Source organism: Armigeres subalbatus, chromosome 1 (genome assembly GCF_024139115.2).
Source record: "Armigeres subalbatus isolate Guangzhou_Male chromosome 1, GZ_Asu_2, whole genome shotgun sequence".
Taxonomy (NCBI): domain Eukaryota; kingdom Metazoa; phylum Arthropoda; class Insecta; order Diptera; family Culicidae; genus Armigeres; species Armigeres subalbatus.
Window position 1 is genome coordinate 278,437,788 of NC_085139.1, and position 72,089 is coordinate 278,509,876.

The 72,089-nt window shown below is 39.3% G+C and overlaps 1 protein-coding gene across 4 annotated transcripts; it reads right to left on the minus strand.

Annotated features, from left to right (window-relative positions):
• Positions 1–15,945: 15,945 nt before the first annotated feature.
• On the minus strand, positions 15,946–42,285 carry LOC134207640 (protein toll-like). 4 transcript variants are annotated; one of them, XM_062683392.1, is made up of 3 exons: positions 42,175–42,285; positions 18,812–20,119; positions 15,946–18,724 (listed from the first exon to the last, which is right to left on the minus strand). In XM_062683392.1, exons 2-3 carry the CDS (start codon positions 20,029–20,031, stop codon positions 16,909–16,911), a joined length of 3,036 nt encoding a protein of 1,011 aa, XP_062539376.1. In that variant the 5' UTR covers positions 20,032–20,119; positions 42,175–42,285; the 3' UTR covers positions 15,946–16,908. The 4 variants fall into 4 exon arrangements, with proteins under 4 accessions (XP_062539376.1, XP_062539374.1, XP_062539375.1 ...); XM_062683390.1 differs by lacking the exon at positions 42,175–42,285 and adding an exon at positions 41,518–41,802; XM_062683391.1 differs by lacking the exon at positions 42,175–42,285 and adding an exon at positions 41,039–41,472.
• Positions 42,286–72,089: the final 29,804 nt, after the last annotated feature.

Below are 72,089 nucleotides of genomic sequence, written 5' to 3' on the forward strand. Positions count from 1 at the left end.
ATCGAGTGGACGACTCGATAAGCGCAAACACGCTTTTCGTGCTGGACGCGGCACCGACACGTACTTTTCTGAGCTTGAAAGATCACTGGCCACTTCCGACAAGCAGTGTCTGATAGTATCTCTGGATCTGTCGAAGGCGTACGACACCACCTAGCGACACGGCATATTGCGAACTCTAAAGTCCTGGCGACTACGTGGTCGGATGCTCAATCTGTTACAGAGTTTCCTCTCAGAACGCACTTTTCAGGTGTCCATAGGGGGACATATTTCCCAAGAATACCTTCTGGAGAACGGAGTACCTCAGGGTTCCGTCCTGTCTGTGACGCTGTTTCTCGTCGCGATGCAGAAAATTTTTCGTGTGCTGCCCGCCGAAGTTGAAATCCTTCTGTACGCGGGCGACATACTCCTCGTGGTGCGTGGAGCAAAATGGGAAGGTTTGCAGCGCTGTGGATAATTGGGCAAAGAGCGTGAGATTCTCCATTTCTGTGGCGAAGTCCAAGACATTTTACTGCAGCCCGAGTGCGCGTCGAGAGCCGGCGCAACATATCACCATCGATCGAACACACCTTCCGAAAACAAGCCGCCTACGGATCCTGGGCGTCACTCTAGATCGAACGCTCACGTTCAAGCCACACTGACATACGGAATAGGACTAGTGAACCGAGGAGGGCCTGAGACCCTACAAACCCTCTCCTCGCCGTACAACAAAATGGTACGCCACGCTTCAGGAGTGTTTCTGACCAGCCCAATCATCGCGGTCATGGCCGAAGCTGGAACTCTCCCTTTAGAATTCCTTGCAGCTCAATCTGTAGCACGAACGGCCATCCGGATCCTAGCTAACAGCCAACACAACAGCACCCTTCCTCTGATCCGGCGAACGTCAGATCGTATCTTGGAGCTTACAGGTACAGCACTTCCCTCCGTCAGTCATTTAATAAGACTACCGAAAGATTGCAGCGAATTCTAGGCGGAATCGTATGTCATAAAGATGGCAATAGCGATCCCGAACATCAATACCGAGATGGTGATCCTTACGGACTCAGCAAGTTGCTTACTAGCGTTAGAATCAGGAGCGTCGAGACACCCGTGGATTCAGAAGATTGAACGTGAAGCACAAAACAAACCCGTCCGATTCTGCTGGATTGCAGGGCACGCCGGCATCAACGGTGACACTATGGCTGATCGACTGGCGAATGAGGCCAGGTAACAACCAAGCATCGATATACCCACCCCTTGCAGAAGATGCGCTGCGGATGGTCAGGCAGCAAACACGACGCCTGTGGGATCATCAGTGGCTCAATTCCAGAGAAGTGAAGTTGCGAGAAGTGAAAGCCGACACACATATGTCGTTTTCGGTTTTAAACCTGGGTCAGGTCCGACCCCGACTCTGAATAACCGAACGAAAAACGAATCGGGATCGAGTCAGTATGATAGTATTAGTGAGAACTCAATCCGTTTCATCTGTTTTGTTTTCAATTCGCATTTTTATCAGCTGGCAGAAACAGACATATTTTATCTATTGAATTTTGTTATTAGTTTAATTTTTTTCTTGTTTTATGAATTATGGGGGAAATCAGACGTTTCTTCTGTTAATTGTTTAATGACTAAAATGACTATTATTCCATCAATAAATTAATGTGATTAGGAGCTTGTGATGAATGACGACGACAATGTGGATTGCCGTGAAAGAATTTATGCCAATCCGTGTTTCCCGATAAACTATTATGCTGATTCTATATGGCTTTTTGGGTAACAGTAATTGTGTTACAGTAAATTTGAATTATCAATTATGTTATTGAAATAGAACAGAACAAAAAAATATGGAAACACTTTGTAAAAAAACCAATACAACATTTATTGAGATTTGGGGTTTTTTATTTTAAAACTAAGAATCAAATCGTACAAGAGTTGAACAGCATTATTTTTTGCTATTTGCATTTTTTTTTTGCTATTTTTCTCCCAAGAAGAGGGGATCCTTTGGAAAAAAATGCGATTTCGTCAAAACTGCAAAAACCAAATATACAAGAGAGGCAAATAATTTTTCACTACATAATCTAAACAGGAGATTCAACATAATCAATATCAATGGGATAAAATATGTCTTTGTCGGTTTTTTAACGAATTACAACTAAAAACCTTTCTTCCACTAAAAAATCACGATCAATTCGTATAAAAACTGTTCCTAAATAAACATTTGAATTTATTTATAAATAATCATTTATAAATAAATACAATAATTACAATTACAATTACAAATAAATTTGCTGATGGCAATATAGTTGCCAAAGTCTTATGAATGATTAATGCCAGGGTTTATACATTATGTTTATATTCTTCAAATCCGTAACCTTGAACAAATTATGTACAGACTGCAATAATGAATAAAATAATGGTATGAACATTTTGGTATAAATAACTTCATAGCGGCAGATACTCACGCTATTTTCCCATTGATAGAGCAATTATACCTAAAGCATATGTTCGAATACACAACGTAATAGTGATTTTTTTTTAATCTTTATTTAGGTGTTTTTTTAATTCTAGATTAAGTTCAACACCGACGTAATAGTGAATAAATAGCAGCTACCTTCTCGTCACTGCATTTTATAAATCACATTTTCAACAAAATTTTCAACCCTCATTTTGTTTATACACGGTAAAAAATATACAGTCCATGCGAACTGTTCTTTGAATATGCACTACTTTGGAATCAAATCAATATCAATAGCTGAGCTCGTCGCATTCAAAGACCATCACTTCCATTTGACGTGCACAATGTTTTGAATATAAAACAACAAAATAAAAAAAAATAGAATTACCTCAGCTCAGATCTTAAATCAATAGCCTTGAACCTGTGAATTCAATAGCATAGCACTTTCAATTCTAGTGGAGACATTATTGGTGCTGATCGAAGTGCTAATCATTTCAACATCTAGTGAGTAGCACTTTGATCAACAGTGTTGATCTTATGGAATTGTCTGCATTCAACACACTTGGGAAAGGTGTGACACCACTTCAAAATCAAAGGAATATCATTTTCAATAATAGTGATTTTAAAGTTGATCATTCAATAGATGGAACAGTTAAATTGAGCGTGTTGATTTTTTATCGTGTAGTTGAGCTACCATCTGAGGTAATCAGCGAAAAGTATGTCGATATCTGAATCCGATTCACTATCAGAGAAACTTGAAGACAGCACAAAATTAAAATAATCATTTTTTGCGTGGAAGACCGCAACAAAATTGATAAATATAACAAATGAAACAAACAAAATCAAATACCCATCCGTGTCTTTCATTTTCCTTTAGCGTAGGGGAAGGTGGGTAGACTTGATCCCCGGGGAGAGTTGATCACCCCCTGTTTTATCGAGAACTAAAGTAGTTTTGTTCTAGCGTATTTTTTAGTATAGATCCTCTAGATAAATGACCTTTATGTGGTGAGTTATTTTTTGGATTAACAACCTTATTTATTTTGCAGGGCGGTTTGTATGTTTTGACATTCTTAAAGATTTTTTTATTAGCCACGCAAAATTTGAATAACTTTTCATAAGAATGACCAAATGCTTTCGTTTTTTCACAGCACAAAGCCATTAATGTGCTTAATGATTTGTACTGATGAAAATGTCAACATTCCATCAAAGTTTTAGGATTTTTTGATTTGAAGTTATTGCCTCAATATGGGGGCATTTAATCCCCCATTAGTCACCCATACAAAAATTTGGCGAAAAAATTCAAAAAAATATAAATGTGTTCTCAGGCTTCTAATTTTTTGTAGATTTGACAGATTTGATGAAGTGTTGGCAGGAAAAAATATTTATTGCGTAGGTATCATAGAAAGGGGATCAAGTCTCCCCAAATTTTAAAATTGCATGTGCTGTCGAATTCAATAACAAAAATCGTTCATGTATACGCACAGCAATTCGAAAATTGCGTGTATTTTTAAGGAAAAATATTTAAAAAATCTGAGGGCACCTTTCTAATTTTATCAAAGCAAGTTTTTGGAGAGGGATCAATTTCCCCCGAATATTTTGAAAGTAGATTTTTGACAGCACTCTGATTGATTGTGTATCAATAACAACAATAATTTAAGGACTGTCATACATCAGTACAGTTAAATACTATATTTCTTAGAGAGTCTGTGTGGAAATTGCGTATGTTTATTTATTTTTGGCTGTGATACATCGGAAATCAGAAAAGGGGATCAAGTCTCCAGTCTCCCCTAAACATGAACACCAGTTTGACAGTTTGTGTTTGAATGTATTGGTGAACCTAGGTTGGATCTCGATAAATCGGCAAAGCGAACCTTATTCATTTTTGGTCGGATCTGGTGCGGATCGCGATCCAACCTGAACGAATAACCGAACGTTTTGACAGCTGTTAGAGCGGATCCAGTGCAGAACTAGGTTCGACCCAGCAATAACCGAAAACGACAATAAATGGACGGACTAGGCCAACGCTGCTGACCAGCGTGTGCTAACACGTCTGAGGAATGGTCACACGAGGCTGACCCATACGTTTCGATTGAAGAAGGATTCCCCACCTACATGCGAATGCGGCGGAGCCACACCTGACGTAAGGCACCTGATCCTTAAATGCCGAAAGTGCGAAAGAGAGAGGGAAAACAGCAGAATCAGCACAACAAGTTTGAGAGAAGCATTGAGCTACAATGAGGAAAATACCGAAAGATTTAAGAAAATTATCTTGAGCTTTTTAGTGGAATGTCCTCACTTGTCATAAGACGAGTTTGTACAATAGACTGATTCAAATTTTGACTTTTTCGCTCCCCTATGCTTAAACGATGACATTTGATGTTTTATTAACCCTCCTAAATTTTTAGCTAATTTGGATGTAACTAGACTGAGCACGCGCAGTTTGAAGTTTGTATGGAAATTACTATAGGAATTGCCACATAAGTGAAAAGCTGTTCCGTGTTGCGACCCATTAACTGTTCAAATGTAATCGACACGATGCTTTCATAGAATACTTCCTAAGCGAGAGGCCAGTTGTTGTTGCGAAGCGATTTGACTTTTGTAAGCAAAGTTATTAATGAAACAAAAATGCTCATTATTGATATTGATGTTATTCTTTTACGTGTTAAATTGAATTTACCACGATTCAGTATTTCTCTAATAACTTATCTTGCAAGCATAGAATCGTTTCGCAACAAAGACGATCAGTTTCATTGCAAAATTTTCTATATTGGCAACATATTTACAGTGGGTCCAAAAAGTATTCGTCTAGCTGCATATTCTTTAGTAAAATGTAAAACTTGGGCGTGATAGAAATGAAATCAAAAAACTTCCTTCTAAATTTAGTAGAAAACTTATCAACACATGATTATTATTGAAAAGCAAATAGATATTTCAATTACTTTTTCTGGCATGTAGAGAATATCCCAATTTCGTCAATTCCGCTCGCTCAAAAAGTATTCGTCTATTCAGAAAATAATCGAGTAAAACACGAATATATCAGTTTTATTCGCATGTAGTTACACTAGCACACTCTAGGGATGTCTAGCAACATTTTTGTCAATATTCAATGACAGATCAAATAATGTTTTAGTTTTGTTTGAACTTGGCGCGGAAAATAGAAGCACCATGGATGGGAAAAGTAAAAAGATGAGTCAAAATGAAAAAAAAACTTATTCTACGTCTGCATAATTAGTGCAAGTTGACTTATGACTTTGCAAGAAATGTGGGTAGGCCAAGGGTAGCAAGAATTCAACCATTAGATTGGTGATTGATCGCATCAGCGCCACAAAAATCTATCAAAACAAATAACAGAGTGGTCGTCAGCGATGGTAAACTGATAACGATGAGCGATTTATTGTGCGGAAAATTAAAAAAATCCTTAAAAACGAGTTTACCCATATAGGCAAGTGAGTTGGAGAGAAGAAGTGCTCAGATATGAACCAATACGAACAGAAATACCTGTGAAAAGTATGGGTATAATGGGCGAGTATCACGGAAGAAAATTCAAGTGAGCCATCAAATTATCAAAAACAGCTCGTTTTCAGCTAAAAATATCGCTGGAAGAAGGATGACTTTCGGAATCAAGTCATGTTATCTGACGAAAGCAAGTACAGCATATTTGGATCAAATGGCCGATGTATGGTATGGCGGAAAATGAATATTGAGATACAGCCGCAGAATCTCTTTTGAGCAGTAAAGTATGGTGGGGGCTCCGTCATGGTCTCTGAGGTGCTTGAGCGCAACCGGTGCGGGAAAATTTCACATTATTGAAGGAATCATGTATCACAAAATGTTCATCCGCATTTTGAAAGAAAATTTGAACGCCAGTGCTGGGAAATTGGGCTTTCATGGAACATACATCTTACGGGGTGATAATTACCTCAAGCACACAGCCCAAAGTACTAAGCTGTAGCTACTCTATAATACCCCAATCAACTCAAAAGGTCTCCTCAGATCCCAGATATGAATCCAATTTAACTCTATCGGAACGTTCTGGGCGACAAACTTTTCTTGAAATTCATGAAAGTCATATTTCCAACAACAATGAATTGAAATTAGTGTTGAAAGAAAAATGAAAGAATATTCCGTCCCCCATTACGGCCACAAGAACTACAGCCCGTCATAGATACACAGGGGAATCCAACGACATATTGAATTCCATTCTACAACTCCTGTTTTCGTTTCAAAAGCGCGCTAAACCTGACTAGACGAATACTTTTTGAGCCCGTATTTAATGAATTGTTATGTTTTGTTACCTGTGTTTTTGTTATTGTTTTATTTTTCTGTTTGATTTTTAACAATAAAGATGAATTGATTAATTTACTACACAATGTAATCGATAGTTTTATTTTTTTGAGCTTACTAGATTCTATCTTTGACATTTTCTAGAAAACACACAGCTAGACGAATACTTTTTGGACTCACTGTATATGTTTTTAGAGCCTAATGAGCAACGTTGCGGAACGGTTTTCCACAAAAGTGACTGTTTTCATAGTAATTTTCATACAAACTTGAAACTGCGCGTGCTCAGTCTAGTTACATCCAAATTAGCTAAAAATTTAGGAGGATTAATAAAACATCAAATGTCATCGTTTAAGCACAGGGGAGCGAAAAAGTCAAAATTTGAATCACTCTATTGTACAATCCCATTTAATTCCACCACTTAATTGTACCTTGACAGATACGCATTTCGACCTCAACAGTAAGGCCTTCTTCAGTGTCTCGTACTTGACTCGACTCGACTAAGTCGAGTCAAGTACGAGACACTGAAGACGGCCTTACTGTTGAGGTCGAAATACGTATCTGTCAAGGTACAATTAAGTGGGGAATTAAATGGGATTGTACAAACTCGTCTTATGACAGCCGAAAGATTATTAGAATTCTTACACGAAACAAGACTGTACGCAGAACTGTAAAGGCGGAAGTAGGAATATAGAGCGCAGAACGACCTGACATCAGTAAACGGTTAACAGTTAACAGTTAACATACATACATACTTATTTTGGAAACACTAGCCAAATCAGAATTATTTCCAAAAGTGTACGGTACGTTATACTGCTCTTCACATAAAAGTCATTTTTAAAATGACCAAACACCCTTTCTGTAGATACCTATCGATGTACAAAAAGGTAAAACAACATCGTATGAATCTTGGATAAATGCAACGTGGCACTTGGTTCTAGGAGAGTACGATGGGGATACAAAGTCCGACGTCGTCGGCGTCGTCAGTCAGTCAGTCAATAGGGTGAACACTAATTAAGAAGCAGCAAATTAATTTCTCATAAATAGCCGATTAGAGGTGAAGTGTAAATTTTGCTTTGGTAAATAGTGCGGAAACGGTTGAGTATCAGCAGCTTACATAGCAGGAATTAGAAGAAGGCTCCCAGCAGCATGGTGTGTTGTTGTGTTCAAATTTAAAGTACCGCTAGTTTTAATTCATTTTAATTGATATGTTTTAAATCCTACAGCGTTACGTATTGTTGTTCCATTTCTTCACTTCATATTTATATTCATCTTATCAATTTGTTTTTTTTTTAACTTAGCAAATACACATTCGTTCAGCGGTATAGGGCTTGGATGAAGTATAGTGGTTGGCTCAAAAACATTTTTTGAATTGAATTTTCCTCATGCATGGCACGCACAATGAGTTTTCAAACATTGCACAATAGGGAAAGAGTAAGTACATTGACCATGATTATATCACACAAGAAACTGTAAAAGATTGTATATCAGTTCTATATTTGCTGGGTTTGATATTACCCTGCCCTTTGGTTCAGAAAGGGTAAGGGCGCGTACTGCCAACTAGGTCGAGGCAGATTTCAAGTGTAAATAAGTTACTACATGGACGTTCTAAAGTGCCTGAATGAAATGTGTAGCTTGTGAGGGGCCCTTGAAGATGTGATGTTGAATCAGTATCTTGATACATTAATAAAAAATATAATGTTAATTTTTATAATTCACAGTTTTGCCTTTCTCGTATACTAAGTATTTGTTAATATCACTACATTATTCCGTTATGTATTTAGTACACTTGATTTTTAACTAAAAAACACAATGTCAGTTTTGATCACAAACACAATGTCGGTAGTAATTACAAATGTATACTTATCAGTATTTTCACTTGATTCGCGATCCCAATTAAAAACTCCGATATAATAATGTTCATAATTTTTCGCGTGTAGTGAGATTGTTTTGTTTAAAATCACAAGACCTAATAATGATCTATAATTCGCATCCGTTGAACCATTCTGAATGGCCGTATTGAGAATATCGCCCATAACATCTCTGCTTAAATAACAGACGCCGATGTTGGATTATCTGATTTTCCTCAGTCTATGGAAAGTATGAACTAAAAATTCATGCTTGTGACTTGGCCCAGCGACCCTCTTGTACATCATGAAAATGAAAATGAAATATTTGCTGGGTTTGATATTCATATGGGACAAATGTGTGATTGTGGACAGAAAAATTGGCAATAAAAAATAAACTAAATAAGAAAAATAGTATTTGTGGGTTTAACTGGGGTACGGCGTTAATTTTTGACATAGTATCGATTTTTGTCAAATTCTATAAAATCAAAGGAATCTGAGAATTTTTTGGTTTGCAAAAACCCTGTGGATAATATCCTAATGGTCATATTCAAGTCCCGTAACGCTGAGTAGATTAGACACCTTTGCGTGGTTTGTTACGGTGTAAGATCTCCCACGGTAACATTGTCAGCTACAGGCAAATACTTACTCAACGAATACCTTCCCCGGTATCCAACTCCGTGATACTTATGAGGGTGTCGCTGAGTCGGGGGCCTCTCATTAAGTAAGTACTACATTAACACTTCCTTCCCCTCCCAAGTAAAAGTGAAGATGGGTGTAGCCAGGAGCAGTATTCCTCATGCTTCTGTGATTTTTGTCCTAGGTTGAAATCAAGGACCACACCCACTTTGACTTTTGATAGTAATCTGAATGGAGAGTTTAAAAAAACATGAGTATCACTCTTGTCCAATCTACGAAGCAAAGCGTTAATGAAAAAAGCTTCCAATGAATGATTAAATTTGTTGTGATTAAATCATTCAACTCTATGATTAAAGATTATGAATAATGATTTATTTGTTTTCGAAAATGATTAATGACTATGATTAACGATTAAATTATTTTTTCACAATGATTAACGATTATGATTAACGAATAAAAGGTTTGGAGTGTGATTAACGATTACCGATCGTGATTAAATGTTGACACAATATGTGTATGATTAATGATTAACGATCGATATGATTAATGATTATGGATAATCAAATTGAATGATTTGCATAGTGATCAATAAGCAAGTAACATTCTTCCAAATTGGGTTATTAAAAAGTATAAAAATTATATGATTATGTTTAAAAATTAATGAATAAAAGCGATGTATGCAATGATTAAAATTGATGATTATTGAATAACCTCAAAACAATTATGAATGTGATTAGTGAATAATGATTAAATGTGAAATTCTATGATTAACGATTAGTTATTAATGATTAAATCGTATTTTTGAATGATTATGATTAATGAATAATGATTAAATAACCCATTATTCATTAACCATGATTCTTCTTCTTCTTCTTCTTATTGGCATTACATCCCCACACTGGGACAGAGCCGCCTCGCAGCTTAGTGTTCATTAAGCACTTCCACAGTTATTAACTGCGAGGTTTCTAAGCCAGGTTACCATTTTTGCATTCGTATATCATGAGGCTAGCACGATGATACTTTTATGCCCAGGGAAGTCGAGACAATTTCCAATCCGAAAATTGCCTAGACCGGAACCGGGAATCGAACCCAGCCACCCTCTGCATGGTCTTGCTTTGTAGCCGTGCGTCTTATCGCACGGCTAAGGAGGGCCCCTATTAACCATGATTAAATCTATGATTAATCACTAATGCTCTGCTACGAAGTACACCGTAACTATGCTAGGCTAATACCCTAATGGTCAAATTCAAATCACAGACTAATGGACGCAATATGGTCTCTCTAATATGTTCATGAAAATTACTGTGAGTTTTTTACAGCCGTCACTATAGAAGGTCACAAAGAAAGGAGAGTTTGAAAAGCTTTAAACAAATAGCGTGATCAGAGGGAGGGGATGGGAGTCCAAAATCACTATTTTTCGCAAAATGCACTAAATAAATGAACCGCTTGTTTGAGAAACTGCATATGCAACATTTTTGTCCAAAATGAGAATTTCATATATTCTGAATCCTCGTCCAAAAATACGTATTCTGGCAAAAAATACGAAAAAAAAATTTTTGTTCAGGAATGTATGATTTTTTTTTTCGTTTGTTTGAGAAACTACATATGTCCACGTACTTTGAAGAGCAATTGTGGAGTACTGCTTACATTTTTTGCACTGAAAGTACCCCAGGGTGCTGAGATTTTTCAAAAACTGTTGATCTGTATCGAAGAAATCGAAAGATTGGGTGCAAATTTGTTAAAAAACAGTTTGTTGTTGTTTTCTCGAAATAGTGTAAAATGGACTTATGCAGTTTCTCAAACAAATGATTCAAATATTTCCTTTACAGTTTTTGTATACCTCTGTAATCTATGATCGAAAATCGCTACGGGTAGATGTTTGCGCCGCCGTCGACAGTTTTTGGCACGCTGTCGCCGCCGACATTTTTGCATCGGCGCACCGTTGTTTTAAATTTGTCACTTTCCACGCCGATTCAAAATTGAAAAAATCCGGAGAATATTCCGTGGAAAATTCGAAGAGTAATGGAAGGAAAATTAAAATAGGTTATAGATCCGAAAAAGCTCGTTGCTATGAAAAATGATAACAAAATAAATGTCATATCTTGTATTTGAAGTGTTTGTTATTGTTCAAAGATGGTCTAGTAGCCAAGAAATTTGAACATATCAAAAAAGAGAGAGAGAGAGAAAGCTGAATAAAATATGACTAGAACACATCGAGATAGAAAGATATCGAGATAGGTAGGCTATCGGGATGTAGAAGGCCCAAATGTATGTATTTAGATTGAAAGAACCAAGAAAATCATCGACGTATGGAGAGTTATCGATATATAGAAAATCGAGATATAGAGAGTCGACTTTATACCTAAAATTGTTTTTTGGTAAGTCCGAAAGTTGTTTGGCCTAATATACTACATTTGGCTGAAGCCCATATAGTGTAAAATTACTTTGCCGAAAATGCCGTTTGGTCGAACAGTTCATTTGGCTAAAAAAACAGTGGACAGAATACCTTAATTGACCGAAAGGGTCTTTTGCCGAAATAAGCATTCGACTGAAAGTGTCGTTCGGCTGAATAGGTCATTTCGCAGAAAATGCTGTTAGGCTGAAATGTTTGTTTTGCAGAAAGGACATTTTCGGCCAAAATGACTATTTCTGCCAAACGACCATTTCTACCAAATTAAATTTTCGGCCAAGAACATTTGGCCAAACGTGTGGATATTTTTGACCATATTACAGTTCAGTAATCAACATTTTCGACCAAATGACCCTTTCTGTCAAACATCCATTTCGGCCGTATAACCTATTCAGCCAAACGACCATATCAGCCAATTGACGTGTTAGGGAAGAGTGCTTTTTCGGCCAAATTACCAATTCGGCCGTATGTTGCTTTGGCCAAATAATATTTTTGGCCAAACTGTTTTTCATTGTATAATCGTTTTGTCCAAATGTTTATTTCGGTCAAATACAATTTGGCTGGATGATTTTTGACTTTACGTATTATTCGACCATATAGCTTTCGTCAAATTATTTTCGGTCAAACAACCCTTCTTTTTTTTAATAATTTTGCATTGAATTTCAGACAAATTTCTTATGGACAATACAAAGTTCCTGTAGAAATCCCAAGAAATTTCTTCAAAAATCCGATTTTTTTCGTTGAAATACCAATATAACCTTTTTTTTTAAATCACGTGGAAGCTCTGAACAATTTTGGTTTAAATCGCATAAAATTCACCTCGTAAATTCCTAAGAATTTTTCATAGAAACTTCAAAAAAATCTTACGCAAATCCCAATGAATTTCCTATGAAAATTTTGAATAATTTGCCGTTGAAATCTAATTTTGTTTTTGTTGATGTCCACATTTCAAACAATCTCCCGCGGAAAATCTGAAGAATTTCCTGTGTAAAGTTCGAAGAATACTCAACAGAAACTTTCCGTGGATTTTCCGAGCATTTTTCTGTAGAAACTTCTGTAGAAAATTTTCCTTGGAAATTCCAATGTGCTTCCTTGGAAATTCAAAAGAAATTTCAAAACTTCAAAGTAGTTGTCATGGAAAGTTCAAAAATAATTTTCAATTTAATATTTTGGAGAAGCGAGAGTTTTCGAGAGCAGTTCATCAGATTTTTCCGACGAAATGCAAAAGATTTTCCCGTTGAAGTCTTGAAAACATCCTGAAAAAATGCAGATAAAAAACTAAAAAAAATAATAATTCAAAAGTCAAGAGTTAAAAATCTCCACGCTGCTTCACGCCGTCACCTTGCCTATGGATCCTGTACATCTCCAGTGGTGCAAAGGGCAGACTTGAAAGATCTCTATCCTGAGCGTTGCCCGGCTAAAGCTTTAACCTGTTGCCAGGTTAGATTTCGGTCGACTTCTTTTATTTCTTTATTGAGACTTCGCCACCATGAGCCTTTGAGTCTGCCTCTACTGCGATGTCCTGCTGGGTTCCAGTCTAATGCTTGTTTACAGATTTCGATTCCGCCCCTACGTAGAGTGTGGCAAACCCAGCCCCATTTCCGATCCCGAATTTCTGTTGCTATCTGCCTCTGGTGACAACGACGATGGAGCTCGTTGTTTGAGATCCAGTTGTGCGGCCACCATGCCCGAATTATATACCGCAGGCATCTGTTAATGAACACCTGCAGCCGTTTAGTGTTCTCCATTGATACACACCATGTTTCGCTAGCGTATAACAACACAGCCACTGCCGCTGGCTAAAATGACTTTCGGCGTGATGCCGAAAACGCCGCCGCCGGGTAAAAAAATCTACCTCTAAATTTTTGGTTAGGAACAACTACTGGTCCTAGTTGGACTAATAAAATCTCACTCCCACCGCTGTCGGACCTAGTCTAATCAGTCTAATAATGAAAATCCTAATTTGAAGTGAGTTGGTTGAAACCCGGAATCACCATAGAACCTATTCGGATAAAAAAATCAACTCTGAAGTAAGTTCTTGGATGGTTATGAGATACCACTGGACCTGGTTAGGTCAATGAAATCCAGATCTGAAGTAGAGTCGATATTCGGAATCGCAATCAGACCAAGATGGATAGGGTAAGAGGCCCTCATATTTAACGTATTTTGCATGCCCGTTATAAAACTAGATCAAAAATTATGTAGGTTAGGCAGAGAAAGGGTCAAAATAAAAGAACGGAAGGTTGGAAAACCGAAATGTTCTTCATTTCGATAAAACATCTAACGCTCTTGTTTCGCAAGCTTTTCGCAAGCAAAATCGGTCTGACCCGGTTTGACCCTGGGTCAAGAGAGTGATTTGAACTTCAATATACTCACCTCCTTCGGTAGGGCGGATGCCCGGGAAATCAACTGTGCGATAAGAGAAAGAACGAAAAAAAGTTAAATGGATTACGATAATGCGGTAAAAATTACGGTAATGCCAAAACACGTCGACTTCGGCTACATCCGATGTCGTACCAGACCGTACTACCCGTCGCCCATGCAGTGTTTCACCTGCTGGGCTTTCGGGCATACGGCAAAACGGTGCCAATCGAGAAATACCATCTGCGGTAAATGTTCCGGAAGCCATCCAGTCAGCGAGGACAGCTAGATCCTAGTTCTCGGATCATGCCATCTCCGAACGTAGCTGCCCAGCCTACCACAAAGAGAACGAAATTCAAAGGATCAAAGTAGATCAAGGATTATAATACCCTGCCGCGAGTAGGGCATTCGAGAGCCGACACGGAAATTACGCCTTTGCTAACATCGTGTCCGCCGGAAACTCCGATCTTAGCAAAAAAAATCGAAGACCTTAGAAAATTTCTGGCTTTCGGGTCATTTTATCGGCTAGACTTCAGCCAACTGCCTCCGATGAATCCAATATGATTGCTGAACTCGAAAGAATTATCGCCAAGCAAGCTGAACAAATGAACCAGTTAACCGACCAGTTGAATAACTTTCTCCGTTCCGTCATGCCAGCCAGTTACTTCCCACTGAACAAACGCTGCCGATTCCAAAAACTGTTGACAAAGCAATAATCGAAAGCACCCCAGTTGTCGATCCACTAGATGGCATCTTTCTTTACTGATCCGAATGCCGGATCCGAGAGTGAAACAGACCGTATACCAACACCAGCCAGCCGCCCTGACGTGGCCAGATCCGCTGTCTCTAAGACCCACTTCGCCAAAGAGAAAGGACCGAAGCCGGCTCCCATTGCAACCGCCGACCACTCAAGCCAAACGTCTCGCCCGCGGATACAGCCCAACCTCAATCACAAAAAAGGCCAAGCAAAAAGGCTATCTTTAAGTCCATATTCAATAATCATCAAAGAGGCCTTCATTCGACCACATCCCAACTGATTTTGCACCAGCCAATAGAGTCAGCCCAGACCTCCATGTGTACAATAACGGATCCTGAGGAATGATGAAGGAAAGTCTACTTGAGACAGGATCGCAAATTTCCATCATCTGCACTGGAAACTCCAACAAACGCAACCAGAACGTTCTCCCATCTTTTTTGGCGAACTACACCGATAACAGAACACACCACCGCTAGAGAAGGCATCACACCGCACTGTTGCACTCTAAGCACACCATTCACTCGTTCATCAAATTAGAACCTAAAATTGCAGTAAAGGACTACCAGACCGCAACTCGAACGCGTTTCCTCCACTAGCTATGTGTAGGTGCGACCCCTAGTTGAGCGTGGAGGGGGGCTTCCTGTAAGCCCTATCTCCTTTATTTTAAGAAACTCAGTGGTGAACTTATTATTAAAATAAAACATCATTTAAGTAAAGATTAAAAAAAAAACAAATAGTAACACATTGGATGCGTTACGCGGTGTATTTTTATAACATGAAAACACGTTGGAGTCATGAAATCATGAACGCCCCTTGAAGGCTGGCGCCCTTGGCGGGAGCCAACCTGGCCAACTGCACGCTACGGCGTTGCACTTTAGTGAAACTTATCAAACGTATAGAACGAATATTTTAGATCAGTTAAAGGTTTTTTTTTTCTAGTAGGCATAATAGGGTTTATGCAGGCATTTTATCATTTTCATTATAGTCTCGAAAACCAATAAATGAGACACGTGTACCAAATCGTAAGCTGTGGAGAAACGTTCTGCTGTGGTAGAGCTCTAGCAATTCGGGCGCGTGGTCCATTCGGGCAAATGCTCTTTTCGGGCGTTTGGTCTTTTTGGGCGACCAATAGGCGTTTGTGATAGAATCAATAGCATGACATCTTGGTCACGACTTGGTGTGTGACAACACTCATTGCAGAGTAAAAAGGCACTTCTTCATATGCACACGACTATTTATTTCAAAACCTATAATAAATGGTTTTTACGTGGCGAGTTTTTCCAAATCTTTTCATATTTGTTCAACATTCACAAGACAGCATTCATTATTGTTAAAATAATTTCATAAGCCACATTCTTAAGAGATTCCCTTAAACTAACATCATAATAAAAATAAGATTCACTTAGAGTGAATCTATAGAATATTTAAAAATATCATCACTTATAATAACTTTTTTGTAACATTTTGCTTATTCAATAATTATGTATGCGATAACAACAAAGCTAATGTGCGTAGAGGTAAGTAGTACCTGCCAATGCTTATTGACAAAAGATTGTATTGAAAATGTGATCACTGTTCAACAAGTGTTTTAACTACTGTAGCATATTAAACCTGTTTTCTTATTAAAATACTAATATTTTAAGCAATTACCAATTGCTGAAAGTTGTCGCAAATAACTTTTGATAACAAAGTTTACCGGGATCTCGAACTTTCTCGGTATAAGCATATTTCAGTGCATTCTTTTCAGCGGGTTCTACTCCGCGTTCTCTTCAAGAATTTAATGACGATTCTCCTGGTAGAAAATAGGATTAAAGTTGTATTAGTTATAGGCGATTGCTTAACATTTTGTACTAAATGACACTCATGACGTTATTATATTAAGGCACTGAATGGCGGTGCTCCAACACTGATCACAGTTTTCTTCGATTTACTTTTGAAGTAATTTTTTTTTCTCAAATCTGTATTTATTATGACCATAGTACCTTTAAAACATTTTAGCAGTATGGATGCACCTTTCGAACCCTTGAACGGTGACATGACTTCACAAGATCATGTTAAATCCACTCGTTGATTAAAGTACGGATTTCTCCACGTTGTGCTCGCCAATGCTATTGAGAAGAGAGCGTATTGCGTGGGATTGCTGTGAGTATTCTGTAGGGGGGTCCCCAGGACCCGGCATGGGCTATACAGGCGTTGGTTTCGTCGCTGTCACTTGTTGCAAGTGAATTTCCGACACCGCCGATTTGATTCCCTTCACCTTGAGAGGATGTGGCATCGCGTACCGGAGTTTCTGCCAGAACCACGGATCGCCCCACTTGACGTAGGTGTTGGTCTTGAGGTACGCCTTCAGCTCCCCGTCGAGCTGGTCGATGTTTCCGATGTCCTCGTAGATGACGACGATCACCCGCACGCGGTTGTCCTCCATCGATTGGACATGCGCCTGCCGGAACTCCTGCTTGGCCCAGCTGGACTCCAGGAAGTTCTTCGACAGAACAATCACCGTCCGGCGGGACGCTTCGATGGATTTGACGATCTGCGTCATGATCATCTCCCCGGGCATGAAGTCCCGGACGTGCCAACAGGTTTTGAAGTTCATCGGTTCGTTCTCCAGCTTGGGGATCAGCTCATCGGTGATGAACTCTTCGTCCAGGTGTGAATAGGAAATGAACGCATCGTAGAGTTTGTCTCGGTCCAGTTCTTCCTCGGTTATAAGCGACAGGAAGAGGTTGTGCGTGAAGAGCCACACTTTGACTTCGGTCTGGTAGCGGAAGAATAGCAGGGAGGTTAAGCCGATCAGCAATCCGAGAGCAGCTATGACAAAGCACATCACTAGTTGAATGGTGTAGTCTTCGTAACACAGTTCGTTGACGGTGATGGAGTCAAAAGATTTACCGGATGGATGACATTGCACCCTTGATATGTCGGCGATTAAATGCGGGTTTTGTTGCACGAAAATTAAGAAATTGGACGCCAAGCAATCACACTGCCAATGATTTTGTGAGAGCTTGACGGTTTGTAGATGACTGGATCGGTTGAGGACTTCCAGTGTTGGATCTTCCACTAGTTGCAGCTGATTTTGACTGAGGTCCAAAAACTGGAGTTTCGATGGGATGTTTTGAGGGAGCACCTTCCGGATGGAGTTGTTTTGAGCGTATAACTGGGTGACCTCATTGTATCCCGTCAGATATGAATCCGGTAGGAAAGTTATTTCATTATTCTCGACATGAAGTTCAAGAGCATTGAAGTCTTCGTGAAGATGTGAAGGTGTTGGTAGTTTAGGAATATGAGTTAGTCCACGCCCTGAGCAGTTGATGACGGCTGTGTGATCCACGAGTCTTAGCGCGCAGTCGCAGTTCTGTGGACAGTCCTCGGCGGATGGAAATTCACACACAAGATCTTTGGTTTGCAGCTCATCCATAGAGGCATCAAATAGGTTTCGAGGCTCTGCGCACCGTAGGTTATCGGTGGTGAACAGAAGTCCGTGTTCGGGCCTGGACTGGACTAGTTGAACAAATTTCAATAGATTGCAGTCGCACTGCAGAGGGTTATTATTGAGATTGACATTTATCTTCTGATTGGATTTCAAGTCCAGATCAGCAAGAATGATTCGAGATATTTCGTTATTGGCGAGATTCAGCGAAATATTTGACTGGAACTGTAGATCCGTGTAGGAGAGCTCGGAGATATTGTTAAAACTGAGGTCCAGATTTGTAAGTTCTAAATTGTTGATGTACCAGTCTTGAAAGATCGTCGAAATACTATTGTTCCTCAGTTGAAGAATCCGAAGATTCGATAGAACCTGGAAGGGGGTATTGTCGTTATCCGCTATGCTTAGTTCTTCGTGTTTAAAACTATTGGCGTGAAAATCCAATTGATTATTCTGCATGTAGATCTCTTCTAGAATGGGTGTGCCACTGAAAATGAATTGAGCGATGGTTTGAAGTTTGTTGTTTTCCAAATGCAGTTCCTTCAATCTTCCCAACTTAGAAAAAACTTTCCTGAAATCATAAAGAAACAAAAAAAAGAGAATGTCAAAAAATGTAATATATTATACGAGATCCATTTGCAGAACTCGGTTAACTCACTCTGACAAGCTCCGCAGGTGGTTATTGGAAAGATGCAGGGTCCGCAATTCATTGGTTCTTTCGAAAAAATAGTCAGGAATCTCCTTCAATCGATTGTGATTGAGATTTAAAATCTGTAATCGCTGTTGATCGCTGAGAAGTTCTTCCGGTAGACTTTCTAGCCTATTATGAGCCAGGTTCAGCTCGGTGATATTCGAGGAACCGCGGAACAACAATTTTGAGAGATGTTGAATTCCGTTACTATTCAAATTGACGACATCCAACGCCGGTAAATCGGCAAGCAAATCCTCGGCGAGCGTTGTGAAATTCTTGTTGTTCGTTAGTATCAATGTTTTCAGTTTCTTATTGGTGGCGAACATTTTTGTCGGTAAACTGACGAAAGGATTGAATGTGACCTCCAGTCTGGTGAGCTCGGTCAATGTTGCGAATGCATTGGAATCAAATGATTCAATTTTATTAACTCGCAAGTTTAGCATTCGCAGTAAGCGCAAACCTTCAAATGTGCTGGACTCAATTTTTGCGATGCTGTTGAAGGCTAGTGAAAGTGCTTCCAAATTAACAAGACCGTCAAAAACTCCAGGTTCAAGTTTGCTGATATGGTTGTACGCTACTTGAAGATTGGTCAAATTTGTAAGGACTTCAAATGTTCCAGGTCTCAACACCAATTTGTTGTGCTCGATGGTTAGCCTTTTCAAATCTCGAAATCCAGAAAACGTATCCTTTTCCAAACTAATAACGCCTTCAGCCAGGGTTAGGTTCTCCAGCTGTTCAAGTCCTTCAAAGTACCTCGCATTGTACCTCACGCCTTCTTTAGTGTTCTTATACAGAAAATTCCTGACGTTCGTAACTCCTAGGAATTTGAACGATTCCAGAATTGGCTGATCCTTATCCAACTGGCAATCGGCCACTAACAGCAAGGGAGCGTTACCAATTTCCAGATTTTGTACGCTCCTGAAGTCGTAAGCATCCTGATCCGAATCCGGTGAGCATCTCATGTCTGTCCTCCGGTTGTCTTCGATATTTACGTACAGCGTTGGGTTGAACTTCGGACAGTAGAAATCGACCTTTGAGGTGAATTCTTCGCAGCTGCAGTTTGGTTCGACTGGGCAGGTGAATCGTTTTCTGGGAATTTCGCTCGATGGTGTGGCATCGTGCGTTTGGGCATGTAGAGTCGTTGTTGATATCAGTATTAAGACTATAATTTGGTGTGTATTACTCATGGCTGCACTTATAGTACGAATGCTCTGTGAATTATATTGCTGTCAGAATCTTATCTGGATTTCACTCCATGCTGATTGCGAAGATTAACTGAAAAGAAAACAAAACATAGATACATATGATTCATCAAGTAAGGGTTCGTTCACATATTATGGAACGTACACACGGTCAAGCAGTTCGACCAACATTGACTCCACCTCCCGTTTATTCAAACATCCATCAAGTTTTATCAACAGCGACACGAACAATCAATTTATTTGACCAACAATATCACACACGAACGACCGAAGCACCAACTCGAGCACCAACCATCAAAAAATATATGGGGGTTTGTGCAACTTCACTACAAATGCTCAAACATGTTCAGCGAACCTTGACTCCACCCCCGACAACTCAAACCAAAATCAAACCGTTTTAATTTTTTCCAACCGAGCCGCCAACTGTCAAATGGTTGTTCGAACAACTTCACACACGTTCAAACAAAGCAGCAACCGAAGCGATTTCTTGGGGGCGGAGTCAATGTTCGTCAAACTGCTTGACTGGTGTGTACGTAGCATTATGTAACGCAAAATCGGACAGTTTTATAAACGCCACTCCCCCTTCCCATTGTAATTTTTTTTGTCCGATATAAGTACACCCGATTCTGTTTTTACACGGATTTTTTTTTACACGGCCGTGTAAAAAAAATTCCACACAAAATTTTTGCAAAGTTGCTCCATTTTGCATGATTCGTCGAGAAATCATAAAACTGTTTTTTACAAGGATTTTCAAATTTTGAACCGAAAACTTTTTTTACACGGAACGCATCCCCCGTGTAAAAAAAGAATCGGGTATACTAAAATGTTTTCTGAAAGTTTCTGAAGATCTGTGCAGTGTTAGGCTGCGTTGGGTGATTCATTCAAGCAGTTAGAGGGACTGGTGTTGCTTCTTGGGGACATTTCGTGCATGGTCGGTCCACAGCAACATCTGTTCCGAGAGTCTTGCTCCCAAGTTTACTTGGCAAGCCCTGTTGAACACGCATAACAGAGACCACTTTTCGACCTTGTCCATCCCCAGCGAACGATACGACCGAAGTGATCCTACGATTAAGCTGATTGGTCGTTGTAAGAGCAGCATACCGCCGACTACTGGCCGGATGTCGAGTGAAATGCCAACAGCGTCGCCTATAAGATAAGAGCAGCAGCGACGAAATCCATGCCGCGAACCAGCGGTAGAATTGAACCGAAAGCGGAACCATGGAAACAAAAGTACACTGAAAACCAAAACTACTCAAAAGTGGGTTGTTTGCACTCAAAACCGTGGTTTGGGCCAATAACCCATATTTGAGTAAAATGACTTTTCTGGCACTAGGTAGTTTGCCTTTAATCCCATGTAAACAATTTACCCAAAGCTGAGTTTAATTTATCCAAAGCGGACCTTGATCAACCCAAAATAGAGAATATTGAATTTACTCAAATTTGGGTTATTGTAAGCATATGCGGTATTTCGAAAAATTTCGTTTCAGGTGGTTCGAAACGAAATTCCGCGGAATTTGAGCATGGCGAAATCTGATTTCTTGATTTCGTTTCGTTTCGTGAAATTACAAAAATTTCGCTAGAAAAAACTAGCTTATAACGAAATTTAACGAAATTCCGCGGAATTTCGAAACAAATTTAGACCTCAACCATACTGCCTCGTGCGGTCGTGTATTATCAAAAATTTTTGGCTGCGCCGCTGAACAAAATCATAAAGCTGTTTTCAAAACTTTACGTTATAAAAAATCCATTAACGCCTATACTACATAATCCCATTCTGAGTCGACGACGTAGGTATTTAGTTTTCTTATATAAAACGTGTTCGGTGTTTTGTTAGAAATGTCCAATAGAAAACGAAAAATATCTTTAACTATTCTATCCCATTTTTTTTCAAAAGTGATCCTACTCAATAATTAAGACGTCAGGCTCAGAGTGTAAATGTAATCAGACATGAATCAGATCAGTACAACTTTTTTTTTATTACTTTATTAACGTGATTTTTTAAATTTTAAAGTTCATTACGGTCAGTACAACTTTGTCAAAGAGGCACAGTCGTGGCGGGGATTCCAATTTATTTTCTAAAATATGTATTTTCAAATATTACTTCAAATACTCTAAATTTAAAGAGGAAATATGCTCAAATGTCCGTGAGCGGTATTTCAATCAACCTTGGCCAAAAGATTGTTAGTATTAAATGAAATATATGGTCGAGTTTTAGACTGGTTAATGCTAGAAACTCTCCGGCGACAATACAAATGATAGAACAAATCCTCTCAATGTCGTCATTTTTAAAGATGAATGTGAACATTATGGAAATGTAGCACATAGCGGAGGTCATCCGGACACAGCATATTTTTTTCTCTTGAACTGCAGGAAGAGTTACCGCTTTTCGAACAGAACAGTAAGCATCAATCCTTTTAGATCGAATGTATATTTTTAACCAAAATTATTATTTCAAGCCATTCTCCACGATAGATAGAAGTTGATTCTCGGGAAAAATAGAACCCCTAGCCCTAAGGAAAACATTAAATGAAGCACATGAATTTGCGTTGGATTGATTTTAAGCAAGGTTTTCGTCTTAGAGTTTTCAAAAGAAAATTCCTTTACAATAAATATTTAGTTGTTTACCAATATGGCTTCACATGAATTACCTATTCAACAAACCAAAGAATTCCTTTCCCGTGGCACTCACGGAGATGCAGAGCATTCCTCTTATAATCTTATAAGGGGGAATCCACAAAGTACATCACGCTCCTAGAGGGGAGAGGGGGTTCCGAGCAGCGTGACGAATCATAATTTTTTTTTAGAGTTTTAATACAAAAAGTGCGACAAAGGGGGGAGGGGGGCTGAAAATCGTCAAGTTTTGCGTGACGTACTTTATGGATCTTCCCTAATAATAAGTATCAAACTAATTTTCCTCTCCTAATCCTAAATTGATTGTAAGGGCGTGACTGGCTCATACTGTACATAGCAGCTGTTTCTTGCACTCAATTGAAGTCGGTTGAGGATGAAAATTTGAAAACAATTTTTGCATGCCTCATATGCACAAACACATATACAAGGACAAACAGACAATAGCTTGGTTCGTCGAGCTGATTGTATAAAAGACTATGGGTTTCCGAGCCTCCTATAAAAAGGTTGAATTTGGAAGGAAATGATATCCTTTTGTTGCAAGGTTTTGTATGATTTCTATACCTGGCAAACTGTCGTCGTAAAAACTTTGCGATCACATTTCTGAAACACAATCTGAAAGACATATCTTTGTGCATTTTAGAAAGGTGCAGAGGATTCGTCTAGTGGTTTAATGTATGCTATTAACAATTCTCTATCTGCATATACTATATTCGTATATTCTGGTTTTGATTTAGCTCAATACCATAAAACCACGCTGATAAATGAATATGAAGTATGCTTCTGCATAAACATATTGAAATAAGGTTTAAAATAGAATTTGAATCAGAATACAAAAAAATCTCAATCTCTCCTATATTTTTATATACATACTTACTGATATAAAGCCGAACTGATATAAAATTTATCACATTCGGGAGCACTCATTCCACGATGAATTCCTTTGAAAGCGGCACAAATGCTGGGGTATTGCCTTATCGCCAATGCTAAACGGGAACACGGCGATTTATTACAGACTGATTTTTCTGTAACTATAATTCTATTGATAGCAAAGCAGTTATTTGACTTTGAGAAAATGAAATCAGAATTGCGCACATAATGTAAAATCAATTCATTAAAAATTCCGCGGAAAAAAATTAAAATTTCGTTTCGTTTCGAAAAGTTTCGAATTGAATGGGCGTTGATTTCGTATCGTTTCGAAATCTCGAAAGTAAATATTTATTTCGATTCGTTTCGTTTCGAATCAACACAGAAATTTTAAATTTCGTTTCGTTTCGTTTCGTCAGGAAAAAGTGTCTTATCGCATACCCTTAGGTTATTGGGCTGAGCAACCTCGGTGAGGTGTTTGCATCTTGCTCTAGTTTTGATAGCAATCATGGGAAAGAAAGGGATAACTACCCAAATTTGGGTAAATTTTTTCTGCGATATTCTCAATAGTGCGTATATTGAACTCAAAGTTTGGGTTGATTTATCTGTCTGTGTAACTCTTCGATAGCAACCCTATAACCAGAGACCGGCGGAGTGAAAAACTGGCGAAATGGCAACGTATGAAAAGGTGTGATATCGTGGAAATAATACTGGCATCACTTGAACTTTTTGCTTGATTCTTATGGGTGAAAAAAGTAAACAAGTTTATTTGGAACCGCTTTTGACGGTTCGATTGGAAACAAGATGGCGTCTTTGCGATCTCTTATTCTAGTATTTGTACTCTTCGACACCGACGAAAGTGCCTCCGACTCTACAACTGGATGTGCCAAGGCGTTGGCAAAATTACAGGTACGAAAGGCGATCAGTAAGACGAAAAAGCTGTTATGAGAGAACAATATCACCAAGCAAGCACGACAACCGAGCTGTGGCGGACGGTGAATACTCTGCGTTATTGCTGAATAAGAATCATAATTGGACTCTTATTCAACTATCAAACTACAGTTTGTTAGTAACTGTACAAGATTTTATTTCAACCATTGTTCAGCCAGCCATTGCATACTGGGAAACAATATGTAAAAAATAATGTCAAAACGAAAAATTAAAATCCGTCCCCAATGCTATTCATGGAATTTATGAAAAATGTACGAATTTATATTCGGCTGCGCTCGGAATCTCTGAATAACCAATTGCGATATAATCGTCTAATTATAGAAGAAATTTGTAATTTTTTTAGGCTTTTAGTAATTTCATGAACTAGTACAAGCATATTCCACAACGATCAATGCGTTCGTGAGTTAAATCGTGACAAAAAAAGACTCATCTAATTTTGTAAAGATTGGTTCGATAAATGGCCGTGTGTGTTTTCGAGCTTGAAATTTTGGTATAAGGTTCAACGTTTGAACTCGTTTGAATTAATTCAACCATCAATACCACATATGCAGCAAGTAAATAATTATATCCAAATTTATTTAAATATACAAAAACAACTATTTATTTACATATATAAAACAACAATGACTAAGATGGATACACAAAACTACGAAATAATTATGTATTGCCCCACGAATGTAAAAAGTCTGTGTTTTCTTGACAATAAATCTAATAAATGTTTTGAACATAAATCATGAATTTGTTAAAGGGTGTACGGAATCAAATTGCATCACTTAGAACTACTCGTCAAAAATAAGCCTGTTAAGATTGTCATGAAATTGTCAGGGACTGAAATACAATATATAAGCTTGATGTATGCGTAATTATTTCTGAAACGGCGAATAGGCTAATGGTCAGGCTGTTTTCCGTACCGTAAAACTGTGGCGGGCCTTGTAGCACGCGGTATGATCCTGTCACACAGTTGTCCAACTGCGTGGGGTAGGCTCAGATGCTCTTTCATGACTAACGCTGATCTGGCTCTGAACACGAAAGTGTCAACCTTCGTATGGCCTCCCTGCATGCCACAAGAAATGCATAGATAACCATGGGATCCATAAGGCGACTACACCAGCAGGATTCAACAGTTGCCGCAAGGGGGACCCAGCAGTAATGACCTTGGTGGGGTTATATGATGCTACTAGGTGGGTTATATGATGAGCTACCAAAATAGTAAACGGAGGAGTGGTGTCTGGCGGTAAGGAGAACCCTCTCACTAGACGAAATGGCCTTAATCGATCACCCCAAAGGTCGCCGGGGGAGGCGAACGTGAAGGCCGTTGTGGGTCTGATGAGATGCTGGTCGATGTAAAAATGGACAACCCCACTGTGGGAACTGTATTTGCGCCCGGGAAAATAGCTGCTGACCGTGAGCATCAAGAGGTGATGCAACCGGCCAGCACGATGGTCCGACGAAGAAAGAGGCAGAGTCATGGCTTGCTATGCGCAAATCGATAATGATAATGCTGTAATCGTTAAACGGGTAGATGAATCGGTATTCATTCGTTTACCAACATGTTTAGGGGTATGCCTCTAAATATACAGTGAAGGTAATTTACTCATACCCCACATTCCCCTTCTTCTCTCATAAAAAAGAAAAAAAAATCTAACGTGTGCTACTGAGCAAATGATTAAAATCAATGAGCTTCCAACAATTTGAATTTTCGATGGATTTATGTGAATATTCTAGGGTTTACTTCAATTAGTGATGTCAAATATCTTAAAGTGGTTTTACCTAATTTAATATTCTTTTCAAGTGTCAACTTTGTAAATCTCAGGTTAATCTAATTCAATTGGTAGTCTCATGTAAACTAGCACCATGTCATCCGACAATGTGTCATTAATGGAAGTTTATCTATTTTCCATATACTACACATTCCACTTCTTCTTTCATATGAAGACAAATTAAAACGAATGCCACGGTGTATGTAACAACGTGAAAATAAAAAAAAATCAACTTCGTACCTATATTCTATGCCTAAGCTCATTCTTGTATTGCATTTACGTAAGGTATAGTACTCTCAAACACCCGTTCAATATTGCAGTTGAAATGTCAAGTACTTAAATTTCTAATTTCTGATTTTTTTTTTTCAAAATTTTGGGTGATAACAATTCAACATCTTATATTCAACTCTTCTTTATAATTGAAGTATCTTTATCTCACTCCTTATTCTATTGTGATAATTATATTCCCTATCCGAGGGTAGTCTGCGCATATTTTGGTTACCCTAACCAAGTAGCTTTGAGTGTCACTTATTTTGACACTTTAAGGAAAACGATTTTTTTATGCCGTTCTCTCAACTGTGCGGATCTTGGTGAAATAATCAAGAATGCAAAGCTCAATTGAGAGTGTTTGATCTATTCGATCTATTCTCAACTAATTTATGTTTATATTCTAAGAGGTATGTCCCGATTTTCTATGGGAAACCGACCTTATAAGATGCGGCGTTTTTCACCTTCAATTGGATCCGTTCACCGGTTCGTCGCTCTTTTTGTGCAAAGGCACCAAGGGTTCTCATACCAAAAAGAGACTCGAAGCCACAATAGTTATCCAAAGACGCATTCTGGAATCGCATTTTGTCGATAACTAGAACAAACTTACTTTCCTGTTTAAGTGTTCTAAAAGGCGTGGGTGTACAAGTGCTTGCGAATGGAGAGATGATATAAAACATTACGCACCAGAACTATGCGGGGAAATCACATGACAGATTAAATAACGGCTAAATCATTATCTTAATCAACATACGACTCTGAAGTATTTGGCTATCACTTCCTTCATTCCTCGACTTCGTTCAGAATTAAATCACATGTGCGAAAATAATCTTTATTTTTCAGTTTGAACATACTGCTTCAACGCTTATACAACTTGCCATTTTATGTATTCTAACAACTATTCTCGTATATCTGGATCGATTATTTTTGAATTACGAGTGCAATCTTTCAAGCAATTCAAGCCACGTAGAGGATTGATGAAAGCGGTACGCTACGAAAAGCTTGCGACCAAAATGTATGGGTCTGATCGAAATGCTAAGAATCTATGCCACTTTTAGCCTTTAACTCATTCAACTGCCAGAGACAGACTCGTTGTAGAATATAAATATAAGTGACGAAAAGTATTAAACAATTGATAAACGATTATAAAATGTATCCCAAGAGTCAACTATCCTTGTAACCAACTAGAAGGAAATAAACTTAACTAATTGAATTCACATTTCTGAAAAATAGATTGTTCGAAATCCCCTTTATCTTTTCATTTCAAACATGCTGAGATGCAAAACCAAAATGGATCTCATCTATTCGACTGCTAACCGAACTGTGATCAAACGATTGAATATTGACTGGAGCAATGTCGACATTATATAAGATAACCTCATTTTGACCACGTGATGGCGCCGATACGTATATACCTACTCTAACATGGAACATGTTGAATTGCCTTTCATAGGCAATCATAGGAGAAAGGGTTTTTTCCATGCTCGTTTGCAGATCGTTGTTTTCTTAAGTTCTAGGCTTAAGCGAGCACCTTTTTGTTGGATTAACTCAAAGTACAAACATCGACATGTTCGTTGACAACGTGACCACAATAAATACTAAACGATCCATTTAGGATGCAGCATTCTAAACAGCTTATCACATGAACGCCAGCATGTGATCTTCAAACCATCCACCAAAATTCACTTTTGGCAATGAAACAATCTCCAATGTGCGTCCCGCATCATTGAAAATGCTGTTGCATGCTGCAAGCATGCGAATGGTTTACCAAACGTCCCGTTTGGTAGCATCTGCATTTTCCATCGAGAGTTCTATCTCGTAGCCAATATTCATCACAGGAGTCCCAACCTGTGGTACTTAACACTCAATCAGACGTCCCGCCTGACGATCATTCCATCTGAATGCAAACCAAACTCATCACAATACGTCCCGTATAGTGGCTTTCTAGAGATCCTCCATTGCATATGGGCTTTTCTCTGAAGTTCTTATCCGTCCATCACCATCGTCATCATTCATCACCAAACGTCCCATTTGGTGGCACTGTTGAGATCCAAGTGTCATACTTTTTCATTCGATTGGCATTTCATTTTAAAAATAAAAAATAAAATTCTATCGTTTCTAAATTATCTCCGAAAAACTTCAAACCGCATCACTCGTATTTTTTTCTCTTTGCACTTAATTAATCGTTCTTAAACTTACCAATTAGATAAATTTGGGTGGACGCCGAAATAGTCGCAGGATAGCAATAAATCCTGGCAGGATCGCCACTGTGGAAACTGTATTTGCGCCCGGGAAAATAGCTGCTGACCGTGAGCATCAAGAGGTGATGCAACCGGCCAGCACGATGGTCCGACGAAGAAAGAGGCAGAGTCATGGCTTGCTATGCGCAAATCGATAATGATAATGCTGTAATCGTTAAGCGGGTAGATGAATCGGTATTCATTCGTTTACCAACATGTTTAGGGGTATGCCTCTAAATATACAGTGAAGGTAATTTACTCATACCCCACACCCACCAAGGTCATTGATACGGTAATGACCAACTACAAGGATAGCGGAAACCAGACAATGGAGGTGATTACTGATGTTTCAGATGTAATCATGTCCTTTCTGGATACCCGCGTAAACTATAGTAAGGATCTGAAGCAGGCCGTACTGACCCTCTGCGCTTTAGTCGTGGAGGTGAAGTCGGAGTGGAAGACTTTGCTAGAGGTCAATAAGAAGGCGGAGCACAAAATACGCATTCTTACTGAGGAGAAGAAGTCGGCGATTATCCAGGCGACAAAGGCCATGGACGAGGCCAAAACGAAGATTCGTCTCATTACTGAGGGGAAGCGGCTGGCGATGAGCCAGGCTGCGGAACTACTCAAGTAGATGGCCATCAGCGGTGCAACTCCGAAGGTCAGTAAGTAACCTGCGTGGGCGTACCTGAATGTAGCTCAAACGGTGCCGCCTACGAGGAGAGCGAGAGATGCGGAAACTTGCCGGGAGAGGATTGAGCAGACAGCCCTAAGGATCAACGGAAACAGTGCATCCACCAAATATTGTAAATGTTTCGGTTGCTAATCGATTGATTTTCGGCGAGATATTGTAAATGAGGATCGCCGGGAGGAGAACCTGCCATGGACGGAGGTCGTGAATCTCAAAATGGCGAAGCGGAGTCGTCAATAAGCCGCAGAAAGTGCGGCAAAAGTAGCGGAGCAGGCCACTGCTAAGAAGGGTAGAGCCCGTGAGAAAAAAAGGGGCGCCTTCTAACGGCAGTGACAGACGAAAATACAGAGATGACCCAGACAACCACACCGCATAAGAATGCACAATTAAAATCGTTTACAGATCCACATTTCATCAAAATCGCATAGTGGTGCGCAGCTCATCAGTTTATTTATAAATTTTCCCGCACAGTAGGCTATTTTACGAGTTTATTCCAGCTTCATTTGTTGACAACGCATATTCCTGCAAACTAACTCAAATGAAATCGGATTATCGGTCAAATAGAGTTTGTTATCACAAAGTACATCGCAATGTGGGCTTCGTGGCCGTGCGGTTAGCGACGTCAATCGTCTAGACGCATATGCTGTGGAGTGTGGGTTCGATTCCCGCCCCGGTAAGGAGAAAACTTTTCGTGAAGCGAAAAGCTGGGTGTTGTGTGAATGTCCTGTCCGTTGTCTCATGCTAGATGTTAAGTGTTCAGTCTGTGCGACCTCTGGTCGAAGACGGTGATTCTGTCTTTTTTTTTATTCTGTCTTTTTAATGTATAACGAACAAACTCCCATAAAAATCGTACACTACCGTGAAACGTCGGATAAGAAATACACATATATCGCCTCCAGTTTTGTGCGCATAGGCCTCGCATAACAGAATACAATTCTATTATGCATGCGTTCTGGTTACGGACGATAAAAGCTACACAGACGTCTTGAAGGCTATGAGATGCAACGAAAAGCTCTCTAGTATAGGAGGAGATGTCTGATCTGTCCCCGGGCACAGACAATAGGCATCTTACCGGTGCTCAGGCCTGCCCGGCCACTAGAAGGGTCCAAACATGCAAGTAACACATCTAAACATAAACCATTGCAAGGCAGCTCAGCTGCTGGTACAACAGTCGGTTATTGAGTGCAAAGCTGATGTTGCCTTGCTGTCTGACCCATCCCTACTGGAAATGGCAGCTGGATTGCGGACAAGCCCGGTGTGGTGGGAATCTGGACTTGTGGGCGATACCCCATTCAGGAGATAATATTATCTCCTGACGATAAGGGTTTTGTCATAGCAGAGATAAACGTATCCAAGGACAAGATGACGCGACAAGACTCAGTATGGCAACTATCTCGCATACGGTCACGGAAACAGAAACAGCCACAAGAGGCCCCTTAAGGTCACTCCTCACGGAATCCAAGTTTCAAAGTACTTGCGTTTTCTGGGGCACACAACTGGATACGGAGGCGGCGCATAACTGTCATTTTTGTCAATTTAGCTTAGCTGCGTCGCAGCATGCGTGAAAAAATAAAAATGACAAACCGTCTAAGACGAATTAAGTACTGTCCATTTAATTCCACCAGTTAATTTTCGTTATCTTTGCAGATACGTATTTCGACCACAACTGTGTGGTCGTCTTCAGTGTCTTGTACTTGACTCGACTCAAGTCGAGTCAAGTACAAGACACTGAAGACGACCACACAGTTGTGGTCGAAATACGTATCTGCAAAGATAACGAAAATTAACTGGTGGAATTAAATGGACAGTACTTAATTCGTCTTAGACGGTTTAATACATTCCACTAAACGAGCTTAATATATTTTTCTAAAAATGACAGTTGTGCGTTGCTTCCATCTCGAGTAGTGTGCCCCCGAAAACGCGAGCACTTTGAAACTTGGATTCCGTGAGGAGTGACCTTAAGAAGAAGTATCCCGCCGAAGTCAACAAGTCAACAGTCCCGCCGCGTCGCAAATCACGAGAATAAAAATCTTGCCTGCCCCAAGCTGAAGACAACTCATCCTCCATAATCTTCTATACAGCAACGCATCGCAGTAGCCGCCACTTCTATGCCATTGCGCAATCTTCTCTCACTTGCTTGGGTGAATGTTGAGCTTGACAGCAATAGCAACCAAGCTGAATAAAGGATTTCAGGACACCCCTCAAGGAATCCAAAATTCAAAGTATGTACTGGCGTTTTCAACGGCACACCACTCGATACAGAAGTAACGATCAACTGTCATTTTTATTTGCTCACGCATGCTGCGACACAGCAAAGCTGAAATAATAAAAATGACAGTTATGTGTTGCTTCCGTATTGAGTGGGCCTTTGAAAACGCGAGTACTTTCAAACTTGGATTCCGTGAGGTTTGTCCTTAAGTTGTACGTCTACTTCGCGGTTATGTACCAGATACGACACATTTTTTGTTTTTTGGAAATAAATAATATTCTTTGAATATCAACTGCGACTATTATTAATGAGAATATGAATCTTCATGTTATCTAGAGCTAGCATGTCATTGTTCTGTTGATGTACAAATATTTACTGTATGAGTGTAATTTATTGTACCTGCTGACATGACTAGAAAATTTCTATCTTCAATTACCTTATGATTATTTATCTTTTATACGATTTTAAACTACCTTTGATCTTCATTCCGTCACTCCAGCTTCTTTTGTGCGGAAGATCATGTCCCATCATGATCAATTATTTGTCTAGACAGTTTCTCAAAACGGAATTCAAATTACTGCCTCGAGGTGCGATTAGAATGTATATTTAACATTCTTATCAACAATTGTGTGAAAATAGCAAATGCTGGGCCTTACAGTCGTTCCATCACAAATATTGCAATCATGCGCGTGTAAATCAGTAGGCAGAAACCTCCTACCCAAGATCGGTAATGAGCAGTAGAACCAGCAACAGCCAGTGCTATCGAAATATTCTGCAGCAGCAATGCCACATCTGGGATGTTTTGAATGCAAATTCATACGGGAACAAAGCAAAACGTGCTCGGAAGATCCACTCGGCTTACTCTCCATAAGCAGCTGCATAATCGACCAGACGTGAATTATTTCACCACGTACCTAGTTCCTCCAGTTTTGCACGAGCTGTGAACTTAATTGAAAACAGCATTTTTATAATTAATTACACTTCTATAATCGGATTCTGCGATTGCATCGATACAACAGAAACATCACCAGCTCAATGAACTGGATTTTGCTTCACATTAATGGCGCCATTATATACCTACCTACGTATAAATGAATGACGATTGTTGTAGTTTACCATTTCAGTGAGTAGGCGCCTTTAAGATAAGATCGTCACTTGTGCTTGGAATACATGACTTCCACAGCAAGATCATTCATTGTGGTTTAACTGAAGTTCGGTTGAGAAATCTTCTATATTTAATGTGACCAGACGTCCAACGTTTCGCGGGACGGTCCCACATTTTCGCTATTTGTCCCGCGCTGAAAAGCGTCCCGTTATTAACTTATTGCTAGACAATGTCCCGCGAAATAAAGAAAAATATAATACATAATAAGCTATTTCTCAGTAAATATTTTGAACGAAATTATTATATTTTTTTAATTTATTAATTTGACTGAAGCAAATGTATGAATTATTGAAGTCCTGATTATAGAAGCCTAATACCCCGGGAATTTCGTCCGCAGATTTTGCTTCCAAGTTTTTCTGCTGCGTGATTAACTGGACTTCGGCACGGAAAGTCCAAAATCTCACTCCATTTGAATTTCATGCAGACCAAATCCTTGCGGAAAATTTACTCCAGTTGGAAGGCGACCATTAGAGTGTTGATATTGGATATCGATAGTAATATATTCGGCAGTTGATTAACTTGATACCAAAAAGTGCTCTAAAAATATAATGATCGCGTTCAAGGTAGCATCACATTGCGGGGAAATTTTCCGTCGGATTCTGATCATCAGGTATCTGGAACGGGACGGAATTTATGATTTTCGGAGCCGAAATATATTCAGTGAACGTCGTTTGGAAATAAATTTGAACAAAAACCGTGGACTATATTCCAGAAGGCGGAAGCTTTAACCAGATTAGACTTTAAACAAATATGATACTTTTGTTAGGTAATTAAGAAAAGTTTATTTGGATTGTTCAGAAAATAGTTCTTGAGATTCGATACCATTGCTTGTATCGTTACTAAAACATAATATTCTAACGAAATACTGTACGCTAGACTGAAAGTCAATCAACGGCAATGCATTTTAACTACAACACTATAGTTGCAACAGTTTTGCATTTATCGGACCGCTAAACTTCAAAACGATATGAAACTCAATGACAGCAACATTGCGCTGCACATTCAACGATTGAAGAAAGCTTTTATTTGTAAAAGGAGTCACCGTTTATCAAACAGTAAGCTAGCTAAATCTTGGTAGTAAATAAGTTATGAAAAAATTGAAAAATTTGCTTTAAGCGCATTTTTAAAACATAGTCAACTGTGACCTTTTTTTGCCCCGCGCTCACACAAAATTTATCTGGTTACTTTTTCTATATCTGTTTTTTTTTCTAGAGTTGCTTTCGATAAAGTCCTGTCTATTTGCCTTTTTAATCCAGGCCTTTTGGCATCAGCCAAGGGAAGAGTTATCGAAAAGTGTTGGCCCTTGTTGACCGGCTCCTGTAAGTGAATCTATTCCCTTTGATTAAAAGACATTTAGTTCAATGATATTAGGTCGAACGAAATGAAATTAGAAGAAACAAAATGTAGCGATAGTATGTATGAAAGGAATAAGAAAATTAAGCTACATACATGAAAAGAAAATGTATGCTGCGATTTACTTTCGATGATCATCCATTTGGTCGAATTTTTGACTAAATGTCGTTTCGACGAAATGTAATTCGACCAAACGTCATTCGACTAAATGTAATTCGACGAAATGTCCCAAAGCTGGCGCTTATCAGCGAGGATGCTTTTGATCCAGAGATGCTATGGGTCGCCATAGAGCCCAAGGACTCGAATTCTGCAACCATCTCGATTTCGTCACCACCGATACGAACTTGTGGTGGATGGCTACCGTTGTCCTCTTTTGAGCCGCTTCTTATCATATACTTCGTCTTCTACTTGTTAATGACTTATCCGATTCGCTTTGCTTCCCTCTTCAGTCTGATGTAAGCTTCCTCCATCTTCCTAAAGTTACATCTGGCCGAAAGTCATTTGGCTTGGCAAACAGTGGGGAAGAGCCGTTTGCCATTCAGCCAAAGGCCACTAGGCCGAAAGCTGTTTGGGCGGATTTACCATTTGGCCGTATATGACATTTGGCTGAATAGGACATTTGGCCGAATAGGACATTTGGCCGAATAGGACATTTGGCCGAATAGGACATTTGGCCGAATAGGACATTTGGCCGAATAGCCCAGCCAACACAAAATCGTATATGCTAGCGAATAAGTGCATTCCTCCATTTGACTGCGTGCAAAATGCACGTATATGGCCTCCACTTTGTACACTTATTCGCTATGATATACGATCTTGTGTTTGCTGGGAGGACATTTGGCTGAATAGCACATTTGGCCGAATAGGACGTTTGGTCGAATAGGTCATTTGGCCGAATAGGACGTTTGGTCGAATAGGGTATTTGGTCGAATAGGACATTTGACCGAATAGGTCATTTGGCCGAATAGGACATTTGGCCGAATAGGACATTTGGCTGAATAGCACATTTGGCCGAATCGGACGTTTGGTCGAATAGGATATTTGGCCGAATAGGACATTTGGCCGAATAGGACGTTTGACCGAATAGGTCATTTGGACGAATAGGATATTTGGCCGAATAGGACATTTGACCGAATAGGACATTTGGCCGAAAAGGACATTTGGCTGAATAGGACATTTGGCCGAATAAGACATTTGACCAAATAAGCCATTTGGCCGAATAAGACATTTTTCCAAATAGGACATTTGGCCGAGTAGGACATGTGGCCGAATTGGACATTTGGCCGAATAGTACATGTGGCCGAATTGGACATTTAACCGAATTGGACATTTGGCCGAATAGGTCATTTGGCCGAATAGGATATTTGGCCGAATAGGACATTTGGCCGAAAAGGACATTTGGCCGAATAGGACATGTGGCCGAATTGGACATTTGGCCGAATAGTACATGTGGCTGAATAGGACATTTGGCCAAATAGGACATTTGGCTGAATAGGACATTTGGCCGAATAAGACATTTGACCAAATAAGCCATTTGGCCGAATAAGACATTTTTCCAAATAGGACATTTGGCCGAATTGGACATTTGACCGAATAGGACATTTGACCGAATTGAACATTTAGCCGAATAGGACATTTGACCGAATTGATCATTTGGCCGAATAGGACTTGTGGCCGAATTGGACATTCAACCGAATTGGACATTTGACCGAATAGGACATTTTGTCGAATAGGACAATGGCAAATATTCTTATTTCTCACTTTTTACAGTGAGCAGTGAAAAATGAGGAGTGAGAAGTGAGATGTCTCACTACTCACTTCTCATTTCTCTCATTGGACATTCAACCGAATTGGACATTTGACCGAATAAGACATTTTGTCGAATAGGACAATGGCAAATATTCTTATTTCTCACTTTTTACAGTGAGCAGTGAAAAATGAGGAGTGAGAAGTGAGATGTCTCACTACTCACTTCTCATTTCTCACTTTTTAAATGTTCTATTCGGCCAAATGGCTTTACTTACTTACGGATCCTGTACACCTCCGGTGGTGCAAAGGGCCGACTTGAAAGATCTCCATCCTGAGCGTTGCCCGGCTATCGCTTTAACCTGTTGCCAGGTTAGATTTCGGTCGACTTCTTTTATTTCTTTATTGAGGCTTCGCCGCCATGAGCCTCTGGGCCTGCCTCTGCTGCGATGTTCCGCTGGGTTCCAGTCTAATGCTTGTTTACAGATTTCGTTTCCGCCCCTACGTAGAGTGTGGCCGACCCAGCCTCACTTCCGATCCCGAATTTCTGTTGCTATCGGCCTCTGGTGACAACGACGATGGAGCTCATTGTTTGAGATCCAGTTGTGAGGCCACCAGGCCCGAATTATATACCGCAGGCATCTGTTAATGAACACCTGCAGCCGTTGAGTGTTCTCCACTGATACACACCATGTTTCGCTAGCGTATAACAGCACAGATTTCACGTTAGAGTTGAAAATTCGTATTTTGGTGCGTTCACTTATCTGCCTGTTTTTCCAGATATTTCTTAAACTCGCAAAGGCAGCCCTTGCTTTCTTGATCCGTGCGCCTATGTCGATCTTGGTACCGCCGTCCGACGCCATTTGGCTACCAAGATATTGGAAGCTTTCAACATTCTCCACTGGTTGCCCGGCTACTGTGAAACTGGAAGGAGTCGCCGTGTTTACATCCAACGATTTGGTTTTGTTGACGTTGATGACTAAACCTGCCGAAGAGGAGCGCTCGGCAAGGTCGTTGAGCTTACTCTGCATATCAGAGCGCCGTTGCGCGAGGAGTGCAACGTCATCAGCCAATTCGAAGTCGTTTAGATGCTCCATGGTTATAGGCTGCCATAACAGCCCGCGGTTTGGTTCACGGTCAATCGCACCTACCAGAATCTCATCGATTACGATGAGGAACAGTAACGGTGATAGGATACATCCTTGCCTCACACCAGCTACGACCCGGATAGGGTCGGACAGGACCCCATTGTGCAGCACTCTACACGAAAAGGCCTCGTACTGTGCTTCGATGAGGCCGATGATTTTCTCAGGAACTCCCTTGCATCTCAGGGCGCCCCACATATTCTCGTGATTGAGACGGTCGAAAGCTTTTTCGTAGTCAATGAATACCAAGTAAAGGGACTCTTGGAATTCGTTGACCTGCTCCAGAATGATGCGGAGCGTGACAATATGGTCCACACAGGATCTTCCGGCACGGAATCCGGCTTGCTGCCGCCGGAGAGTCGCATCAATCTTCTCCTGAATCCGGGCTAGGATAATTTTGCACAGAACTCTGAGAACGGTACACAGCAACATAATGCCTCGCCAGTTATCGCATACAGTCAGGTCACCCTTTTTGGGCACCTTTACTAAGATACCTTGCATCCAGTCGACCGGGAAAGTTGCGGTGTCCCAGATATTACGAAATAAACGATGCAGTAGTTGAGCGGATGTCATGGGGTCAGCTTTGAGCATCTCGGCTGATATGCGGTCGACCCCTGGGGCTTTATTCGATTTCATGCTTTGGATGGCTGTTTGAATCTCTAGCAGTGATGGAGCTTCGGTATTGACGCGTGTTATACGTCGGATCCTAGGCAGATCATGCCGAGGTGGTGATGGCCTGGTTGGCACTTGAAAAAGTTGTTCGAAGTGCTCGAACCAGCGTTTCAGCTAGTCAGTTGGGTCGGTCAATAACTGATCATTCGCGTCTTTCACAGGCATGGTTGCATTCATCTTCGCCCCGCTTAAGCGTCGTGAGATATCGTAGAGGAGGCGAATGTCATCGGTTGCGGCGGCTCTCTCTCCTTCGTCGGCCAGAGAGTCTGCCCACGCTCGCTTGTCCCGTCGACATGAGCGTTTTACTTCCTTCTCAAGAGCCGCGTATCGTTGGCGGGCTAGAACTTTGGCTCCTCTGGTTTTTGATCGCTCTATCGCGGCTTTGGCTTCTCTTCGCTCCTCTATCTTCCTCCAGGTTTCATCGGTGATCCATTGTTTTCTCTGGGTGCGCAGTTCGCCCAGATTGTTCTCGGTGGTAGCGACGAAGGCATTCTTGATGGCGGTCCATTGGTCTTCCACGCTGCCACCTTCCGGAATATCTGCAGCACGCGTCTCCAGTTCTTCAACGAAGGACCGTTTCACCGTGGCATCTTCCAGTCGGCGTGTGTTGAATCGTCGTCCAACTCTTTCCTCCTGCCGACGAATCCGCGCAATGCGCAGGCGTATTTCGCCGATGAGGAGGTGATGATCAGACGCGATATCGGCACTACGTTTATTCCGTACATCAAGAAGGCTCCGTTTCCATTTTCGGCTGATGCAGATGTGGTCGATTTGATTTTCTGTAAAGCCGTCACGGGAGACCCACGTGACCTTGTGAACCGGTCGATGAGGGAAGAGCGATCCCCCGATCACCATGTCGTTATTACCACAAAATTCTGCGAACAGCTCTCCGTTTTCGCTCATTTCTCCGAGACCATGGCGTCCCATAATGCGCTCATGGTTCGAGTTGTCGGATCCGATCTTCGCATTGAAGTCGCACAAACAGATCTTGATATCACCCTTCGGAATTCTATCTACGACGGCATTGAGTTGACTGTAAAAGTTCTCTTTGTCTTGCAGATCGGCAGCATCGGTTGGCGCATAACATTGGATTATAGTAAGGTTTCGGACCCGTGTTCTAAATCTGGCAACGATTATCCTTTCACTTATAGGTTCCCACTTCATAAGCGCAGAGTGTGCCTGAGCGCTTAGTAGGAAGCCAACTCCGCGATGCCGTGGAGCGTGTTCACCTCGTAAACCAGAGTATAGCAGAACTTGTCCCGACGGCGTTCTGTGTTCTCCAAAGTTTGGCCAACAGACTTCACTCAGTCCCAGGATCTCAAGCTTCATGCGGCGTGCCTCATTGGCAAGTTGTGCCAATTTACCCTGCTGGGCTAGGGTTAAAACGTTCCATGTTCCTATTCGTGTCCGTTGTTTCGCGCTAAGAGTCGTCGCCGTAAAATCAGTCCGTATTCTTTCATTATCGGATTCTCGAACAAATTGATGTTTCGGGAACAGTAGGTTGTTGGCCCAAGGTTCCCTATCCACCGGGATGGGGCTGCCATCTTAGGTATAGCTTCCGGGGAATAGCATTTCATACTCAGCCGCTGGATGCCAGAACAGACGCTGTTGGAGCCGCACCTCCTTGGTGGACAGACGCTCGATCAGTCGGGTCAAATTTGTTTAAATGGCTTATTTGGTCAAATGTCTTATGCGGCCAAATGTCCTATTCGGCCAAATATCCTATTTGCACAAACGTCCTATTTGGCCAAATGTCCTATTCGGCCAAATGACTTCCAGCCTAATGGCCTGTTCGGCCAAATAACTTTCGGCCTAGTAGCCTTCGGCTGAATGGCATTTGGGAGAACGATATTCTTTTATTATTTTTTTTTCAACCTTTACTTAGGTGTTTTTTTAATCTTAAAATTATGTTCAACACCATGGAATAGTATTCGGCCAAACGGCCCTTCCCCAGTGTTTGCTTCCCCCAGAGTTCGGCTGTGGATTGGGCCGGGTTAACCGATTCGAGGAATTCTTTCTAATGTTTCACCACGGCATCTTTGATAATCGTTTTGGTGCTTTCCCAAGTGTATATTCCAGGCAACTTATATTGAAAGGATGGTTAGGTGGAAGCGTTACAAGCGTCCCGGAGTGACTTTCTCCTAGTTTTACAGCACTTCAAGGCTTCTCGGGCCGTCATCTAAAGACTCGCCGCCCAGGATTGGTGAATTATTGTGTGAAAAACGTGAATTGGTTCAATTCGAGAAAAGATACCGGGACATGTGTTTTCACTAATTCCGCAGGAGATGCTGAATGACTGTAAAACCCCGACTGTCACCGAGTATCGGTTCAGATGTATATACCGATCCAATAGAACATCTTTAATGTTGCTATGGTTTACATACAGTTAGTTATAATAGTAGATGAGGCTAATCAATCAAAACTTGAAAAAAATATCTTGGAATCTCGACGAAAGCGGCGAGAATAAATAATAATATACATTGATGACTGTCTTTCCAGAATAAATAGCAAATATTGGGCATGATCTTAGGAACATAGCCTAGTAGATCTGGAGTTCTTGTAACCATGTAATCCAATTTGGTTCTTCTCCACCATTTTTACGAAGTTTTGATCTTTTCCAGCCCGTGGCTGGGTATTCACCGTTTGTGTGTACTTTACAAATAATCAAAAATATTCAGAAATACCTCCCCAACCCCTACTTGCTGAAATTTCATTCTGATAGAACCCAAATTCAAGTTTTACTTGCCGGAAAGTCGCTGAGTTTCAAATTCCAATGCCATTGAAAACTCTTAAATTTTATTAATTGAATCTGCTAAAGGCACCCTAACGGTATCATAAGGACTCGTTCTTATCAACAGTTGTGTGAAAGTAACAAAGGTTCTTACAGTTTTTCAAATACAAACATTGCAATGCAATCATGCGAGTAAAAATAGTAAACACGGTTATCGGTTATAAGCAGCAGTCAGTGTTGGCGAATATTTTGCAGCAGCAATGCCACATCTGGCGGGTTTTGAATGCTCGAAAGATTCGTTCGCCTTACCCTCCATAAGCGGCTGTGTAATCGACTAGACGTGAATTAATTCACCACATTGTTCTTCCAGTTCTGCACGAGCTGTGAGCTTAATTGAAAACAACAGGTCGACCGTTTTTATAATTAATTGTGCATCCATAAGTGGATTCTGCGATTGCATCGATCCAACAGGAACATCATCGACTCAATGAACTTGACTTTACTTCACATCACGGGCGCCATTATCTAGGAACAAATGAATGACGATTGTTATAGTTTACCATTTACCAGTGAGTAGACTGCACTTGGCTTTGTGTGTCTGCGCCTCTGAGATAAGATCATCACTTGTGTTTGGATCAGTCGTCTGTCACAGTAGGACCATTCATTGTGGTTTCTATGAACTTGGGTTAATCCTGTTGGGAATTCTTCGCTATCTGTTAATTAATATTTCAATCTTAAAAGTTTGCCTCAAATAAGTACGATAAGTACAATTATTAACCCCTGCGTCGCCGAAAATCCATCATTTCACCCAATAATCAGTAATTCACTAAACCAAACACATTTTTTGTTGTATTATTCTGTCGAAAAATCGATCACGCGAACTTGTTTTCACAATTCCAAGAAACGCACGTCCGCCTCTTCAGGTACCCACACCTCTTTCTTCCTTTCACATAGCTCAGCGTCAACCTTCTCTCGCTTTTGCGACTTGATTTGCGTCTCCGGATAACCGCTCTGATAAGGTCGAAAATAGCTGCCGCACAACTTACATCTGTCTCTCCAGTCGTCGACGTTATTTCCCGGCCGATAATGACGTCCTGTTTTCGATCGATAGTACGTACTGCAATTATTCGCCCAGCGTTGATCGCACCAGTAATGGTGATAGTTAATAGCGTCACTTCGCAGTGAACAGTGTATGCTTCTGTTTAAGCGCCTTCACCTGTGGTGATTGACTTTGACCAATACTACTCACGGGACCGCGATCGCGATCGTGCTAGCAACGTTCAACTCCCGACGATGACTGACTGCGTTTCGTTGGGCGGCCACGAGCGATCACCCCGACACAGCGGGTCGTTTGTTTGTCTGCAGGGCAAACGAAGCGACTGTAGAATGACTATTTTCTTCAGGCCTCGGTTAGATGCTAATGAAGATTGTAAACACAACCGAGTCAATGCGTTTCAGGTTTCCCAAAATATGGGAGTCCCCGAAATAGCTTGAAAGTTGGATTTCGGCAAAGTCGGTCATGTATTTGGGATTTGTGATTTGTTCCACTCAGACGCGCATTGCTAATAATGAGTGAATGTCGATTAAATTAATCTTTCTACGATTATTTGTAATTCATATGTTAAATAATGTTAAATATTTGTATTGAATTTGAAATGCAACAAATCCATCAACATTCCTCAATGGGATTATTTGGTACTTACCAACATGAACTCTTCACACACTTGGAGATTATACAAATGGCGCTGGCAATGACTTGTGACTGCGGTACTAAGAATTTGGTTGTTTGTTTTGCGTTCGCTTTGTCATTTATGCTTCCTATCGTTACATAAATAAACTGTGTTTTGATCAATGACGTCATGCCTGCCTACCGGAGGTTGCACGCAACATAGTTTGATTAAATGAATCTTGCGTGGAATGTGGCTTTATGGTGTGCAACTTGAAGAGGGCGATAGTGTACTAATAGACATTGGTTTGAGTGTTCGATTAAATATTCATAGTTTGCATACAGTGCCAGAAGAGGGATACAGCTTAGATTCGTATTGTTGCCAACAGATGTCTAAACTCCAAAATAAAAATGAGTTGCATCTCCTACCACGCCATTGCAATTATTGCTGAAATTGTTTTCTGATTATTCGTGGTCTTGTACGTTAATGGGACACGTGTGATATTTCTGTGTCACTACATTTTCTGGGTTTCCTTTTGTTTTTCTCGTACATCAAACTGTTCACTGCAAACACGGAATTTTGATAGAGGACCCTGCGACTTCTTGCGTAGCCCGATGAGTTTACCGGAACCAGTGATAACGGTACAACTGATCAATTTTTGGAAATTGAAATACCGGAAAACAAACAGGTTTTCCATTTTCATCTTAATTTCAATCTATACTGCCGTTATACGCATACTTGTTTGCTGGGATTCACTATATACATGGGACAGTTATGCGTATATATTAGACCTCTTCATGTTTTCAAAAGTATCAAAAATTCAACCGGTCCGTTCAGAATACAATTCTAATGCTAACATGAGCCTCCTGTCAAATTTTCATCTAATTCAGATAAAATTTCGAGGTGGCTCAAGTCGATTTAGTGTTTTTGGGCTATTTTCAATTTTGAAAAAAATCTCACCGGAGATATAAACGCTGAAAACCATCGCAACAACCTCTATTTGGAAGCTTTTGGTGTGCTCTACAAGTCTTGTGATCATTTCAATTCGTTTTGTTCACGTTTTGATCATGTTAAAGTGATTTTCGAGCTTTTAAGTGCATTAAAACACTGTTTCCCTAGAAATCCACAAAATTCTTGAATTTATTACAAATTATTGCTAATTTATTATATTATTATTCCTCTTTTTAACGTGAACATTTGAGTAATATAATTACCATTGTGCGATTTACCGTTAAATTCTTGAAAATCAGAAGCTGAACATTTGTCATAAATTTGCACGTTGGGATTTCTTCAAACAAGTTGCTCGAACAAAGAAGCTTTGATTTCACTTGTTACTACGAAGCACTAAATGGTAAAAGCATACAGACATATGGTGGAATGAACTAAATTTGGAAGTCGTTTGTTGTAAGTATCAAATATCATTTGATTTGATTTATGTTTTGTTCGAATAACTTGTTTGAGGAAATCCTAACGTGCAAAGAGGGAGTAGAGGAAGCAAACCGTCGATGTATTCCGAAGCAATTCGTCGAAGGATTTCGAAGAAAATCGTCACAGATTCCCAAAGGTATCCCTCAACAATACCAAAATGAATCCAGTGGGAATTCTTCTGGATCCCGGTTGCAATACTTCAATGATTCTGAAAGGAATTCTTCAGAGATTCTTTTGAGAATTCTTCTCGTTTTCTGATGGGACATTATCTTGCTGCTAGGCAAGTGGAAGTCTGCTGATAAACTGTCACTCCAGACCGTGATGGTTGACCACATGTGTTTGACTGCTGCCGAAGTACCCTGATTGCTTTGATTGATATTTTGAATGCTCTTCGTAGTTGTTCACATCAAGCTTACTTTGATGCTTTCAAATCAATTAGATATTGCCTTCTCGTAATTAACACCAAGTGCAATTTCACTGCAGTACGGGACTTATTCTCAGAAATGAGAAATAAGCTCATTTGTCTTCCACTCATTTCATTATGATAGGGTGAATATTAGACTGGCCCAGGGTAAGAAAAGCCCCCCAGGATTGTGCCTTAGGGTGAGCAAATCAATCTCTGTAAATTTCAGTTCCATCGCTTGTTACATAAGTTGGTGCATTTGTTTTGAAGTTTGCAATGGGGGTTTCAGCCAAATATTTAGGGAAATACACCACCGACACTCTTTCGTTCCAAAATCTTCAAGTAGCTATTTGCCAGTCGGGTCGGGTGGTTTAATCCCCGGAAATAGGCAATTACCTTTGATTGAACTGAACTTGAGTTGCGTGCTCTTGCCTACGCAATGCGGTCGGGTCTGAGCTTGACGACCGACTGACAAATAGCTTACACAACCTCACTTGATCAGTACCGTTGCTGATGAAGAATGTGTATAGCCGCCAGACATTCTAAATACTCACGCTCCTCTAATGTGGACGTGTACAATACACATGTGGAAGTATTGGCTTGAGAAAATGGATTCCCAGTGATTTGACTATGCGTCCAATTTGGGAATCTCGAGCTCGTTCAGTAGCCGCTAGGTTGCGAAGGCCGATGGAGGTCCTTCGTAGCTTAGTTGGTTAAAGCACCAGTCTAGCGTACTGTAGGGTCATGGGTTCGAGTCCCATCGAAGGGAAAGTGGTCACCTCCAATACATTTTCCAAATCAATATCTTCCACATAAAGTACATATTCACATATGAGTTTTCATAACATTGTAAACCCATATGTTATTGGTGGGAATATAAAGTCTGGAAACACGTTTCGATGTCGAATCTGTGACCTGTTGAATGATGGCCTAGCTCTGTTAATGATGCAGATGTCTTTTTTTTGATAGTCGACGTTCTTGAAAAATTCATTTTTCAAGCGTAATAATTGGTCGGGGTTCAGTCAAACCACACAAAGCGGCTTTTTGACTGACTTGTGATATTGGGTTCGTAAAAGAGCAATGGAAGACGCTTCATATCAGTTCCTGCGTACATTTATTGTAGGATATCCTCAGTTTTGGAGTTGAGGGATATCTGATACCATTTGTGATCAATTAAATCTGATAAACGAAAGCTTGGACAGAAAAATTGATAATTTTTCGTTGGCGCTTGGTGGGATTTGGTTGAACCCCGACCAATTATTGTTTTTAAGAAAATTTAGGAGCACAAACATTGACATTAGCATCTTGGCATGGCTTACTCCGATCTCAGAAAAATATGTTGCATGCAGATGCATCTAATCGCGGAAGTATTTATTTGTGTGTGTGTGTCATCCTCTATCCCTCACCCAGCTGGGGGTGTTGATCAAATAGTACTACGAATAATTTGATCAGATTTCATGCTCCGTAATGGTGCCCTTTTTGACGTAAACTACGTCTAAGGGGAAGCCTCGGGTACAGGGTGCAAAATGAAAATTTCCAAATTGGGGACCGTCACGAAATCGTGTAAGATTTCAAACGGTAATAGCGACTTTATCTTTTGACGGATTTTCGAGATTTTCTTATTAATAGATTCGGAAACTTTCCACCAATTTGCTAATTGTATTATATTCATTATCAACGGCAAACTATTGAAAATGTTATTTCTTTCCAAACCGGGTGAAAAATTCAGAAATAATCAATCCCGTTCATAAATCCCCAACACGGACATCAGATTGCAGTAAGGTACGGGTCTTTTGATCCACTGCTTCGTTTTCCCTATGTATAAAAAGCCCCGTGTTTCGCGTGCGCGCGTCATTTTCATTCTGGATTTCATGGAAAGCGGACCAAGGCGTCCAGAAGCGGCTGTGGTGGTGTGGATGAAAATTTTTCGTTCGATGGTGGTGGCGGTCGTGGCAACAGCAGTACATCTTTACATCCGTGTTACAAGCAGCATTTTTGGATCTGGTAATTAACGGCGTGCGTAGAGCCGAATCATCGGATGGCTGTCGCGCAGTCCAGTAGTTGTTGTTGGTGATAAAGATGGGCGTTCAGATCCGGAACCGTTAAAATGATCCGGATCTTTGTTGTGAGTGAATGATCCGTAGCTCACTTTTTGAAAGATGCGGTTCACCAGATCAGCAAATTATCTGACTATTCGTAGGGAAATGTCAAAATGAAAGGTTTTTCGTGGGTTCTTTATGCATGTAATATTAGCTTGTGAGCGAGAGAGTGATGAAATGTTTGTATGCACGGGTCAAAAGCATGATCCTGAATGACAACCGTTGCACCATTTTGCATTCTACTTACGTATTATTCAAAAGATCCGATCCGTATGAAAGATCCGGATCATTAGATTGAACGACCCAGATCTGATCCGTTCAACGGAGTGATCCGTCTTGCCCATCTCTAGTTGGTGAGGCACATAAGTGGGAATGAATCGGTTCTTTTCAGAACCACCATTATGTTTGGGAGGAAGGTTAAGTTGAACTAATTTGTCTATAGTGCAACCGCTAGGAACTAGAAAATTTTTCAGTAAAATATTCTAGCGTGATTCTGAGCTCAATTATATGATGTTTGTCTAGCACTTAACCACTCTTCTTGTTGTGGACTTAATTTTGAACGATGATTCAGTGATTGATAAGTGATTGAGAAAGTTGATATGAGACGATTTTTTTTTCAAAGCATAATTGTTTGGTATCGGTAGCGGAATCATAGCATTAGTGCCGGTCCGAGCGCGCGTCAGAAGGAGAAGCTGCTAATGTGTATTCGCATGGATGGAAATAAAACCTTAAACAATTAGCAAACTACCTACTAGAATTATAATCTTGAGGGGAAATTTCACTTGACTGTTACTGCTATCCACGCGAATAATTTTCGGCAGCGTCTTTCTATAACGCGCGCTCGTGATTCTGCTACCGATGGAAAACAATCTGCCATCACCAAGCAATTAAGTTTTACTTTGAACAAAATTCATCTCGCCTCAAGTTGTGACTTAAGAGCTACTTTCTCTGATGGTAGCCAATCGTTAGTACTTCAGACAAGAAAATTTAATCTGAGCGCGAACGACCGCATGAACCACACCATCGATGAGAATAAAATTTCCGGTAGCAGCTCCGCCGAAGCCGATGGTGGGACTACGATCTGCTTTTCGCGACATCTCGAACGAAATGGCTCGCGCGCGCTGAAGAGCTGCTTTCTTGTAATCAATAAAGTTAAACCTGTAACCACGCCCCTTTGGTGAGTGTTACGGTTACACAATATTTGCACTCATACCGATCAACAAAGAGGCGGGACCAATGATCCATCTTTATTGATTATAAGAAAACTGCTTTCCCCCGCGCGCGAGGCATTTCATTTGAAATATCGCGGAGAGCGATCCCAGCATCGGTAAAGATATCGCAAATTAATCGATTAATTTTGAATCGATTACTTCCCAACGATTAATCGATTCAATAATCGACAAGAATCGAGAGTAATCGATTAGTTATAAATCGATTAATCGGGATTTTACGACAACTTTTAGATGTCGATTACTTCGATTAATTTTTAATCGATTACTACTCAACGATGAATCGATTCAATAATCGTCAAGAATCGAGAGTAATCGATAAGTTACTAATCGATTAATCGAGATTTTATAACATCTCTAAGCATCGGCGAAGTTGCTGAGCAAAATTTTATTACAAATACATATGGGATATTGGAGGAATCGGTTCTTCTCAGGGCCTCCATTCTATACAAAGGAAGATTGAGGCGAGGCGAATTTTTTTCAAAGTGCAAATTAACCGCTTGGAGACGCCATCAAGATGCCTGGCGTCCGTAGCGGAATCACGAGCGCGCGTCGGAGGGAGATGCTACAAATATTCTTTCAAGATTCTTATTTGGTTTTGTTATTCCAGCCAATGGCGTGGATCGTGTGGTTGTTAGTGATTCGAAATATGCATTATTGGGAATTAATCGATTCTTCTCAGGGCCACCATTTTAAACATAGGAAGATTGAGGCGAGACGAATTCGTTCAAAGTACAACGTCGTAGCAGAATTACGTTGCCGTTCGTAGCAGAATAACGAGCGCGTATTGTAGAGAGCTGCTGCAAATATGTATTCTTGCACTGGCACTAGATTCTTCATTTCACCAAATTGTTTTACGTAGTTTACGTCGGGCGGTCGTGTCTTGTACACAACCCTTATGATTTTTTTTTGCCATTCAATCTATTCCTTATTAAAATAAATAGAATTTTCCATATATTTCATACAATAAACTTTTACTCTATATTCTGTAGCTTGACATATTCTCTGACACTCTTATTACATTCATAGTGAGCATTGTATTCTTCAATTTGATTAAGTATTTGTGTTTGTTGTATTCCCTATGTTACTTCTTTATCTTAATATTTTTATATGAATGAATGAACTTTTAATTAAATTCTTGCAGATCTGACTGTATTCATTATATTTCTATTATTTTTAAACGTATAAAATGTAATTAGAAAACTTCCCATTCATACACCGAGAAAATTCTTTAAATTGAATATATTTGTCGCACACATAAATTTTTGCAATTTGGCGACCCAAATATATGCAATTTGTACCCACACATAAATTCAATAACTTCATATTAGAGACCACACATACATTTTATTTGATTATAGATTGTATTTGTACTTCGCGTGGAGAGTGGTTATGTGTGCACTAATTAAAATCATGAATTAAATTAATGGATTTTTGCCAATAAAAATGTGTGGAATTTTTGTAGTGTAACTAATTGAATTTGGCTTTATTGATAGTGGACCATCTAAATTGTAGCACGTTTTAGCTCTTTATCTTTCCTACCTTCATCACTTTATAAATTTATATATTCATAAAAATTACCATTAAATACGTACAGGGCATCGTTTGCTGCTTTTGCAGCGGATATTGTGGGAGTCCCAGGTATCTGGTTCACGCTTCAGTAAGCAACGGTGGCTCTTCTCGACCTTCTACTCCCTTAGTAGTTAGTACGAATAAGGGCGTCCTTGTGAAGTTTTGCTGTACCTGTTATGATCAACTAGTACATCCTGTTCCCAACACTTCCTGAATCTTTTTTGCTTCAGAAGTGAATCCTTTTTGTAGTACTAGTCTTCGTAACAAAATCATAAGGGTTGTGTACAAGACACGACCGCCCGACGTAAACTACGTAAAACAATTTGGTGAAATGAAGAATCTAGTGCCAGTGCAAGAATACATATTTGCAGCAGCTCTCTACAATACGCGCTCGTTATTCTGCTACGAACGGCAACGTAATTCTGCTACGACGTTGTACTTTGAACGAATTCGTCTCGCCTCAATCTTCCTATGTTTAAAATGGTGGCCCTGAGAAGAATCGATTAATTCCCAATAATGCATATTTCGAATCACTAACAACCACACGATCCACGCCATTGGCTGGAATAACAAAACCAAATAAGAATCTTGAAAGAATATTTGTAGCATCTCCCTCCGACGCGCGCTCGTGATTCCGCTACGGACGCCAGGCATCTTGATGGCGTCTCCAAGCGGTTAATTTGCACTTTGAAAAAAATTCGCCTCGCCTCAATCTTCCTTTGTATAGAATGGAGGCCCTGAGAAGAACCGATTCCTCCAATATCCCATATGTATTTGGAATAAAATTTTGCTCAGCAACTTCGCCGATGCTTAGAGATGTTATAAAATCTCGATTAATCGATTAGTAACTTATCGATTACTCTCGATTCTTGACGATTATTGAATCGATTCATCGTTGAGTAGTAATCGATTAAAAATTAATCGAAGTAATCGACATCTAAAAGTTGTCGTAAAATCCCGATTAATCGATTTATAACTAATCGATTACTCTCGATTCTTGTCGATTATTGAATCGATTAATCGTTGGGAAGTAATCGATTCAAAATTAATCGATTAATTTGCGATATCTTTACCGATGCTGGGATCGCTCTCCGCGATATTTCAAATGAAATGCCTCGCGCGCGGGGGAAAGCAGTTTTCTTATAATCAATAAAGATGGATCATTGGTCCCGCCTCTCTGTTGATCGGTATGAGTGCAAATATTGTGTAACCGTAACACTCACCAAAGGGGCGTGGTTACAGGTTTAACTTTATTGATTACAAGAAAGCAGCTCTTCAGCGCGCGCGAGCCATTTCGTTCGAGATGTCGCGAAAAGCAGATCGTAGTCCCACCATCGGCTTCGGCGGAGCTGCTACCGGAAATTTTATTCTCATCGATGGTGTGGTTCATGCGGTCGTTCGCGCTCAGATTAAATTTTCTTGTCTGAAGTACTAACGATTGGCTACCATCAGAGAAAGTAGCTCTTAAGTCACAACTTGAGGCGAGATGAATTTTGTTCAAAGTAAAACTTAATTACTTGGTGATGGCTGATTGTTTTCCATCGGTAGCAGAATCACGAGCGCGCGTTATAGAAAGACGCTGCCGAAAATTATTCGCGTGGATAGCAGTAACAGTCAAGTGAAATTTCCCCTCAAGATTATAATTCCAGTAGGTAGCCTGCTAATTGTTTAAGGTTTTATTTCCATCCATGCGAATACACATTAGCAGCTTCTCCTTCTGACGCGCGCTCGGACCGGCACTAATGCTATGATTCCGCTACCGATACCAAACAATTATGCTTTGAAAAAAAAATCGTCTCATATCAACTTTCTCAATCACTTATCAATCACTGAATCATCGTTCAAAATTAAGTCCACAACAAGAAGAGTGGTTAAGTGCTAGACAAACATCATATAATTGAGCTCAGAATCACGCTAGAATATTTTACTGAAAAATTTTCTAGTTCCTAGCGGTTGCACTATAGACAAATTAGTTCAACTTAACCTTCCTCCCAAACATAATGGTGGTTCTGAAAAGAACCGATTCATTCCCACTTATGTGCCTCACCAACTAGAGATGGGCAAGACGGATAACTCCGTTGAACGGATCAGATCTGGGTCGTTCAATCTAATGATCCGGATCTTTCATACGGATCGGATCTTTTGAATAATACGTAAGTAGAATGCAAAATGGTGCAACGGTTGTCATTCAGGATCATGCTTTTGACCCGTGCATACAAACATTTCATCACTCTCTCGCTCACAAGCTCATATTACATGCATAAAGAACCCACGAAAAACCTTTCATTTTGACATTTCCCTACGAATAGTCAGATAATTTGCTGATCTGGTGAACCGCATCTTTCAAAAAGTGAGCTACGGATCATTCACTCACAACAAAGATCCGGATCATTTTAACGGTTCCGGATCTGAACGCCCATCTTTATCACCAACAACAACTACTGGACTGCGCGACAGCCATCCGATGATTCGGCTCTACGCACGCCGTTAATTACCAGATCCAAAAATGCTGCTTGTAACACGGATGTAAAGATGTACTGCTGTTGCCACGACCGCCACCACCATCGAACGAAAAATTTTCATCCACACCACCACAGCCGCTTCTGGACGCCTTGGTCCGCTTTCCATGAAATCCAGAATGAAAATGACGCGCGCACGCGAAACACGGGGCTTTTTATACACAGGGAAAACGAAGCAGTGGATCAAAAGACCCGTACCTTACTGCAATCTGATGTCCGTGTTGGGGATTTATGAACGGGATTGATTATTTCTGAATTTTTCACCCGGTTTGGAAAGAAATAACATTTTCAATAGTTTGCCGTTGATAATGAATATAATACAATTAGCAAATTGGTGGAAAGTTTCCGAATCTATTAATAAGAAAATCTCGAAAATCCGTCGAAAGATAAAGTCGCTATTACCGTTTGAAATCTTACACGATTTCGTGACGGTCCCCAATTTGGAAATTTTCATTTTGCACCCTGTACCCGAGGCTTCCCCTTAGACGTAGTTTACGTCAAAAAACTAAATTAGAAGAGGCCCTTTGAACATTTTTTCCGACCTCCAGACTGTCGGTGAGAGCGATGATGCATTATCATGACGGGAATGAATACTGCTAGTATTGATAAAACTAACAAGAGATAATTTATTAAGAAAGATAATAATGACTGTCCTACAACAGGTTTATGAAGAGACATGAAAACAACATATAGTTCATTCAATATAAGGCTACCAGGATAGATCTCAACAAATTTTCCAAGAGCCTTCAGGTCTTTCCACTATTCACCACAGAGGTTTTCTGGATCGAGAAAAATAATCCTAGTATGGGTACACATAGCTTGAAATGGAATTCTTTTTTGACGGATCAGCACTGTATCAAGAACTATCACAACATGAAACAGAAGAAAAATCCAAGCAACTTCGCTCTTCTTCCAAACATACACAACACATACATTGACGGCACCAGTAGAAAACAACTAAGAAATCATTCAATTTGATTTCGGAAACACTTTTTTTCTTTCAATTTTCACCTTGCAGTTTTTCAAATCCATTTATAAATGCATTTTCCTTGAGCCCGAATAATATACACGATCATGTGGTAGCGTTCGTCTTCTTCTTCTTATTGGCATTACATCCCCACACTGGGACAGAGCCGCCTCGCAGCTTAGTGTTCATTAAGCACTTATACAGTTATTAACTGCGAGGTTTCTAAGCCAAGCTACCATTTTTGCATTCGTATATCATGAGGCTAACACGATGATACTTTTATGCCCAGGGAAGTCGAGACAATTTCCAAGCCGAAAATTGCCTAGGTAGCGTTCGTGGTAGTAACAACCTAACCTCGATGAACCAAGGATTCCGGAAACTAGTTATAAAATACCCCCAAAATTGTCACTTTTTCATAAACGACATAAAAAGTTTAAACTAATATAAAAAAAATTGTCATTTCGCCACACTATCTTTGGAATCACAACCGGCCGAATCTTATTATTTCGCCGTTGATTTGCAATCGCGCAATTTTGACACGAGATTTTTTTTTCACTTCCGTTCGCGGTGCTTACTACGATCGTTTTTTCATCTAATCGCGGAAGTATTTATTTACTTGAAAAATCAATGTCATAAGGTACAGTCGGGTAAGTGGGTAAATGGGGTAAGTGAAAAAAAACGCAAATATTTCACTAATGAAGCACAGAATTATTTAATTTCATTTCACAATCATACAAGGCCATTCAAATCATTGTGTTGAATAAGTGAAATATGAAATAATGAACCATTTCAACATGCAACAAAGTTTATTAAGCTGCCATGTTTATCTTTTGCACAAGTTGTTTTACGTGTCAATAAATACGAATATTTTTTATGTTGGTTTTCATGACACATTCAAAATTAGTGCATTGATAAGTTGGTTTTCTTTGTAGTTTTGAATTCCAGCCACAAAAAATTTGATATGAAAATCAAAAATATTGAAAAAAATGTTTTATGACTTTGCTTGTTTTTTACCACGGGTGGGGCAAGTGAAAATTTTCCGACATTGAATGCATTTCTCTATTTTTTCAAACACAAATAATTTCTATTGAGCGTATATAAACAAATGATACCAATTTAAACACATTGGAAGGCTTTTGGTAATTAGAGTGACACGTGGTATTACTAAATCAGGAACCGAAAGTGCAAAGCGTGTCAGTCGAAATACGTATCTGTCAAGATACAATTAAGTGGTGGAATTCAATGGGATTGTACAAACTCGTCTTATGACAAGTGAAGACATTCCGCTAAAAAGCTCAAAATAATTTTCTTAACAAAATAATTCGTGAAAAAATGGTATTTATAGAACTTAAATACAAGAATCACTACAATTGCAAATATATCAACAACTATGATTTATTTAGTCGAGATTTAAAAGACTTAGCCATTTGCTAATGTAGACTCTTCTACTGAAATCCTAAGTGGATTGTTAATGAAGCACAACACTGATGATTCCAGGTTTGATTATTATTTTAAAGATAATTTCGCTGCATACACAAAACAACACTATCGCCAAGGTTCATTATCTTACTTTAAACCTGAAACAAAAGGAATGTTGGACACAAATGAAGATGAAGTGTTAGATTTCAAAAAGTTCAAGTAAAGAAAACAAAAAAATAAAAATCATTTAATGGAGGCACTTTTAGTACCCTTTGACTTTCTTGAAGTATCAAAAAGCATCACAACAAAACACAATTATGCTCTATTCAGTATAATTATTGTTTGCATGAAATATATGATCAGATAATGGGTTCTTATATCGAAAAATCCTCTTCTAAAAAAATTGAAACAGACTTTTTGGATTTCTAAATATTTTGTATCCTAAAAGTATTTTTCAAAAATCTTGTTCGCAGGCATATAAAGATTGGATAGATGATTTGTTATAACATAAATATGATCAATTTCAATATTATATTCATCTCTTATGACTTGATGAACATTAACCATCCGATTTCCTTTACCCACTTGCCCCACTGTACCTTAGATCAAATTGTCAAAAATCAATCAACCTATGCCAGTTTTTTTTTCGAGAAACACACAAAACTGATCCGAACGCACCAAGTTTGCTAAGAAGACACTTCTTAACAAAAAGAAATTTAAATTAAGAATTATTAAATTTAAAAAAAAAATACATTTTGTTTAGCTCACACATTAACAAGAAACGAATCACGGACAAAAATGCGTGACACTTCTGTTTCAGTTGGCGGCTTGGGCGAAATAAGATTTAAAGTCGTTACCCAAACCGGCACCCGCGAGCTTCATTTAAATACATAGTTCGAAAGTCGGGAAGTTTACGCTGAGATTGTTTCGAGTTCAGCCGCGATCTTTTACATCTGTAAAGCGTGGAGATAAAGAGCAAAGTAAAGGTAAATTGGTTTATTATTTCAAAAAAAGCAGAAGGTTGTATTAAAGACTCAACGCAAATTGAACGTAGAATTACGTATAGTTCAATAGTGGATGCAACATATTTTGTGCATGTTCATTGCGGATGGATATAGCCGAAATGTAGGAAATTTACTGTGAAAGTGAAATATGAACACTACCTCTGAAAATCTATAGTTAAATGGATTCATACCAAAATTTCCAGAATCCGTTGAAAAATAGCTGAGTTATTGGATCTTACTTCCTGACCACTTTTCGTGACGGTTTCAAATTTGAAACTTTGGAATGACCCCCCTATTTTACCGAAAGACGTAATTCTACGTCAAAACTTTGGAACAATTGTATTGCATATCCCTTGCACCTTTTCCAACAAGAATTCAAGGAAAGTTTCTCCAAGATTCATGATAACACGAGAATAATTAATCAACGAAAACTCGTGATTTAAGATAAGAATTATAAGCAGTTTTAAATTGAAATCAACTAAATTGTGAATGTTATAAATATGCATGTAATCCTTCCCAGCAAAAGCGATGCGATGCGAATATCTTATATTTCTTACATGGCTATGCCTAATATTATTATTATTTATTCAGACTAAGGCCGAAGTGGCCTGTACAGTAGGGGAGACTGGGTAGACTTGATCCCCTTTTCTGATTTCCGATGTATCACAACCAAAAATAAATAAACATACGCGATTTCCACACATACTCTCTAAGAAATATAGTATTTAACTTTACTGATGTATGACAGTCCTTAAATTATTGTTGTTATTGATACACAATCGATTTTTTGGAGTGCTGTCAAAAATCGACTTTTTAAATATTCGGGGGAAATTGATCCCTCTCGAAGAACTTGCTTTGATAAAATTAGAAAGGTGCCCTCAGATTTTTCAAATATTTTCCCTTCAAAATACGCGAAATTATCGAATTGCTGTGCGTATACATGAACGATTTGTGTTATTGGATTCGACAGCACATGCAATTTTAAAATTTGGGGAGACTTGATCCCCTTTCTATGAGATCTACGCAATAAATCATTTTTCTTGCCAACCCTTCATCAAATCCGTCTAATCTACAAAAAATTAGAAGCCTAGGAACAGATTTATATTTTTTTGAATTTTTTCGCCAAATTTTTGTATGGGTGACTAACGGGGGATCAAGTGTCCCCATATTGAGGCAATAACTTCGAATCCAAATATTCTAAAACTTTGATGGAATGTTGACATTTTCATCAGTACAGATCAATGAGCATATTTATGGCTTGTTGCTGTGAAAAAACGAAAGACTTTGGTCATTGTTATGAAAAGTTGTTCAAATTTTGCGTGGCCAATAAAAAAATCTTTAGGAAGGTCAAAACATACAAACCGCCCTGCAGAAAAAATAAGGTTGTCAATCCAAAAAATAACTCACCACATAAAGGTCATTTGTCTAGAGGATCTACACTAAAAAATACGCTAGAACAAAACTACTTTAGTTCTCGATAAAACAGGGGGTGATCAAGTCTCCCCAGGGATCAAGTCTACCCACCTTCCCCTATATAAGAGTCTTCTCCATTCGGCTCGGTCCATGGCTACACGTCTCCAACCACGCAGTCACATAACATAAGTGGATCTTAGAACAAAATCCTCATCAAAAAGTTGACCCCCTTTCGGTGGGCCAAAACTGTTATAACGAGCGTCGGGAACATCGTTCTGTCATTCTCAAATGTAAACAAATACCATATGATCAGAAAATTAGAACACTTTGTTTCAAAGAGTACAAAGGTCAGGATAGACAACCGATGTGTGGAGAAATTCAGTTTTAGCATGCATATATTTTAAACATTATCGAGAAATGGGAGATAATATCCAAAAACAAATCTCTTTTGCGCTTCTCACAGCAATGGACAAGATATAAAATCAATATCGACATTTTCTTTATCTAAAACAGCTATTTTCAGGCGATTTCATAACAATATCTTTTTTCTACCGATTACTAGTATCGAAAATGAAATGATCCTAAAACCGGTTCAATAAGTTTGTGTATGAATTGAAGAAAATTGAAGTTTTTTCAAGAAATATTAATTGAGATGTCGTTTAAACTGTTCTACATTAGAAACTAATCTGTGAATATGCAGTTTTCGGTTTTTTCAAAAGGATGGCGAGGGATACATCAATGTTGGTTTACAAGTTGCAAAAATGAGTTGTGAAATGAAATGAGAAGTAAAAACCAAACAGTTTTCAAAATTAAAGTTTTATTATTGACTAGATGTCAATCTTGTTAATACTTTTATTCCGTAGAGACTGCAATGTTGAATACATGTATATCCTCTAACCTAAATCATTAACCAAGTATACGTAAACAAACTCGCGGGACGGCGTCGCAAGGTGTTTTTAGTTTGGAATAATAATGAACTATATTGACGATGTTTCTGACCATTTTGAGAATTGAAAAGCTGTTTCAACACTAATTTACTTAATACGTTTTAACTAAGCATTAGGTTAATTTGAATAACTTGACAAATTGCTTGATAATATTCTGGTAATAACGTTTCCAAATTCGTACCGATAAGGGGAAATATTGATTACATTTATTGTTCGAACAGCAAAACACTAATATTGTGAACCAACATTGTAAAGGTAGCCTCACACCTCGGGAATTTGATCCGCGGATTTTTTCCCCATGTGTTTTTGCATATGCGATGTTTTTGGGATTTGGGCACGGAAAATCAAAATCCCGGCCCCATTTAAAATGCACGGGGACCAAATTCCGGCGGAAAATTTTCCCGATGTGTAAGGTAGCCTTAATACTTCAAAAGTTTGGTGTTACTGTAGTATGATAAATCGAAGTGTAGTTTATTGTAGTTCATGTAGTTAATTACAGAGTTTCAAAACATAGATCGTATAATTAGCATTAGCATTGAGCAATTCGCACAAATTCGTAGGTGGTACAAACCAAGACTATTGTATGAGAGTAGCATTATTTTCATCCGTTACCACAGATATTGATTTGGGACTAATCACTAACTCTTAGATGGAAGCAACGCACTCTCCAATAGTCGAGATCTGTCCTGGCCACGTCCTTGCGAATGCTGAGGAAGGGGAAGGATGGTTAGTTGGACACCTACTTAAGAAAGATGCAGAGAACTCTACGACCTCTCATAGGTGCCACAGGAGGTTTTGGGATTGTGTGGAAGGTTATTAACAGTAGGAATCGTTTTGGTAGAACGTGAAACACAGAACGAACTAAGATAGAAATACAAAGTAGGAAAGGGACGAGCCTGGAATTGAACCCACGACATCCTGCTTATAAGGCAGAAGCGGTAGCCACTAGACCACCGAGTTTCAAAACATAGATCGTATAATTATGTTTATAATCAATTTTTTAATAATCATATAATTGTATAATGATTGTGACTGACCTTCATGAGTCGATATTGAAAGGAACAGTCGATTCATGGAAATGTGGAATAGAAAATCCTTGGAAAGCTCTTTGGAGGGACCATCACAGTAAACCGGAAAATATTGTTTTCATATGGCATAATTTGCTGGCATGAGCCGACATCGAATTATAGAACATCGACTCATGGAGATTTGACTGTAATGATTTTCATATTCAATGAACCAATGGTCTATGTTAACTATTTGAGGCAACGAAGTTCGATTCTTTTATTTGACATTTTTCGCATGGTTACGCAGAAAGAAAGATTTTAGCTCATGAACAGAGTGTTTCTTTACTATGTGCGTCTCCGTCTTCTTCCTCTGTGTCTTGCTTGCATTGTTGCTTACTTTTCTGATTGACAGTGACCGGTTAACGGTGACAACAAGATCAACGAATACAAAACGAGCTGTCTTTCCTCAAGATCGGTAAATTTTATTATCAACTAGTCGACCCGGCAGACGTTGTCCTGCGTAGTAGGCGAAAGTGCGCGTTGTGAACTTCCCATGCGAAATTTCCATACGAATCTTATTATTTTCGCATGAGGATCTATCGAAAACGACAACGAATCTGCTGAAGGAATGAAGAAAATTTATCCAGCCGTTTTCGAGGTATGCGGATACGATTTAATTTTTATTATTTAAAGATATTATTTACATCAACATCAGCACTTAAAACCATCAATATGAAAGAATTGGGTTACAAAACTGTAAAACAATAAGCCTTTTTTGAGGAATGTTTTTACCTGTCATAAGACGAGTTTAGTACTATTCAATTTTATTCCACCACGACGTTGTATCTAAAAAAATGTTTGCTAATTTTGGTGTGAATAATAATCAGATAAATAGTAAAAATCACGCGACCCCTTGCTAATTCAATACTTTTATACCATATCTTTTGACGTTTCGATGTTCCGTATAACACATTCAATCTGTTATAAGGGTACAACTTCTGCTACCCGAGTTACACATATGTTATGTGACGCAGTCTACGGAGGGTCCGCAAGTCATCTTCCACCTGATCGATCCACCTTGCCCGCTGCGCATCTCGTTTTCTTTTGCCCGTCGGATCGTTGTTGAGAACCATTTTCACCCGGTTACTGTCCGATATTCTGGCTACGTGCCAGGCCCACCGCAGTCGTCCGATTTTCGCGGTGTGAACGATGGATGGTTCTCCCAACGGCTCATGCATCTCGTGGTTCATTCGCCTCCTCCCCGTACCGTCCGACATCTGCACCCCACCATAGATGGTACGCAGCACTTTCCTTTCAAAAACCCCAGTGCGCGTTGGTCTTCCACGAGCATCGTCCAGGTCTCGTGTCCGTAGAGGACTACCGGTCTAATGAGCGTTTTGTAGATTGTCAGTTTGGTACGGCGGCGAACTCTATTCGATCGGAGCGTCTTGCGGAGTCCAAAGTACGTACGATTTGCAGCCACTATGCGTCTCCGAGTTTCTATGCTGGTATCATTTTCGGCAGTCACCAGTGAGCCCAAGTACACAAATTCTTCTACCACCTCGATTTCGTCACCACCGATGCCAACTCGCGGTGGGTGGCTCACATTGTCTTCTCTTGAATCTCTTCCTATCATATACTTCGCCTTCGACGTGTTGATGACTAGTCCGATCTATTTAGCTTCCCTTTTCAGTCTGATGTAGGCTTCCTCCATCTTCTCAAAGTTACGTGCCATAATATCTATGTCGTCGGCGAAGCTAAATAACTGGACGGACTTATTGAAAATTGTACCACTCGTGGCAATCCCTGCTCTTCGTATTACCGCTTCCAAAGCGATGTTGAATAGCAGACACGAAAGACCATCACCTTGCCGTAACCCGCTGTGGGTTTCGAAGGGACTCGAGAATGCCCCTGAAACTCGAACTACGCACATCACCCGATCCATCGTCGCTTTATCAACCGTGTCAGTTTATCCGGAAATCCGTTTTCGTGCATTAGCTGCCATAGCTGGTCCCGATCGATTGTCCATCACCATACCGCCATCTTCGTCTGCCACATCGCCTTTCAGGTGTTCTTCGTAGTGCTGCCGCCACCTTTGGATCACCTCACGCTCGTTCGTAAGAAGGTTTCCGCTTTTGTCCTTACACATATCAGGCTGTGGCACATGGCCCTTACGTGAATGGTTTAACTTCTCATAGAACTTTCGTGTGTTATTAGCGCGGTACAGTTGCTATGCCTAATATATTTCATGTAAATTATATCCATAAAATGGTGATCATAAATTATACAAAATCTCCTTCTCTTCATTGAATAATCTATTAATATCACGTATTCCATTCAGATGCATGATAAAATTTCGTTGTGATCGTCAACCATCATCATAACTTATTTGCACAGTCCTTCTAGAACCAATTAAAGTAATTAAAAATATTTCATTCACTTCCACACACCGGAGCTCTTATTTTCCAAACTAAACATCCAATGCGATAGCTACGGCATACAATATGAACTACTCCATGTTTAGATCAAACCAGCAAAACGAGTATGTGATAAATCGCAATAAAACCCTTCCTCCCCACACAAAACTACCATATCGTTGTCATCATCATCTTAATGCGAAGAAAGGATTCGCGCTCTCTATTTGATTGCACACGCTCTGAAACCGAACCAAATGGTACCGCACATAATTATATCAATTATGCTGAACATGATTAAATGATACATCATTTATATCCTTCTGCGCTAACAATCGAATGATTAATTCCTTGTCATTTCGCCTCTTTACCCAGTGCAGTGGAACGACGACGTCGACGACTCATTTTTTGGTTTCGGCTAAAAAAGACACATACCCTACCCCCGATGTGGGAAGAGCTGAGCTTCGACTCGCACAGGAATAGGAAATGAGCTCCGCTTCGACGCATCATCCGAACAGGACTCGGGATAATCAGATTCATTCACATACATATTTCTAAACCATCTCATCAAATCGTACTCCGTACTTGTCGCCGTCCGGAATGGGTCGTCTGTGCATGCATATGTGAATGGTGTGTCCATCCATCCGCTGTTCCTTCTCCGGAGAACGATTGGCAAATGGCTTTTGTGTGCAGGATTCATGGAGCGATTTATAAAAATATTTCATCCCATTGTGCTGGAAGCTGCGATGAATGTGGGATATGGACAACAATTTTACTCTATCTATAGGTGGATCGTTGTATGCAACAGTGAACAATAATGCCGGGAATCGGTCGTCAGTCTATTGACATTGGAGATAAGCTCAGTCTGGGTCATGTCTGTGGTTGGGTGAATTAGAATAGTCCTCATGAAGTCTACGAAATTTCATTTAAATTGATGCTGTACAGTATGTTCATGTTGTTTCGTACTTAGTTCCTTTCAAAGCGTATTTTACCTAAGATTTTGTAATTGTCTTGTAATTCATTCAACGCATAGTTCAATTGAGCAAATTGTTATTCTTAAGGGGAATTAATTCTTTTGGCGCTTTGAAACAAGATCATATTATAGTCTATTTGAAAATAAAATCATCTTTTTAAATCGACAAATCTTCTTGGAACTTTTACATGAATTATATACAATTCATCCCATAAAAAAAATACTATTCCAAAGAAGAATAATCTATACGCAAATACACGATATGATTCAAATTCTCTCAACCGGACAGCGAAACATCCGTCCTGTCAGGACACACGTTTCCTATTGGCGCTCGAACCCTAGAACAGAGAGTGGCTAAAAACAGAAGCACAGACAGCCAGAATCCAAATCGACCATCGACGGAAGAAAAATGATTCCCACTTAATTTAATGATGTGGATCGATTTAGCTTCCCATAAATGATTCATTTTTCTCATGTGTAGCTTTTTTTCCATACTGATGGTATAATTTTTTATCGGCAAAATTTTTGCCTATTATCCGCTAACGAGCTGTTCATTTATCTAGCGGATATTTTTGCTAGATCAAATCGACACTGACGGGTCGGGATGATTCGATTGATTGAAAACGATCGGGCTTCATCAATCGAGCTCTGCTGTCAGCCGATATCCAATTCTCCGCTTTATCTTTCCGCAGAGTGATAAATGTTACGTTCGCCGTGCAGTTTAATAGACCGTTAATGATACACCATTCGCTGGGATGGCGATGATGATGTGTATCAAATCTGGTGGGCGCCATTTTCAAGTCAAACTGCTGCCGAGTTGATGCAACGAATGCGTGAGCAGTGGATGACGAACCGGCTTTTCACAAGTTGGGGAGTGGATCAGCCAATGGAAACCAAGCAGATAAGTGGTCGGTATCGCTGTAAACGACTCGGCCCTACTCTCCATTTTTGTGTTGGGATTGTCGCGATGTTAACTACATGTTGAATGGTGTTTGTGGTCGTTGCTGTTGAATAAAACTAATACTGTATTCGGTACCGTGATTCGCGGTGAAATTGATCATTTTTTTCTAGATTCGAAATTTTTGCTTTTTTTTTACATAGGATTACGTATTTCCGGAACATAGGGGGGTCATTCTGCACTTTCAAATCTGAGACCGTCATGAAAAGTGGTCAGGAAGTATCGGCTAATAACTTAGTTGTCTTTCAACCGATTTTAAAGATTTTGGTGTTAATCGATCGACGAACTCTTTAATATTTTGCTCAACTTTCGAAAAAATGCATTCAAGGATCTAAACTATAGAAAAATTGAATTTATCTAGGCACTGAAAAATCGGTAAACCAAACAATCGCTAGAGGTGTGCGCCGGTTGTCGGCGGCGGCGTTTGTCAGAATTTTGGCCGGCGGCGGCGGCGTTTTCGGCGTCACGCCGAAAGCCATTTCATCCGGCGGCGGAGGCAGCTTGAATTGGCGTGGCAATTTTTTATTACAATCATATTTTTTCGAGTCTTTTTTGTATTTTTTTTTAAATATATTTTTTAGACATTAAGACATTAACGGAAGAACCTTTAAAATTTCACGGGAAAAGTCTGAGGTACTTCTCCACAATATTCACTGATTTTTTCCAAAATATTCATTTTCGAATTTTTCCCGGGAACTACATTGAATTTGGGAATTCTTTAGAATTGTCAAGGGAAGCTCTTTAGAACTTGCCAGGAAACTTATTAGTGAAAAATTCTTCAGAATTTCTACGAGAAATTAATCCAAATTTCCACAAGAAAAAGGAAAGTTTTTCGGAATTGCTGTTTAATGATTTCCATGGCAAATCTCTGGAATTTTTACGAGATGTTCCGGAGTTTTCACGGAAAATTCTTCACAGTTTCCGTAGAAAACTGTTCGGAAACTCCATAGGAAATTTAATGGAATTTGCATGCAACACGGAGAAAAATGTGCCAGAATCAACCATACGGATTCTACAACAATAAAAATATTTACTGTTGGTACAACCACAAATAGGGTTGAATCAACCATACGTTCCATACGCGATAGTTCAATGATTTGTTTCTTTATACCAACAGACTACACACAGTCTAGTTGATTCATCTCTCGTATATATTTGTTTTAACAATGCTTCCCAGCTATCACTGTCAAATAATTAGAAATACTAGAATAAGAGATCGGCGAAGACGCCATCTTGTTTCCAATCGAACCGTCAAAAGCGGTTCCAATTCGACTTGTTTATTTTTTGCTTCCATAAGAAGCAAGCAAAAGTTCAAGTGCTGCCAGTATTATTTTCACGATTTCATGCATTTTCATACGTTGCCATTTCTACAGTTTTTCACTCGGCCGGTCTCTGGTTATAGGGTTGCTACAAATAATCAAGGAACGTAATGCTCACTCATTCTCACTCATGCAGCGATGAAGCTGAGTTTCTATATTTTTGATATAACAAACTTAACATGGTTTATGTGGAAATCCCCTTAAAATCATTCTCTTAACTTAAACTAACTCTAATGATTTTTCACATTTTCCGTCTCTTCTACAAAGTTGTCAAACCAGCAAAATTACATGTTTTTGCTGAACATTGTAACTTTCTATCTCTTATAAAACAAAAGTTATTCAAATATTATGATTTTTCATAGGTTTACAAGTTTTTAACACAGCATTCGAGAAGACTCTTGTCGACAAAAGTTTTCAATGTCAGTAGAAAAATGAAATAAGCGATTTTCAGCATATCGTGAAGAAATTTGCGACTTTTTGCAATTAAGGGAGTAATCACAACTTGAAATACCTCTAAAAATATGTATAATTTAAAGATAACTTTTGTTGTATGTGAGATGGAATGTTACAATGTTCAGCAAAAACATGAAATTTTGGTTGCTTAAAAACTTTGTAGAAGAGACGGAAAATGAGAAAAAACATTGGAAAGAGTTAGAATGAAAAATAAGATTTTTATGGGATTTTTACATAAAACGTCTTAAGTTTGTTATATATAGGAGATAGAAACTCGGGATGTTCAGCAAAGTTGCTCGTATTAACATTTGCTACAACTTTACGGAAGACACTACGTGTCTATCTCATTCTGGTGGAAAAATAATTTTCTCAACTCACTTTTAGGGGGATTAATCATCAAACTGTTTTTATTGAAAGATGCGCTCCCAAATATCTTGAAACTTCTGTGAATAAACCCTATATCCAAAATCAACACTTTTCGAGTTTTTGTATTTCGATCGTGAAAATGACGAAATAAAACACTATGCGATGCAGGATTGGAAAAACAATGAAGTTCGTTTGAATAAAGCAGTGAATCAGTGTTGAAACAACATATTTGAAGATTGAAACAACAATGTCCTCGTTGTTTGAAGCAAGAAAGGAAACAGTTGTTTCAATCGTACAGGATTCTTCCGCGTGTATAGTAAACTTTTTAAAATTTCCATGGGGAATTATCCGGAATTTCCACTAAATCTTTTCATTATTATTATTATTATCTTTATTAATGAGGTTTTCGGCCCTGGGCCGGTTCACCTCGCACAATAAAATCTTTTCAGAATTTTTCAGAACACGACCGCAATATCAACGTAGAATTGTATGAGAGTGCAGCGACTCAGAACAGTAATTATAGGTTTCTTCAATCAATTTTTGAATTTGATTTTTAACATTTATCAATTCACACGCCAGATGACTAATAGCCGAAAGGTAGACAATTAACTGTGTATAACAAGTTTTCAACAGTACCTAACTCGTATTAAACGTATCTTCGGTTTGTTGTTTTAAGATAACATTGCGCATTTAAGGGTTGAAGAGTCGATCGTTGAAAGGTTGAAGAGTCGGTCGATCGAAAACGATTGATACAAAAATCATCAAAATCGGTTGGAAGATGGCTGAGTTTTTAGCTCATACTTCCTGACCACTTTTCGTGACGGTCTCAAATATGATTCTGCAGAATGAATCCCCTATGTTTTCCCGAAGGACGTATTGGAAACCCAAGCAACACACCTTGTGATAACTCAGTGACAACAATTAATTTATTACTTACTGGAAAGGTATAATATTATTATCAACATCATATATACGGCAGCTATATCACGAAAAAAGCGCAAGAGGTGGAGTCAATATAGAACGTCTTTCACGTTTCTTTTGACCTGTTACTGAAACAAACATAGAACACAGTTATAACCCCTGATCTAACCAATAAAATCTGTCTGTCAGGTTTGTTATTTTATCATGGAAATAGTACGGATGCTTCTGAGTTGAAGTAATCTAAAAAATATTCTACATGCTTTTCGGTGATAAATCACCATCCACATAAAGCGTCTTTACTTGCCATTTTAGATTTGTGGTGAAACTGCTATTACTACTTCGGTATAATTTGTGCGCCATTTGCATCTTGTTGAATTGGAGGCATGAATTTCAAAAATACTACAAAAATTGAAATTAAAATCAGAAATGTTGTTGCTCATGGTCACAACCATACGCCATATGCATCACATAACATTACATCGATTGCCATAATTTTTAGAACCTACGAAAAACATTTAGAAATGCTAATTATTAGGTTCAATTCACTTTTTCTTTGGTACATCATGATACATCGCGGCAGTGTTAAGAAATGACACCGAAATGTCATGGGATTGCTATTGCTACTCTGCTAATAACTTTTTTCAAAAGTTATCTACTATTCATGATTTTTTATGAACATGAACAAGAACATAAATCTTCATTTTACTACAACTTGCATCGAGACTCGGCAGACAGCTTCGTCATTAAATCGTGTTTGTTTTGATCAGACGTTCGGCAATGCTGGCATGAATATCTTGCAGCATGCTGTCAAACTTCCAAATAAAATTTACCCCTTGATTCTCATTACCATTTGATATTCCAGCGTAAAAAACGAACATATACTGGCGTTGAAACGAATATTTTAGATTCTGGTTAATTTGTGCCGACAAATGATGATTATTTCACGTTTTTACACTAAACTGATGCTGATTTTAAATCCATGAAACACAATATGAAATGATATTCATATTTTAAGATTTAAAATTAAATATCAATGTGCCAAGCTGAAGTTTATTTTCAACATCATACGCAACAATGCTGATACCGAGAGTCGACGCTTGCTGATGTTCACTCACATGCAGTTCTATTCATCCACAAAATCAAATTTGTAAACGACTAGCGACTTGATTGTCTGGACGTCGCCTGTTTGATTGTGTTGTAGTGACTTTTTCTGTCTATGAACATGAACGCTTAGAGGATCCTATAAATTTGTTCAACTGATCATTGTTCTAAATACAAAGTATGGGGCATGGGATCGAAATTACAAAATTGTCACAAATTGTCATTTGGCAGTAATTCGACTCTCACGCCACCGATTTCAGAATAAGAAGAATGTTTGATTAGACAAAGTTATAGGATCCTTCAAGCGTTATGATAATGTATGTACATATGTACAAAAATCCAGAATAGTGAATAAATGTTGGGAAAAAAATATTAGTAAATTAGTCAACAATTTTCGGGTTGGAAATTTTTTTGATTTCACTGGATAGATTCATTAAGTTATCCACGGAAAAAAAGATTTTCAATCACCTCTCCCCCCTTAGTTTAGGTAAACTTATTTTCCATATGAAACCACCCTCCCCTTTTGGCATATCTCTGTTAAACGATAATTTTACCTCAAAGTTTATCATCATTAAACTGCGTTGTAAAGTTTCGAGTAAGCATATAGACTTGATGAGATATTTTGACTAAATAATATTGCCATCACTGGTGCTATTCGACAAAATTATTAGTATTTTATTAATGTATTGTTTGAGACAAATACTGTTTCAGAGCATTTTCCATTAATGAACAGTTTCGAAACATTTTCAACTAAATATTGCTTATTAATATCAATTATTGATTTTATGTACGTATTTCCACAATTTCCATTTCGTGATTAAAAGTATGATACTAAAACTTTTGATCACCAGTGTACAGAGCCGTAGCGTGGCCTTCCTGCGCCTTTGGCGAAACTTTTTCTGGCGCCCTTATCTTGCAGATGTTCAAAACAAAGAGTGCGTTGAAATCAGGGAGATTTATCGAGGAGATCTTATAGAGGTAGGAAGAAGGCATTACTTTTGTGAAGTGGATCTAGTTAAGCCAATAAAATATGTGCTGGTTGGAGCTTGAAGCTATATTGGACCTAGACAAATAAAAAATCCTTTTTTGAAGTGGATTGGATTACCTTCAGAAACTCCATCTTGATGATCAAATCAACTGGTTGTTTGGTCGGTGGTTTCAAGGAACTACAGGACTTTCAATTAACTTCAACTACGTAGTGAATTGGTAGATGGTCGGAATAACGATTGGGCATAGTCGTATCAAGGAAAACCTGCAGATTCTTTGTATTCAGTAGCTGTTAGATAAGTAATGTCACTCCAAATATTCATCATCGTTTAACCGCTTAACCAGTTTGTATAGAACCAAGAGGAAAAATCAAACTCATATTATCAATGCTCATCGAATATTCAACGTTTTCGCTTTATCTTTTTACCATTGAAATCATACAAGTTTCTGGTTTGATGAAATCGGAAATCAAATTGATCAAATGCGATAGTTTTCGACCTTAAATAGTTTATCTGCGTAAAATGAGTAACTTTATCTCAAATTCACAGAAATTCTCTATCACTTCTTCCGTGTATATGTTTTTTTACAGTCTACTCTGTGTTTCGGCTTTAGCGTATTGAAAAGCCCCCTTCGAGGACTTCCTCCCCAGAAGCCTGCTCCATGCTCTTTTCCATTTGCAGTTCCTGTGATTATCATTTTGTTTTTAATTCCTTATCCGTCAAATAAATGATGAAAAAGACAGTTAAGGCGATGGCACAAATCTACTAAATTGAGGGAAATGTACCCCTGAGCCGCCGTTCTGATACCTGCATCCCAGTTATATACGGGAAAGGAAAGGGAATACTAATCAAACGGTTAATTACAGAATCTTTGATTACCGAGGAAATCATCTAATCGCTTGAAGATGAATTACTTTGAACCAGAGAATTTGAGAATAATTTGTGATCATTACCCATAGAGAAATCTTTGATTTCGGCGCCCCCCTAAGGCCTGGCGCCCTTGGCGGGGGCCAACCTGGCCAACCACACGCTACGGCGCTGCCAGTGTAAGCCCATTTGTCAAACAGGATCTGTGTTATTTAACATCTTATGTAAAACCAATATGTAACATTAATTGTTAACGTCAACATTTGCGTTTGTCATAAGACAATCCTAAATATGTTCCCGAAGTAACTACTTATTGTAAACAAGTTTTCATGGTTACAAACTAAAACAATAACAGAAATATGGCAAATATTTTGAGTTTCTACTTTTTTGGTGGAAATATGAAGGAGTGTGATAAATGTGTGTAAAAAAGCAGCGAATTTGATACGAACGTCCTAGAAACAGATCCCAGATGTACATGAGTGTGCAGCCCTGATAAATAAAGCAAGGAAGTCGACCGAAATGTTTCTTGGCAACAGCTCAAAGCGATAGCAGATCATCGCTAAACTTGGATATTATTCAGATTATTTTTGGGGACTGAAAGTAGTAAGTAGAATAAGTTTTCAAAAATAGAAGTGAATGTAGATCATTTAAATTGCCACTGGACATAATTTTAATATTATGATATCTCATACCCAGAGGCCTGTTTTCGGATAAACAGTTTTCGTTATAAATAAGTCTTTGAAAAACATATATGTAACAAAGTGTCTTACTTTCGCAGAATTAGTTTTAATTTCATCATAAACTAGTCTTAAAGAAATTAAAACTACGAATAGTAACTTTCGGAACTAAAAACAACTGTAACTGAGGTACGTCCATTCAAAAACTCCATGCGACGACAAAAACAGGTTTACAATCTATATATAACTCTCCATTTTATTTTTTTATCCGGGTTAAGTTGCAGGTGTTACTTGGTCGAAAATTATTCGACGGAAAGACATTTCGTGCGAAACGGTCATACTTGATGAACGATTTGACCAAAAATTTCATTTGGCCGAAAAAAAAACCGTTGTCTCTAACAGGATGTTGGCCGGAATTGTCGTTTGGCCGAATGAGACAACAGGCCAAAAATGCCGTTTGGCCGTAATGGTCGTTTGACAGAAAGGGACATTTGGCCGATCCATTCGACTAAATTAGAGGCCTGGATAAGAGAAAGGCGGATAGAAAATATGACTCTGCCAACACTGCATCTTTCAATCTTATTCATCAAAGAACAACACATGAAAAGGAAGAAATGATTTATGTAGACGGACATTTCGACAAACGGTATTTTCGGTCAAATGACCTATTTGGAGCAACGACTTTTTCGGCCAAATGACTAAACGATATTTTCGGTCGTATATAAAGATTTATTTGGCCAAATACCTTTCCTGTCGTTTGGTCAAAAGTCATTCGGCGGAAAACTATTTGTTCGAATGTCGCTTGGCCGAATAACACTGTAAGCCGAATTCCATTTGGAAGAAATATGTAAACGTTTGTCCGAAACGGTTGTTGGGTCGAAAATGGTTTGATCGAAAATGTAATTTGGCCAACAAAGTTTTTTGACCTAGCAACGCTGTACATAGACTGAAACTGACGTTTGGTCGAAATAATCGTTCGGCCGAAAATGTCGTTTTGCCGAATAGATCATTTAGCCGAATTGACCTTTCTGCAAAACACTCCGACACTTTAGGCAAAATGTTCATTTCGACCAAATAGTTCTTTCTATGAAACGACCATATCGGCCAATTGAGCTATTTGGTCAAAGGAACTGTTCGGCAGAACGACATTTTCGACAGCATGTACCTTTCGATCAAACGACATTTTCGGCGAAATTACTTTAGACGAGATGGGTTTTGGCTAATTTCGGTAAAATTCCATATTTGGCCAAACAACATTTAGCTTTCGTCGGCCAAATGTCTTTCTGTCAACAACCTTTCTTCGAGTATAAACTCTATTTCAACGAGAAATTCTTTGGATTTCAACGATAATCCCAAAACACGGTAAAAAGTTTAAAAAACGAGTAATCCTTAAGAGTTTGCACTCAAAGTTCTTCTTAGTTTTTCCAAGGAAATCAGAAAGTATTTTCACGAAAACTTCAGTGGAGGTTCAACGTGATAAGTTGAAGATATCTATCGGAAAATTCTGCGGACTTCTTCGAATTTCAATCGGCGTGGAAAATCATAGTTCAACGGCGTGACAAATTTTAAACGGCGGCGCGCCGATGCAAAATTGTCGGCGGCGGTGGCGTGCCAAAAACTGTCGGCGGCGGCGGCGGCGCACACCTCTACCAATCGCGTATGTGCATCGTAAGCACAGACATCAAAATCGTGCAACTTACGGGATCGACTCCAATCCTCTGTTCAATTAAATTTTCTCGGAGAGCGGGCACAACGATGACGCCCGTAGCAGCAGTCTCAGCAGGAAGCGGAACATCGAGAGGCCATTACCAAAAGCAACAATCTTCGGACTATCGTTTAGTTACCGTTAGTGGCGTATTGTGGAAAGAAAATCGGTTCTTCTTAGGACCAAAATTTTATGAGAAAAAAGAGTTGATTGCAAAAGTGGCATCGATTACGGTCCCCGGATACCAGTGGCGCCACTGAATATGTTTTCTTAATAGTGGCTATTCAGCAGAAAAGAGAAATTTTTACGCAAGGTACGGACTATCGTTTGTTTGCTATGAATGATTAGAAAAGCGCATTGTGGATCAAAATCGATTCTTGTCAAATCTTCCATTGTACGCAAGAGTAAGTAGAGCCGAAATATTTTCTTCAAAGTGCACATCATAACCGCTTGGCGATGGTAGAAAGTTGGAATTGGCCCTGACGAAAGCGAGAAAACAAAATGGGGGCCGGCTGATGCTTTTTTATTTCACCCAGCAAGGGATATAGGACGTCAATTTTTAAATGCTTATTAAAGCGTTAAAACACATTTGAGCCAAAAATTGTTCACTTTTTTGGGTTAGAAATTTAATTTACTTTCATATAGGTAACACGAAAGTTGAATTATTTTGATAAAAAAACATGTGTAGATAAGGAGCCTAACATGTAGTTTTTCAAAATTCTAATCCTACGTATTAAAAAGTTTTCAAAATATCACTGTTAACAACATTTTAAAAGCATTTTAAAATATACTTCCTATACTTCACCATGTTGAAAAACAGTGATTTCACGCACACGTCCGTCGCCGCTAGATGGCAACAGCGCGGCTGCGTCAAAACGAATAGGTAGCAGCTGAGACCCAGGGTCCCAGGGTAGCAGTAAAAGTGCGGGAAGTAAACAATGATGGCGTCTCACATCATTGAGTTGCGTCAGCAGTCAAATGAGATTTTCCCAAGATTCTGATTTCGGTATACTTGCTGTTAATTATTGGACAGGCGCGTTATTGGAAACAAAATCATCTTTTTACACGAGAGAAGGTTGAGCCTAGACAAAAATCTGCAAAAAATGCAAATCATATTCACTTGGTGACGGGCAAAATTCTTTGTCGGTAGCAGCCCATGCGCTCCTTGCATGGAGACGTTGCAAAACAATGTATTAGAATGGAT

Coding starts and splice junctions, on each gene's coding strand:
- LOC134207640 (XM_062683392.1), bottom strand. CDS start 20,031: ATGAGTAATACACACCAAATTATAGTCTTAATACTGATATCAACAACG. Junction 18,725..18,811: donor CACCTGCGGAGCTTGTCAGA/GTGAGTTAACCG, acceptor TTATGATTTCAG/GAAAGTTTTTTCTAAGTTGG.